The sequence below is a fragment of the Equus quagga genome, chromosome 3 (assembly GCF_021613505.1).
Source record: "Equus quagga isolate Etosha38 chromosome 3, UCLA_HA_Equagga_1.0, whole genome shotgun sequence".
NCBI lineage: Eukaryota > Metazoa > Chordata > Mammalia > Perissodactyla > Equidae > Equus > Equus quagga.
In genome coordinates this window covers 97,885,944-97,958,032 of record NC_060269.1, presented here as the reverse complement: position 1 = coordinate 97,958,032, position 72,089 = coordinate 97,885,944, and the positions used below count along the sequence as shown (strand labels likewise).

Sequence of the window (72,089 nt, the reverse complement as noted above, 5' to 3'; positions counted from 1 at the left end):
CCTCCATATAAACCACACATAGAGCAACAACATAATGTCAAAAATTCCACATCTTAGATGGCCATAATCATGTAGCTTACTCATTTATTAAACTCCTTCTATGTGCCAGACAGTGTGCTAGGTGCTGAATTCTACCCAAGGCAAGAAGTACATAATATTTAAAGCATTTGTTTTTAAAATACTTGAATCAGGTCTTATTTTACCTACAAAAGGATTTCACTCATTTTTTAAAATAAAAAGTCAAAAAGAATTTTGCATGTGTGGTAAAGTATACATAACATAAAATTCACCAATTTAACTATTCTTAAGTGTAAACTTCAGTGACATTGGTACATTCACATTGTTGTGCAACCATCACCACTATCCATCTCCAGAACTTTTTCATTTTCCCAAACTGAAATTTGCACTCATTAAGCAATAACTTCCCATTCCCTCCTCTCCCTACTAACTACAATTTTGTGTCTCCACGAATTTGACCTATCTAGGTACCTAATATAAGTGGAATCTTACAATATTTGTCCTTTTGTGAATGGCTCATTTCACTTAGCATAATGTCTTCAAGTTTCATCCAGATTGTATCGTGTGTCAGAATTTCCTTCTTTCCTAAGGCTGAATAATATCCCATTGTGTGGATATACCACATTTTATCTATTTTATGACTATGCATTCATGGACACTTGGGTTGCTTCCACTTCTTGGCTATCGTAAATAATGCTGCCATGAACATGAGTGCATAGAATACAAAGTTGTTACAGTTGGGAAACCACATTTGTTTGAATCCTTGACCAGGAAATCTAGCAACAAACATCTTTTGAAGATTTTCAGTGATCCCTGCCTTCCATGAAATAGGAAATATAAGAACAGCAGTCTCTTTTATAGCTGACACTTACACCACTTGAATACCTACAAATAGATAAGAGCATTCTCAGGAAAAGTAAAAAGGAAATATCTAGGAATATTTAAATTGAATTTAACCTATAATTTATCTTTAACTAAAATAATTAAATTTTTTTAAAGTGATGAGAACATTATTTAAAAAGTCAAGCGTACAGAAGAACTTGTAATGAAAATCTATCCCCTCTCCCCCCTTTCAGCCCCCCAGGAACAACCAGTTTTAAAGCTTTTAGCTGTTTTGTTCTGGTAGGTAAAGCCATATCTCTAAATAATGAATATGAATCAAGATTTTTTTATTTATACATATTAATGACTTTCTACTGACTTTTTGCTATGATGGCTGATAATCTAGTTCCCTTTTATTTGTCTATCACATTCTGTTCTATAATCATAATAAGTGACCTGGATTTGTTGACTATAAAATTTGTAAATCATTAAACGGTGTTTACCTATTCTACAAAAATATCATTTACTGAAAACAAAAGTACTATATGATAACATTCTTTGTTGCACAGATTTTAGTCTATCTTGAAATTCAATTTTCTTTTCCTTTTCTATTTATTACTTATTCTTATCTTATTCTTATCTTGTCCTTTTTCCCCCCCAATTCAAGTATTATATTTTCCCAAAGACGCTTCCAGGACTCCTCAACCTCCTACTCTAATCTGAACAGGTTATTCTCTGAGCTTTTAGATGTCTGAAAGTATATTTCATCTTCTACCCTTATGTGCAATTGATAGTTTCGCTAGATATAGAATTCTAGGTTGAAAATTATATTCCTTCAGTATTTCTACTGTCTTCTAGTTTCAAATTTTGCTAATAGAAAAGATGGTCCCAATCTGATGTTTATTCTTTATAGTGACCCAGATTCCCCCTTACAACCTTCTTTAGAAAGTTCCCTGAAGATGTGCTTCAACAAATCAAGTGAATAAATCTGCAATGAGAGAAGACACAGGTTCCGGCAAATAATGAATTCAATCAGAGAACAAAGTGATCAGAGAATAATCTGGTCAGATTAGAGTAGGAGGTTGAGGGGTCCTGGATCAGAAGTCTTTGGGAAAATACAATACTTGAATTAGGGGAGGAAAAAGGACAACATAAGAATAAGCAATAAACAGACAAGGAAAAGAACTTTGTACCTCATAATAACCTACTCATGGGGGTATGCATGTGTTTTATTATACTGAATGCTTGCAGAACTACTTCAGCCTGAAAACTCACATCCTTCAATCCAGAAAATTCTCTTTTATTATTTCTTTGATCATTTCCTTCTTTCCATTTTTTCTCCATTCTCTTTTTCTGGAACTCCTATTAGTCATTGGTCTAATTCTCGATGTTTATTTCCCTTTTTCTTATATTTTCCTTGACTTTACACTTACTTCTTCCTTCTGGGATATTTTTTAAATTTTACCTTCCAATCCTTTCATTGAACTCATGATTCACTTGTCATATTTTAAATTTCCAAGAATTTATTTTTGTTCTCTGATTGCTCTTTTTCACAGCATGTTATTCTTGATTGTGAAATATCTTCCCTAATCTAAGAATACTAGATTTTTAAATTCCTCTTCCATTTTTTATTTTATAAACTTTTATGTTAAAAGTTTTAGATTTACAGAAAAATTGCAAAGATAGTACATAATGTTTTCATATATCCCACATCCAATTTCCTCTGTTAACATTTTACATTATTAGTGTGCATTTTGTCAAAATTAATGGGTGGATATTGATACATTGTTATTAGCTAAATTACATTCACTATTCAGATTTCCTTAGTTTTTATCGAATATCCTTTCTCTGTTCCAGGATCCCATCTAGGTTACCACATTACATTTAGTTGTCAAGTTTCCTCAGACAAGTCTTGGTTATGACTGTTGCTCAAACTTCCTTTGTTTTTGATGACTTTGTCAGTTTTGAGAAATATTGGTCAGGCATTTTGTAGAATTTCTCTCAATTAGAATTTATATGATGTTTTATCATGATTAGACTGGGATTATTGGTCTTTGAAAGGAAGCCTATAAAGGTAAGGTGTCTTTTTTGTCGAGTCATATCAAGAGTACCATATCAACTTTATCATATCAACATGACTTATCATTGAAGTTAACCTTGATTGTCTGGCTGAGGTAGTCTTCATCAGGTTTCTCCACTATAAAGTTATTAGGTTTTTTTTGCTTTTTCCATCCTGTACTATGCGGAAGGAAGTCACTATGTTCAGCCCATACTTACACTCCACCTCCATGAAGGCAGAATATCTACACAAATTATTTGGAATTTTTCTGTGGCAGAGATTTGTATGCTCTCCTCCATTTATTTATTTATTATGTGATTCATTTATACCAATATGAACTTATAAATATTTATTTTATACTTTGGTTTAGCCCAATATTACTTTATTTTTTTTGCTTAAATTGTTCCAGCTTTGGACATTGGGAGCTCTTTCACTTGGCTCCTATGTCAATTTGATATATCCCAGCATTGTGTGTGTGTATGTTTTCTTTTAAGACTTTCTTGGTTTTTCAAACTACAAGATACTCCAGGCTCATATAATATATTTTGTGCTCCAGTCTTAGCATCAGCCATTTTTCCAAGGATCTCTCATTCATTTTATTGGAGAATGGTATTAGAAACCAAGATCTGAGCACTAGATTTGCTCATTGCTATTGGGGCATTGTTGCTTCTAGACTCATTTAGTTGACAAAGCAAGAAAATATATGTGTGAATACTAACCAAAGTACAAACACATACCTATAGATAATTCTATATGTAACTATCTGTATTTATATTAAGGTAAGCATGAGTTCATACTGATGTCTTCAACACTAACCAATTACCACACAGATCATTCAAGCCTCCTCCCCTTTCTTATCTCTAACTTCCCACGTCAACAGCCTACGTATGAAGAGTTGAATTGTAGTTATATTAATTTTACAATTAGTAATTTGTCTTATAGACTGGATATAATTGCATAAACAAGAAAAAATAACATTTAGGACATATATCTATGTTGCCTTGCATGCTTCTATTCACCCTGAAGTCAATAGGCATTATATTCTTACTGATTTGGATAACTCATTCTTTTCCTAAAAATTTCACACCCCTCTTGACAAGTCTATAAGTAATTAACCTGTAATATCAAAAGAAATTTTACATGCTTAATGATTGGAAGTTTCTTTTCTGACACCTAAATGATCTTCTGTTCACAAGATTTCCAACTAGCCATTAGGGGACCAATTTACACATTTTCTTTACATCTGGCATATTAATGTTCACACTCCATTTTCTCTGACCTGTATGTATTTTTGTCCTTATTCCATTAAACTATTACATTTTCATTAAGTTATGATTAAAGACACGAAGAGAGATCTTATATACAGATACTATATGCTCTCCAATTTCCATTGACTAGTAATATTTTTGCAACCTAATCCAGAATAATTATCCAAAATAATTGATAGAGAATGTCAAAATTTACCTTCAGTAAATATAGACAATAGAACAGTTGAATAGAACTCCTCTGTAAGGTTGCTGCACCAAATCCACATTTTTGTAAGATGATCTACATTTAAATTTAAAAATTTAGGGGCTAGCCAGGTGGCACAGCGGTTAAGTTCACACATTCCACTTCAGCGGCCTAGGGTTTGCCGGTTCAGATCCCGAGTGCAGACATGGCACCACTTGGCACACCATGCTGTGGCAGGCATCCCACATATAAAGTAGAGGAATATGGTCACGGATGTTAGCTCAGGGCCAGTCTTCCTCAGCAAAAAAGAGGAGGATTGGCGGCAGATGTTAGCTCAGGGCTAATCTTCCTCAAAAAAAAAAAGGAAAAACTTAGACTATTTCTTTCCTATAAATTCCAACAGGGCACAATTCCTTCTATGCACATTTCAGTGCTTAACCTGGAAGTGGCATGTTGGAATCTAGTAGATTATCACACCACAGGAGAAGCAGAGCCAACTTTCTGTCTTTGGATCTTATAAAATTTTTGTCAGAATAACAGCAGAATTCCGAAATGTTCAATAGTAAACTTGTAGCAGTGGGAAAAAGAAAAGACACTAATTACTCCACTCTTACTGAGTACCGATTGTGGGCCAACTCTACACAATAATGCCATTTCTTTGTAATGTAATATTACACTACATTAATAATGTAATTTCATAATGTTATTCAAAATGTTATGAATAACATGTAATGTCATGTAATATTCATAATGTTATTTGTATTATTTCAAGATCATTCAACTCTAGAAAACTCAAGTGCAAAGATAGGTCCCATACCTTTTTACTTAATTGTCCAATTCCATTGGACAATTCCATTAGAACTAAGCTGTACCTCCAGGATAACCAACTTTATCAACTAGAGTACAGTCTTATATACAGTTCGTTTTACCTTTCAAATTCTTACAGACTCCACCCATTTCCAAAGTTACTTAGGTAAGCACCTTTTTTTCTTAACTCCTTCAGTGAGGTTATTTCATATATTTGTATGACAGTTAGGTTGTTTTGTCACAATCTGGAATCCATCCTACAATCTCCTAAACGTTTTTTTTATTGCATACCTTAAAGTTTACCCTTTGCACTATAAAATTCTGTGGGTTTTGAATAATACATAGTATAATGTATATACCATTACAATATCATACAGAAAATTTTCACCACCTTAACACACTACTTGTGTTTCACTTATTTAAACCACTTCCCCTCCTCACCAAAAACCCATTGACAATCCCTGATTTTCTTTTTTTTTTTTTTTACTATTTCTATGGTTTTTTCCTTTTCCAGAATGTCACACAAATAGAATAAAATAGTATGTAGCCTTTTCAGACTGGCTTCTTTCACTTAGCAATATGCATGTAATATTCATTTATGTGTTTGCATGGCTTGATAGCTCATTCTTTTTTTGGCACTGAATAGTATCCCATTGTATGGATACACCAGTTTATTTATACATTCACCTATTAAAGTCATCTTGGTTGCTTCCAGTTTTGGCAGTTGTGAATAAAGCTACTATAAACATTCTTATGCAGGTGTTTCTACAGCCATAGTTTTCAAATCAGTTGGGTAAATACCTCAGAGCATGATTGCTGGAAAGTATGGTAAGACTATGTTTAGCTTTGTAAGAAACTACCAAACTGTAATCCAAAGTCCCTGTATCCTTTTGCATTCCCACTAGCAATGTACAAGACTTCTTGTTGTTCCATATCCTTGCCAGCATTTTGGGGTTGTCGGTGTTTTGGGTGTTAGCCATTATAATAGGTGTATAGTGGTATCTCAAGTCCCTAATGACAAATTATGTTGAGCATCTTTTCATATGGTTACTTGCCATCTTTATATCTTCTATAATAGAGTGTATGTTCAGGTTTTTTGCCCATTTCTTATTGGGCTGATTTTTTTTATTGATGAATTTTAAGATTTCTTTACATATTTTGGATACAAGTCTTTTATTTTTATAAGATATGCAACCCCATGTTACTCTTAATTCAAATACAGCAATAATATATTAAGCACATACAATTTAAAAACTCATGGTGCAAGTTATTTAGAATACAGAGATGAAATATGAGGTTTTTTTCACAAGGAGTTTATAATATAGAGGATGTGAGAAGAATAAATGTTAAAATAAAAACAGCTCTTCAAGGGAGAGTATACAGGCATCACATAAATGATTTAGCCAACAAATGATGCTGGAGTTCACAGGAAAACAAGAGAGCTGAAGGGAGCTTGATAGTATAGCATCATGGAAAGACAGAGCTGCCAAAACAAAAGAATAAAAATTAATTATTTTGAAGGTAGTAGTGGTAAGAAAGAGTAATGGTTAAATGATCCCACTTTATAGCTGAGAGACAAGAAAGAAAAAGCCTGTTTGCTGTGATTAGTAAAAAATGGGACTTTACAATTTAAATGATTTTCTTCTTTTCTATGTCAATGACAACTAAATGTGTCATTTAGAAAGTAGGAGCATAAATTAATCAAAAATAATCATGCAACAGAATTTAATTAAGTATAATAATACTGGTATACTTGACAAGATACAAAAACATTATTAAGACACAGAGCAGTATAGTTAAAGTTTGAAAGCATTCAACGCAAAGTAGCCTGGGTTCTCTCACAGCACAGGCATTGTACATTTTCTATTAGCAGGAATGTTGCAATTTCAGGCTTTAATGGAAAGTACCTCCTTTCTCCCTCAAATTTCCCATTTACTCTCTAATGCCTGAAATTCTCTTTTGGGGGTCACCGCCCTTCCTTATTCCTTCAACACTCGGATTAAAATGCCAAAAACAATAGCTGTATCAACCAGGCAGACATAAAATTTTATAGTAAGATGTGTATGACTGAAATCAGATCTTTTTCCTGAGTGAGGAAAAAAATATTTTAACAAAGGGGAAGTGCTAGAAGGAAAATGGAGAGGTCTGAAGAAGGCAGGCGAAGAGGAAGACAAAGTCCCCTCCCTCAGAACTTGATTATGGACCAGGCTTGCCAGTAACTTTTGTGACCACTATTCTTGGTTTCACTGTAGTGTCTATTGTTTCACCTTAAGAACAAATGGCCAGTTATTTATCGACCTACCTAGTGTCAGAAGCAAAATCATCAGCATTTCAAAAGGCAAACATACTTCACCCATTCATGGCCCTGGGTGGAACCAGAAGTTGAGCAGATAGTATATACAGGTGTGGCTTTGCATTATATTATACCGACTGAACTTAAGGGAAATATGTTCCTTAAGTAATGATGCCTTCCTTTGTGGTAATTCCCAGAATAGAGTTCTGAAAAATATTATTTTTAGGGAACTCATTTTATTTTCTCTCTATGATTACTCAATAGGGGCAAACAATTGATATTCCTAAAATGTAATTTCTGGTGCTTTTGGCATCTCACCTCTTCCATATATTCCATTGCGATTAAAATAGTGAATTTTGTTTTTATAGAAACATAGAAGAAAGAGGAGATCTTCTGTGGAAATCCCTAGTAAATTTTGTATACTGCTTATCCATCTGTGTTTTTAAAGACAACACCAAACAGTGTATTTTCTTTGAGGTCAAGACAGTTTTGTTACATGATAAAGATAGCAAAATGACTATGAGAAACTGAGGAAAATCATGAGGAGTGAGCCAGACAGTAGGAAAACGTCTTACTGCCCCAGGACTCCAGACTTGCTATAGAAACTCCCATTTTTGTGTGTTCATTTGTTTATTTTCCACTTTATAGTTTTCTGTTGTTTAAAAAAAATGCACAGGATTATTTTTGAAGACAAAGTTTAAAAAATATGCATTTTCTATAATTTCAGGGTCATTCCTCTAGGGGTATTATCAATTCAATACACAGAAGAGTCAGTTCTGTATTTGCCAAATCCCCAATGAAGTAATAAAGATCTTTATTAGAATTCTTAGCCCCAAATGCATTTATTCTAACATTGTGTATGGCTATGACCCTAATACATCTTTTGTGCTTTTGAGAGTGGATTGTAAGAAAGAAGATTGTGGGGAGTGGTTTTTGCAACTGAAGTATGGTGATGATTACCAAAACTGCCAGCAATAACACATGGGGTCACATCTCTGCTGTTGATTTCTTAGAAGTCCCTGAGGATATTCCCAACCTCACAAGAAAGTTAGGCAAGACTTCAGTAGGAATGAAAGTACAGAAAGTGTCAAGATAGTATATAGATACTGCCACAAATAGAGTAAGAACATACTCATTTTCATCTAGAAAGAACCAAGTTTCAAAGCTTCTAAGTTGTTAAATCATGCACAGAAATCATAGGACTTGATGTTATCTATGGATGCAACAGGTAGTTATCTTGGTTATGCAACTTACAAATTGCTGGGGCTTCCACCCTTCTCTCTGGCTTTGAATATCTTCTCCCATTCACCTGTTGTTGATTTATCACACCTTCATTTTGGAAGTCTCTGGGAAGCAGATTAAGGGGCATGCCTCATTAGCATAAAGAGGTCCAGCAGGGAGCCCGCAGAGTTCCCCTGAGCCATCTTCCTATAGCGCCTGTTCATGGGTTTAAAGCCTTTAGAGATCTCCCCGGAACAAGCCACCTCAGTGGGCTGGGTATACAGTTTTAGTTAACCTCCTAGGAAAGCTCTACTCTTAGCCTTTCCCACATCAGCTGGTCCACTGTTAAACTGTGTTTTCAATTTGGTTATGCCCAATTTATGGAAACTGAGAGCTGACAGTTTTCTCTCTAACTTTTCTTGTTCTATGGTACGCACATGAATTCCTCCATTTCTGGAAGCTGAAAATAGCCCTCTTTATCTTTCCCATTCCAACCCAGGTACTGAGATGTCTTCGTTAATTTACAGTGTTAAGAAAAAGTTCTGAAATTTGGAAATAAGATTACTGCTTAACTTTTCAAAGCCATACCAGAGTATTGTCTAACAAGCTCACGTAAATTAAATCTCCCTCTCAAGGGAATGTAACTTTGTTTAATTTTCTATTATTACTGATTTGTCCAGCCTCTGTGAAGTTAGGTTTTAACTCGTAGAGGATTGATAAGTACAAATTGTTTTTGTCCATTAGTGATGCAAATTATCTTTGCCCAATAGAAAAAAATAACATCAAATGTTACACTTTTATTACCCTGTGGGACACTAATCAGATTTATCTAGCTTTGCAATTTAGTCCCAGCATTCTTTTTCCCATTGAACCAGCATTTATCATCTCTCTAGTTCCATTAATAATGAGTTAAATAACTCATTTGGCACTTTCTCACTCTATATCTGAGCCATGATTTTAAATTATTTTTAAGTGTATTTTGATAATAATAATGTGCGTTTATAACATGAGTTACTTATTCTTTCTGATCTTTCTTAAGATCTTTTCCCTCTTACTATTCTTGAGAACTTTCTCTTTATTCCCTCCTTTCTAAGGCTAAATACTCCCCTTCTTCCCAGAAATACCTTTTGATCCCAAGCTTAAGGCAGCTAAATTTTATTTAATAGCTAAAATACTATACGACTATTAAGAAAAGAGGTTAAATGTGGGGACTGAGCTGGAGGTCCTACTCCAGCAGTGGGGAGGGTCTTCCCTGAAGAAATCGAGGTTCCATCATGGTAAAAAGTACAACACAATGGTTAGCCTGGTAGTCACTTATGAAGAAATTAGAATACTTAGGATGACAAGTTATACACATGAAACTTTTGGTAAAACCAGAGAGTATGGGAAGCAGCATTTATATCTAAATGATGTAGGGATATAATTTAAGAAAAGCCTAGTATGTGAGAAGGTACTGTGTGTGCCAGAGCGGCAACAAGTCAATTAGAATCTGGAGAAGCAAACAGTTATTAGGATAGCCTTAATCAAAGGGTATGTTGAGTGCTCAGATGCAAAGATGAATTGGAATTTGCGTTGGATATTTTAAGGTCAGTGTTACATAAACAGTTAAAGAGCTGGAGAAGGTTGTAAGTAAATACAGCACATATAAGGAAGGATGAATGATTTAGGAATCTAAGTGGTCTAATTTTAAACAAGCCCTAGCTAACGGCTTTTGTCTTTATAGGGGACCTATACTAATCTAACGTGTATTCCAGTACAATTTTTAGGTACTGGGACCTCATATTTGAAGGTTTTGTTTCATTTTTTAAATTTCACCATAACTCCATTTTATGTGCCAGGCATTTGCTAGATCCTAGGAAAATACAGATGCATGATATAGTTCCTGTTTTCAAGGAACACACATTTTGGGGGCAAATAGATTTGCTTTATTCAAATTAAGAAAAGAATTTATAACGTAATTATATGAAAACCAAGTAATAACTTTGAAAGGTAGCCAGTTTTAAGAATGTTATTTTTGGAGAATATCAGGTGATATAAAATCATAACCATGACTCTTTCATCAGTTTTCTATTTCATCCTTCATAAATGTAGGATTCACTAAGTATAGTCTAAAAATTAATTCATTCCACAAACACTTATTGAGCTTCATTAGCTATCAGACGCCGTGCTTGGTGGTGCTGCTGAGAATGCAAGGAGCGATGATTGAGGTATGGTTTTGCCCATAAACCATAAGTTTGTTCATTCTCTAATGGGAAAGACACACATAAACAGCCAGATGACAATTCTAAATGTTAAGTGCTGTAACAGAGCTGTAAATCAAGTCTAGTGAGAGCACAAAAGAAAGTCACTTCCTGAGAGGCTGAGAAGGCATCATGGAGGAGGTGACATTTAATCTGAATCTTAAGGGGTGAGTAGGAGTTTGTGATGTGGGTACATTGATGACAGAAGAGATAAACAGAGGCCTGAGAGAACGAAGTGCATCCTAGGAACTGTAAAATACTCTAATGTGGCTAGAGCATAATGGGCTTAGCAAGGACAGTGGCAGGGAGAAAAACGGGAGAAGGAGATTCAGAGTACAAGAGACTTTGGATGCTAAATTGTGGTTTGCAACATTTTTTTTTGCTTCAAGTGATAGATGATGTTCATATGTATAAGATGCACTCATGGATACAAGGAAGGTTGTCCATAAGCTTTAGTGCTTTAGCTATGCATTTCAAAATGATTACCACAAGTCTGGTTACTATCTGTCACTAGAAACAGTTATAAACTTCTTTTTCTTGGGGTGAGAAATTTCAAGATCCACTCTCCTAGCTATTTTCAAATATATAATACAGTATTATTCATTTTATAATTGGAATTTTATACTTTTTGACCACCTTCACAAATTTTGCCTACCCCCCGCCTAAGACAAGCACTAATCTGTTCTCCATAATGATAATTAGTGACGTTGAACATCTTTTCATGTACCTGTTGGCCATCTGTATGTCTCCTTTGGAAAAATTTCTAGTAGGATCCTCTGCCCAATTTTTAGTCAAATTTTGCTATAGCAATTTTAATAAGAGAAGAAACCATATTGTCATAAAATTAGGAGTAAATGAAATGGAAATTAATAGAGAAAAAAACTATTGAGAAACCTGATTATGAGGGAAGGTGGAAAATTGGCTGGTGGTCTGAAGAAGTGGTAGGGTCAAGAGATGTTTTAGTAATGATGGGAAACTTTGAACAGGCTTGTGGGAGAAAAAGAAAAGAGTAAATAAACAGAGAAATATGATAATTGAAGTAAAATCCCAGAGATGTTAATAAAGAAAAGGATCTGAGCTAATAATCAACAGCATAGATAGTATCTTGGGCACCAAAGCCCTGCTGTGACGGGAAATCAAGTAAGAGTGGGTGCCGGTGCAGATAGATATAGAGATGAGCAAAGGACAGTTAACTTCATGCTCTCTTAAGGCAGAAAGGAAGATTGTTTGCTGAGGATAAGGGGGAGGGGTCACAGGAGGTGGGGTGCTTAACAGCTATTATTGCCTTTGGTTCACTTTCCTTCTGGGAGCCATACCTTGATTTTCCTCTGAGGAACCACCTCCATTCTCAATCCATGGACTTTCCGAAGCCACTCTAGGCACATGGCTCAGGTCTAGTCAATCAGAATATCACATTCTTCTGCACAAAGTGATTGACTCAGGGACAGGTTTGAACTTGAATGGAAGAAAATGAGAATTTTGCTGGGAAGGTCACTTAATGAACTTAAGAACGTAGAGGGACTGAGATCACCAGCAACCATCCTGCAACTACATGGAACTTGAGAATGGAGCCACACAGAGAAGATGGAGCCAGGAAACCAAGGCTTGGGGACTGACAATAGTCAGGTCCTGGATTTGGCTAGACTTGAAACCAATTCTAAACTGCAAGATTCAGTAAAATAGCCAATTAATTCCCTTTTCTCAGAAAGCTAGTTAAGTTTGGGGTTTCTGACACTTGAAACGGAAAAGTTACAGCTGACAGAGTAGAAAGGCTGAACACAGTGACTACAAGGGTGAATAAAAGAGCTTCTCAGGGGAAGAAAAAAATATTTCCCAGCAGGGATGAGACACCAGTTCATTAGCTCTGATATCATCTCTAAATTTTCCATAAATTTCCAGAAGGAAAAAAAGGAGATCACCCTACTCTACTCAGAAAGGCTTGGGTTTCTGAAGCTCCTGTCAAGAAGTAATGCAACCTATGGTTGTATCAGATTTCCCCAGCTTACCATTTCACTTAACACGTGTAAATGAAGGTGTTTCATTGTTTGTTTAAACATTATTAAAAATAAATGAACAAAATGGGAAGCCTTGTTCTGTTCAAATATGAGGTCAATGAGCCCACAGAATTTGCATTGGCAAAACTAGTGTGGCCGCATGCTATAAAGTGTGATGGTACAAACTTACCCTGCCCCCAAAATAAATTCCCACATCTATCTTCTTTCTTCCCTTCTTCCCATAAATATGCTTCTAGTGCTTTCATCAGGGTTAGTCATTTGATTAAGGACTATGGATAAAATGGAAAGCAAGCGGACACAGATCATTTCCCTCATGGGATTACAGGCTAATGAGAAAGTCAGACAATAAGCTAGCAATCACACACACACAAAATATTGCAACCGCAAAAGTATTACGAGGAGAGTTCATCGTCCTGTTAGTGCACACAGAAACAAAAGTTGATAAGATGATATTCATCCTCATTATGTGTGAACCACTCTGACGTTTTCTATTCCATTCTTTTCTATATCCTTAAAAAAAAAATGCTGGCCACACTTTCCTAAATTTATTTCACAACCTACTGCCATGCAGGATTTGGCTTACTCAGAGAAGTCAGAGAAGCTTTCTTTAAGGAAATGATGATTGAGCTGAGCTCAAAACGTGAGTAAGAGTTAATTAGGTCAAAGAAGGGAAGAAAAGGTCATAAGAGGATGCAGCAAGTACAAAACCTGGAAACAAGAGGAAGCATATGTGTACTTGGGACTGAAGGAAGGACAGTGTTTGCAGTGTAGAGAGCAAGAGGGGGTGCCTGGTGCTTGATGAGGTCGAGAGACAGATGGCCGATACCAGGCAGGATCTTGCAGGCCATGACTAGAATTGTTGCCTTTGAGGGCAATGAGATGGCATTGAAATTTTATTCTTTGAAAAGATTATGTGAGCTAATCATGCAAAAATAACAGTAAGGATGGATGTGGGTAGAACACTTAGGGTAAGGAACGATCATAGCTTGGATCTGAATAGGTGGCAGTGGATATGGAAAGAAGTGTCTTCTCAACATTAAAAAGCTAATTCCTACTATAACACAAACAGAATGGCTTATAATACTGATTCCCAAACACATGTCAGTTTCTTCATGATCAATCACCTAGGGAAGCTGATTGACAATATAGATCCCCAGGCTCTACTCTCAAAAATTTTGATTTGATGAGTCTGTGGTGGAGCTCTGATATGTGTATATATTTTAAAGTCCCATGACGATTCTGACGTGCAACTAGGATAGGGAAGTAGTAAGAGGATGCTTCTCCTCTTTCTTCTGTACTCACTTCTGGAAAGGACCTAATCCAAGTCTTTGACTGTAAATACCATTCATGTGATAATCATTCCTGAATTTATGTAAATTCAAGCCCAAACCTCTCTGCTGAACTACACACTCTTATATCCAACTATTTAATACTTTAGATCTTTTTTTTTATTGAGGAAGTTTAGTCATGAGCTAACTGCTGCCTATCCTCCTCTTTTTGCTGAGGAAGACTGGCCCTGAGCTAACATCCGTGCCCATCTTCCTCTACTTTATATGTGGGATGCCTACCACAGCATTGTGTGCCAAGCAGTGCCATGTCCACACTTGGGATCGGAACTGGCAAACCCTGGGCTGCCGAAGAGGAATGTGTGCACTTAACCGCTGCACCACTGGGCCGGCCCCAATACTTTAGATTTTTAGTTGGGTGATCTGTTAGGAATTTCTAACATTAACATGACCAAAATAAAATTTTAAATCCCAAGCCATTCCCCATCTAATCTTCTCCTCGAGTTTCCCTACCTCGGCGATGGCAAATTCCTACCTCCCCTTGCTCAGGCTAATCTCAGAGTTATCCCTATTACATCACGTATGTCATGCGTCACATCAAATTCAGCAGCAATTCCTGTCAGTAACACCTTTCAAAGACACCCCCAACCCAACAGCTTCTCACCAGCTCCAAGGTTCCCACTACAATGAGGGCATCATCACCTCACACCTGAAATGTTGTAAAAGCCTCCACACTCTTTGCATCTTTCTTTGCCTTCCCATGTTCTATTTTTCACACAGTGTATGGTAAACTTTTAAAAAATAAGAGAGATCATTTCACTTTTCTGTGCAAAATCCTCCAAACAGCTTTGTAATTCGCTCAGAAGACATCCAAAGTTCTCCTCATACCCTACAAGGCACAAAGCCTCCAATCTTACCACCTATGACAACTTCTTACTGATAATGCTCAGCGTTGGCTGGTCCTTAAACAGACCAAGCAAACTCGCCTTGGGATCTTGACACCTGCTGTTCTCTCTGCCTGAAAAACTTTTTTCCCCAGAGCCTGCAAATTTTATCCTCCACTTCTTTCTGGTTTCTGCTCAAATATCATTGTATTAGAGTCCTTTGTAGATTACTCTATATAATATATACAGGCACATCATACATACATACACACACATATCATTTTTTTTTTCTTATTTGTCAGTTGTCACTCCCAATGGAATGACTGTTCTACCAGAGAGAAACTTTGTTTGGCTTATTGCTATATCTTCAGTGCTGGGAGCATTGCTCAGTACTTAGTAGAAGCCCAATAAATATTTGATGAATGAATGAATGGCATAAGGAAAGAAGATATGATGAGACAGATATGAAGAAATGGATGGGGATGACTGGCAAGAGCATGGAAAATGCACAATGGCATCTCTGACACACCTGCCAGTCATTGAGAAAAGTCAAATCCTATCCTTCTTGGCAGGCAAAGTTGTGCATATGCAAAGTGGACCTTGGGAGATGCAAGGAAGATATCAGGCAGTGGTTAGCTGTATTGGCTCTGCTGTCAGGTGGCCTGGTTTTGAACTACAGTTCCACCACATTCCTGTGTGACTTTAGCCAAGCAACTCAACCTCTCTAAACCTTTATATGCTTATCCAAAAAGGAGCTAAATGAGTTTGTTGCTAGATGGATTAAATGAAGATAATTCCTAAAGTATACTTGGTATAAAGTAGTTGTCGTCAAATACTAGCTGGTGTTTGTTGTTGTATGGTAGGATGGGGCTGGCTAGTGGTGGGATAATGAAAGAAAGAGAAAAGAGAATGATGAAAACAGCCAAGAAATTGGACTTATTCTGCAGCAAATATTTACACAGGTAAGGTCTTTCGCACCTGTTAAATGCTTGTCTACTGTAAGATGTAAATAGAAAACCAACAGTCACAATCTTTCTAGTGTTGACTTAGTTAGACTTCAGACTTCGTGAATAGAACTAAGGCATAATCAGATGAAAGTCCAGATAAAAAGAGGAAGGCAGTTGAGAAAAACTGAAAGCCTGATTCAGCAGAGGATTTAGTGCGTCATGTTACACCACATCCTGTTATTTTTGTAGAACGTTAACCGATATCACGTGTCCTAACAGTACAAGGATCGTTGAGATTAACTTTACTCAGTATCAGCAACCATTTCCAGAAACAACTAAGTCCTGCTTTAGTCAACACAGCCATCAGATGATGAAGAAAAGTACAAGTGACGCATCTCTTTATAGTCCCAGTATTTGAAGAAATGATAGATGTTATAGCATTATAGATATAGAATTATATTTTCTATTCAATCAATAATAAAGATATCAAAACCTCTGTAAGAACATGTTTTAGTATATTTACTCAGTTATTTCTATTTTCTCCCCATTTCCTCAATATACATACCTGAATAGGTTAGTAAATCAAAGTATTAGTTCACATCAAATCATACCATTTAAGATTTCTATGATTCGTAAGGGTGCTTGAATAGATTTGGAGCCAATTCACAATTTCAGTGTTTACCAAAATATTAAATACTAAGATTTGTATCACAGGGATCAATGCAGTTAAGGTAACCAGGTTGGCAAAACCTCTCTTAGAAATGACTGATCTCAGAAACGGAAATACGCAGTTGGGCATTAACATTGTTTTTATTGGAGATCTCCTATTTGGCACGCCCACATCTAAGACTGCTAAATCGGCAGACAGCTCATTCTTACCTCTGTCATTAAGTATCAGGAGTTTTCCGTGAACCCTGATGTTGGATGAGTTGACCAGTAATACACGAACCCTTAAGTCAGATCTTGAAGCAGAAAAGTCTCCTTGTTGAACCTGAAACAAATATTTCAATGTAAAATTCAAATCACATCTGCTGTGGGACTCTGGAGAAAGGTATCTGCTCTGAATATGGGTGGAATGAAGGTCTTGGAAAGGCTCCCACTGTGCGTGTCTATCTATAGAGAAGGAAGGCTAATGCAACTCCCTGTTTTGGTGGGCAACTGTGGCTTAGACAAAAAGGCCATCAACCAACGAACTGGGGCTATAGCAGCATGAGGTCTGGTCCAGGCTCACAGCTGAGTGGATCAACTCCCCAGCAGGTCCTTCTGTGATAAGAAGAGGACAAAGAGAGAAGTGAATGAGGCTGCCCTGATGATGAATGAGGAGGAAAAGTCTCTGGTGCTATTTAACTCTTCACACAAGGCAGAGTGTTGGCCTAGTCATTGAGGCGTGGAAAGGGGATAGAAAGGCAGGACAGAAGGCAAGCTTGAAACATGCTACCCCAGTAGATTCTCTCTAGGCAGTGTGGTTCTGGATCCTGATAAATCAAATATAACTGGGAAATTAACACACCTGAAAATGGTTTAGGGGTGAAGGAGAATATAAATTCATAAGTTATTTCTAGGGAATAACAGACTTTGTAACTTAATAACATCTCACATGCCAAATGCCCACCTAGCCTATCATAGCCTTGATTTATTATAGCTTATGTTTAGGGTTTTAAATATTGTGTATTTCAGGCTCATATGATGTCTCAGACATAGAGGAGGAGAGCGGAGTCACACATTTCCCAGTCTCAGACATGACTATCCCTAGATAGAATTAGTGGGAGCATCCTTCCCATGGCTGCCAAACTGTAAACTAAGGGGTCCATATTGACTCCTCCTGTATCTGCTGGTCTTTATGATACCACGTAGGTATGATGGGGCAGCTGTTAGACCATCTTTTTTCCTGCATCAGAGCCCTTAGATGAATATATAAGATTTGAAAAGTGTGAGAGGCCTAGTTTTTGTGGGAACTGTCCAAGGTAGAAAGGAAGGAGGATCCCTAGGAACTAATCTGTAAGTCAGCACCTATGGTCACCAAATTTTAAAAACAAATCAAAAACAGAGAATTTTTCTCCAGCCAGAAGCCCGAGCTTTTTCTTAATTTTATAGATAGACTTCTGTGAAGTTTGAGCTATGGTTGAGAACCAGTGATTGGATAGGTCTTGATGTTCATGAAAGAATCTCTGATATATCAAAAACTCTGGTTGTGGTTACAGAACTACTCCTTTCTGATAGGAGGCTAAATCATTTTAGAGAAATATAGCAGAAATAGTCAGTTAAAAGAAAAGGAGACTGATGAAAATATGTTGACAAGTTCCTCCTCTAGAGGTTGTTCAATGACCAAAGAGTATCAGTACCTCTGATACTGTGGCCTTACTATCAAAGACTATTAAATGGATATTTGGAATATGGAGAAGAGCAGAAAAGAAAGGGAAGGGAAAGGAAATGAATGTAAAAGAAGGGCTATGTATGTTAAATCCTTAAAAATCTAACAAAGGACAGAGGAAAATAGAAACCTCTTATGTGCTGATGCTAAAAAAGCTATTTCTGAGGACAGCGGAGAGAGAAACAAGAACAGATTCTGGCAGATTAAATTCACTTACAAAATATGAGAACAGATGCTAGCTTCAGCTAAATGCTTCTATGGAGACCTATGTGAATTGAGAATGCTGAGTGACTACCATATCACCCTAATTTTTGGCTGCAGTAATTAGAATTTGGGAGAAGCAAGAGAGGGAAGTGGTATTAGAGGCTTAAAGTAGGGATAAAAGGAGAAGACCACAAAGTCATCCCAGGGACCGCAGCTCATACCTTGGTTATAGGCACTGGTGTTGTCATGACAGCATGTTGAAGTCATGCCTTCCATGTTAAAAGCTTTGAGGGTTGTGGGTAGCCAGGATTCCTCCCTAAGTAGAGTCTACATTTCCTCAATCCTTGAAAGATTAAGATCTCAGTGACATACTCACATCTCTGCTACCACCAGGAGGCAACTTAGTTACCCACCAGAGGAACCCCTGTTTGGAACTAAGAAAATGGCCTCTCAGAATCAGTTAGAGAAGGGCCATAAAGATAGATATGGTACAGAGCTTTAGTCTCTTAATGACAAATTAGACTCTGAAGTACTGAAGTCTATTCTCTACCTGATAAGCCTCTATCAGTTAGAGAACAAACTAAGAGTAGAAGGAGGGATAATTTTAAAGACCTTTCCTGATTAATATCTGCCCCTCCTGTTGCTTAATGTTATGAGAGAACAGCCTTGCCCCTCATACAGTTGGTGATCAATAATGTCTGTGGAGTAAATGTGTTAATAAATTTACAAAATAGGGCTTTGTGTTTTGTAGTCCTGATGCTTTTTCAAGCTGGGGTGAATTATGGAGAGGCTGAAATTCTTTGAAGAAATTATGAAATTGTAACATTAAAGGAACAGATGGACGTGGATGCTATGTTGCATGGGGCTCCAACATGAACTATAATAGTAATGATATTAACAAGACTATTTTTATCTTCTCTAAGGTCGTGGTACATTCTTGAAAGAGTAGTCTGGCAGAAATCAATCAGCTCAGCTATTAGAAGCTGGAGGTGGGGAGAAAAGAAAATAATTGATAATCCCTTTTACTCTTGAGTATCTTTTAAGAAGATCCCATGAATTGAGTCCAAATAGCTTTCAATTAATGAAAGCTTCATTACCTGTAGATAGTAAAATATATCAAAGGGGAATTCATGGCTAGGGTTACTGTACTTTCTCTACATGAAATAAATGTTGGCTTTTACAAGGCAAACAGGATATCAAAATGTTAAATGACTCATGAAAGTGTTAGAATAAATCTTGGATAATTTCTTTATTAGAGATTAGTGACCTAAAGACATCTGTCATAGAGTTGTTGGCTAACAGTTGGCTTGAGAATTATTCTATGATCCCATAATCCAAATTCCTCACTAATTGAAAAAAAGAATTCTGAAAAAAAGCGTGTGAATGTCTGTTGAGTATGATACTCTCAATTGTCTATCTAAGGCTGGCCAAAAAGCTGCCTCCCCACACCCCTCCCCCCTGCCCCTGCCAAGCAAGATGACTTTTTTGGCTTGCTACAAAATTAGTGTTTACAATTAAGGTGCTATTACCAGGTACCAACAGTTGATGAGAAATAGGGGAAACCCACCTTTGTCTGCTCAGTGGGGTCACTCATGCATTTAAATAGATGCTTCAGGAGATGTTATCAGAAACCCCTTGTAGGTTTCACCACCTAATGAAGAAGAAGGTCTGTGGTGAGACCCACCTGGAGGAGGTAGAGTAACTCCAGCAATATGTTGTGGCAGGACTGTGGATATATCTTGTTTCAGCTGCAGCAGTCCTCATGAAAACATCCACTGTCCTGCACTGCAGGTATGTGTCAGTGATGCAAACAGTGGTGTCCATGACCATCGGGGGTAGTCTGTGCTGTCTGCACTAGCCTGGTTCTCCTGTGTGGTTTTGAACATTGTACTTGATGTGCACCTTCTGAGACTGGCTCTCTGGCCCTCCTGGAAATTCTATGATTCTCCCAGTATCTTTTTAATACATTCTTTTTTGCTTAAATTGTTATTTTTTTACTTGTACCTAGTGACATCATTATCATTAGCAAGATATTAGGATCTCATGAGAGCCTGCATGGAGTCTATTTGAATATATCTCTTGAAAGGGCCAGTTTTGTGAAATGTTGCAATGTGGAGCAGATTGCACCCCAGGAGGGAGTGAACAGCAACAAGAAGTGATAGTTGACATCCCCCCTTAACCACATCCCACCAAATACAGGATAAAAAACTTTCTTTAGGAAGCAGTGTGGCAGAGTGAAAAGATCATAGGCCTTGGAATCAAAAGCTCTACCATTTACAATCTGTAACAAGTTGATTAAACTCTCTGTAACATTTTTCCTTATATATATACAAAGAATATAATATAATAGCATTTGTTTTGCAGGGCTGTTATAAGAATGATAGAAAATTGGTATGAAGTACTGAACCAGATGTTGGAGAAGATGAGAAGGGATTGGTAATGCAGAAAGAAGGAAATGACTTGAACATGAGGACAAATATTCTGAGACTGGAGACTACTAAATATTAGAGTCATCAAAGCACTGTTTTAGGCCATGGCTTCTTTCTAGTGCTCTCTTTAAGTGTATTTCATAAGCAATTCTCTATGCTGATGTCTCTCACACAATATGCCCAGCACAGACCACTTCCCTGAGTTCAGCACCATATGCATCTTCCTTCTTGACATTGCCACTTGGATATTTCACAGGCATTTCAAATTTTACAGGCCTAAAAGAGAAGTCTTAATTCTACTACCATCTAAACACATTCCTTCCCCAGTCTTTTACATCTCAATAAATGGCATCACTATACACTCAATTGTATCCATCAAATAGCTAAGAATAATTTCTGGATTTTCCATTGCCTGCATCTATCCTATCAGCAAGCTCTAAGGGTTGCATCTACAAAGTATGTTCATAATCTTCCAACATCTCTGCGTCTCCATTTGATAACATCCTGGTCCATTCATCATAATTTCTCATCTAGACCAGGAGTTGACAATCTTTCTGTAAAGGACCAGATAGTAAATAGTTTTGCATTGCAGGTTATATGGTTCCTGTCACAACTATTCAATACTGCCATTGTAGCATGAAAGCAGCCATGGGCAATCATGGTTGGCTGTGTTTCAATAAAACTTCACTTACAAGAACATGTGGCAGACTCATAGATGATAGTTTGCCTATGCTTCACCTAAACTGTTGGAATTGCCTTCTAGCTTGTGTTTCTGTGTCCAAATGTTACCCTATTAGAGTTCCATGAAGAAGTCAGAGGTTTTTTAAAATGGAAAACAGATCATATCTTCTTGCAACATAAAATCCTAGAAAGGCCTTTCATTGCAAATAAAATGAAATATGAACTCTGTATCTTGGCCCATAAAATTCTAAATGACCTGGCTTTTATTTGTTTATCCAACCTCAATACACTGTCCCCCTTTCTAAGTTCCAATCATCACCAGTCTCCTTTTAGTTATTAAAACACAACAAGCTCTTTCTGCTTTTTCCCTTTCTGTTCTTTCTGCTTGGAACCCTCTTCTCTAGGCTTTTTGCAGGGCTGTGTCATTTTTATGCTTCTAGTGTCAGCTTAAAATATCATCTCCTCAATGACCATTATTCTAATGCAAGCATTCTCAGCCCATGTAACTTTTTATCAAGTTATGAAATTACTCTGCCTCCTTCATAGCATCTATTACAATCTCTATCTTGTTTCTTTGCATTTTATTTTGACCTCTTCCACTAGATTATAAATTGACAGCCCTGTTCATCAGTGTCTTTAGTTCCTAGCACAATAAAGATTTTCAATAAATAGAAACTGAGTGTATGAATGAATGAATTGGAAGTAGACAAAGCCAGGTACAAATAAAGAAGAATCTGAAGACAGGGACCCAAGAATTGAGGAAATTGCTAACAGAGAGAGCCAGTACTTAAAGAGACCAGATCAGAGAAAGTTCAAACTATTGCTAGAGGGAATAAGAGAAAGAGCTGACTGAGAAAAAGTAAAAGCCTTTACATGGCACTAAGTCAGCATAAATAATTTAGAAAATGTGAGGTGCTATAATCTGAATGATCATATGATTTTTTAAAATCCACTTGGCACATATGGTAGCCATTATTATTATTATAGACTCATGAAAAACATTTCATTATTATGAAACTCTATAAAGGTACACTCTGGAGTCTTGATGAGAGAAAGAGGCCAGAAAGGCCATTCTAAGCACTAATCATCCGGAGTCACTTTTTTATTATTTCGTGTTTTAAAAGAGCACTTCTCAAACATAGTGTACATGAGAATCTTCTAAAGAGCTTGCTCAAACATATATTCATGGTAACATGCCCCCCCCCCCCCCCCCCCCCCCACCCTGATTTTATTGTTTTTGGGCAGGGCCCAAGAATATTTTTTTCTTATTTTTTTTCATTGGGATGTACTTCACATGCCATAAATTCACCCTTTTAAAGCACGCAATTTATTGGTTTTTAATATGTTCACAAAGTTGTGCAACCATGACCACTAATTCCAGAACATTTTCATCATCTCCAAAAGAAACCCCATACCCATTAGTAGTCATTCCTCATTCCTCCCTTTTCCTGGCCCCTGAAAACCACTACTCTTTCTGTCCCCTTGGATTTGCCTATTCTGGACATTTATATAAATGGAATCATACAATATGTAGCTTTTTTCTTTCTGGCTTCTTTCACTTAGCATGTTTTCCAAGTTCATTCAAGTTGTAGTATAAATTGGCACTTTTTATGGTTGAATAATATTCCACTGTACAGATATACCACATTCTGTTTATCCATTTCTTAGTTGGTGGATATTTCAGTTGTTTCTACTTTTTCATCATTACAAAGAACACCTCTATGAACATTCATGGACAAGTTTTTGTGTGGACATGTATTTTCAGTTCTCTTGGTTATATACCAAAGAGTGGGACAGCTTGAACATATAGTAATTCTATATTTAACATTTTAAGGAACTGCTAAACTGTTTTCAAAGCTGCTGTGCTATTTGTATTCCCACAAGCAATGTATAAGGATTCCAATTTCTCCACATGGTCATAACACTCGATATTATCTGACTTTTTGATTAAAGCCATCCTAGTAGTTGTAAAGTAGTATCTCATTGTGGCTTTTTATTTGCATTTTCCTAAAGCAATAAGGATGTTGAACATTTTTTCATGTGCTTGTTGGTCATTTGTATATCTTCTTTGGAGAAATGTATATGTTAATACTTTGCCCATTTTTAATTGGATTGTCCTTTTGTTGTCGAGTTAAAAGAGTTCTTTAGATATTCTGGATAGTAGATGCTTATCATATATATAATTTGCAAATATTTTCTCCCATTATGTGGATTGTCTTTTCATTTTCTTTATAATGTCCTTTGAAGCCCAAAAGTCTTTAATTTTGATAAAGTCCAATTTACCTAATTTTTCTTTGGTTGTTCTTTTAGTATCATATTTAAGAAACTGTTGCTTAATCTAAGGTCATGAAAACTAATACCTATTACATCTATGTTTTATTCTAAGAGTTATGTAGTTTAGCACTTATAGTTAGGTTTTTGATTCATTTTGAGTTAATTTTTGTATATGATGTTAAGTAGAGGTCCAATTTCATTCTTTTGCATGTGCATATCGAGCTGTCCGCCATTTGTTGAAAAGACTATTCTTTCCTTTATTTACTTGTCCTGGCACCTTTGTTGAAAATCAATTGATCATAAATGTATGGGTTTGTTTCTGGATTTTCAATTCTATTGCATTGATCTATTTGTCTATCCTTATACCAGTAGTACATAGCCTTGATTACTGTGACTTTGTAACAGGTTTTGAAATCCGGAAGTGTGAGTCCTCCAACTTGGTTTTTTTAAAAATTTTTTTAAGGTTTTATATATTTTTTTACTTTTCCTTCTTCTCCCCAAAGCCCCCCAGTACATAGTTTTATACTTTAGTTTTGGGTCCTTCTAATTGTGGCATGTGTGACGCCACCTCAGCATAGCTTGATGAGCAGTGCTAGGTCTGCGCCCAGGATCTGAACCTGTGAAACCCTGGGCCGCCGAAGCAGAGCATGTGAATTTAACCACTCAACCACAAGGCCAGCCCCCTAATTTGTTTTTCTTTTTCGACATCATTTTGGCTATTCTGGGCCTCTTGAATTTCCATATGAATTTCAACAGCAGCTTGTCAGGTAGGCAGAGTTTTTTTCAATTCCTCAAATGCTGTGGGCATACTGGAATGGTGCTTGTGGTTAGATATTTAAGGTTTTAGTGCATACTTGACAAAGGATAAAGTATCCTGGGCTGTCATTGGCTGGTACTAAACTTACTCTAGACAGTGTCTAGAATCTCTACCCCAAATCAGGTGTCTGTAGGCAGCCATAACTCTGAACCAAATCTCAAAAACAAACAAACAAAAAACAAGAAGCAAAGCCAGTGGCAGCATTATTAGATGCATTACAAGTATAACAAGTTAGTACATATGTGCTGTAGTGGTGTCACTACTCTTATGACTTGGAATGAGGGGAGAACTCCAGTTAGTTTCTATTTACTTTCACGTTAGTACAAGGTCAGGCTTTCCTTTTTATACTATCATTGACCCTGTCGTAGGATTATATTTTCTATTTTGAGGAAACCATATGCAGATGAAATGGGTTGTCCACATGGCATATTCTACAATGAAGTTGAGCAAAATTTAAATGAATAGGTAGTCATGATTACTTCTTGATGTTCAATAGATGACATGCTGAATGATGTTAAGGGTAGGTCTTTAATGGTGGCAACCAGAAGAGGGTATATAATTCTTCAACAAAGGTGATTTATAGTGCTCATTTGAATGAGGATGGATGATTTGTAAGTTTTAGGTTAGATCCTGTGTGGCTCCCGGGAGTGACACTGTTTTTGGCAGAAGAGCAGGTTTAGTACCAATTGCTCCATCATGGCCAGGAAAGGAAGACCTGGAGAGCTTTTTATAAAGTGTACAGAGTAAAATAGTGTAAAATACTATTGCTAATATTACTGTGTATTAGTAAAGTTAAACAAGATAATAGTACAGCAAGAGTCTTACAGAGTAATTTTACGGATTCAGAAAGTTAATTTCATTCATTCTTGTGCGGGTATAGTTAAAGGAAGGGAGACATTTTAAAAGCTAAAAATAGAAAGGAAGGATCCAAATTGGCCAATGCTACAGCCCATATCGATGCATGGCATAGTCATTGAATGTAGATCTGAGTGCAGCAAGTTAGTCCTCAGTAAAACCCAATATTTGTACCCTGGACAGTTACAGAATATGAGGACTCCTGAAAAGGCATAATATGGCCAACTATGGGAAACCACCACCCTTCTTAGTCGTGACATGGTGTGGCATATTATTTATGTACAGTGTGCAAGAAGAAAAAATTAAATGAGCCTAATTATATAATTTATGAAACTCTCTTGCCACTGACAGAAATTAAAGCTAACAAATTTCAAGGCAAGGAAATGAGATATTCCTCCTAGAAACTGGGGCACAGACTCGAGAGAAAAAAAGGCTAAAGTAGACAAAGAAAAAGAATAATTAATGTTTAGGTACACCCCCAGATGAATGAATGAAATTAACATTATGAATCCATAAAGTTATTCCGTAAGACTCTTCCTGAATTATCATCTTATCTAATTTACTAACATACAGTCATATTAGTAATAATATTTTACACTATTTAGCTCTTTAAACTTTATTAAAAGCTTTCCAGGTCTTCCTTTCCTGGCCATGATGGAGCAACTGGTACTTGCCCTTCTGCCAAAAACAATAAAAAACTAGATAAAATGTATTAGGTAACAGCTTTGATGCATTGCACAATAGGCAGTGAAGGACCATAATCATTGAGAGAATGGAAACACATGATGCGAGCCCCTCAACCATCCTGACACTCTGCCTTGGGGAATTTTCAACCTGCAAAGAAAGGGAACAGAGAGCTCAAGCAGAGCAGACACCTGAAGGAAATGCAATTGCTGGGACAGAGTACTGGAGAAAATGGAGTACTGCATAGGGGTTAATGCAGTTCCCTGGCCAAAGCCTGGGCTACTCAATTACAGAGTAATACTCTGTGAGGCCTAGAAAATATGACCTATTGTGTGACTGAGAGCTGATAGTGATTCCAGAGGTCTTACAGTGCTAGGAATGTTGCAGCTCTGGCCTAGAGAGAGTAAATAGAACTTGCTGAATATCTCCAGTATTCAGGTGAGATGCCAAAATATCTATAATGTGTGCCCTAAAGCAAAGGACATACTCCAGGGTTAAATTAAAAAAATAACTCATCCTGCAAGGACCAAAATAATCTACCAGTAATGTAATATTTTCTAGAATAAAAATCAATATCTTTTAAAAGAAAACATTATTCAACTCCTGACAAGATTGGATATATGATGTTCTGCACATAATCAAATATCATTAGACACATCAAGAAGCAGGAAAATATGACTCAAAATTGAGAAAAAAAGATGTCATTCAAATGAGACCTAAGGTGAACGAGATGTTGGAATGGGAAGACAAGGATTTTAAAGCACCTATTATCAATATTTTCAAGGGTTTAAAGGATAACGTAGTCATAGCTAGTGGATAGATGGGGGATATCAGTAAGAAAATGGCAGCCATAAAAAAGTGGAAATTTTAGAACCGAAAAGTGCAACATTACAAATAAAAAAATTCTCTAAATAGGCATGAGAAGTTGAACACAGATACAAAACACTAAAAATATAATTAGAAAACAAAAAGCAATATGGTAGACTTAAAATAGCCACAGCAATAATTATGTTACATGTAAATCAACTAAAAATATTAATAAAAAGGCAGATATTGTCAGACTGCATAAACAAAGCAGGAGAAAATTACAAGTTGACTGTAAGAAATGCACTTTAGATATAAAGGTACATATATATGAAAAGTCACTAGAGGGAAAAAGCCATACTATGAAGCATATGAATCCTAGGGTGGCCTTATTAATATTAGACAAAATGGACTTCAAGAAAAGGAGTTGTTTTTACACAGAAATGTCAGAGATGAAGAAAGACTTTTCATAATGATAAAGAGTCAATTCATCAAGAAAATGTAACAATCCTAAATATGCATGTGCCTAATAACAGAGCTTAAGTTACATGAAACAAAACTTATCACAGGCATTTCTTCAATCACAGAGATTTTCATAACACTTGGTAATTGATAGAAGTAGACAAAAATATCAGTTAATCTACAGTTGTTTGAACAATATATCAACCAACTTGACCTACTTGAATGAGAACAAGATAATTGTGTCCATTCTCACCCTTTCAACCTTACCTTATGCTGGAGATTTTAGCCAGTGCAATAAAGCCTGAAAAAGAAAGAACAGCATAAAAATTGGAAAAGAAGTAAAACTGCAACCTGTGGAATGGGAGAAAATATTTGCAAACCATATATCAGATAAGGAATTAATATCCAAAATATATAAGGAACTCATACAACTCAATAGCAAAAAAACCAATAATCTGATTTAAAAATGAGCAAAGACCTGAATAAACATTGTTCTAAAGAAGACACACAAATGGCCAACAGGTACAGGAAAAGATGCTCAACAGCATTAGTCATTGGGGAAATGCAAATCAAAATCACAAGGAGATATCACCTCACACCTGTTGGAATAGCTGTTAAGAAGATAAGAGGTAACGAGTGCTGGAGAGGATGTGGAGAAGAGGGGACACGTGTACTGTTGGTAGGGGTGTAAATTGGCGCAACCACTAAGACAACAGCATGTAGTTCCTCAAAAAATTAAAAATACAACTATCATACGATTCAACCACCCCACTTACATCAAAGGAAATAAAATCACCATCTCAAAAAGATATCTGCCTAACCCATGCTCATTGCAGCATTATTCACCATAGCCCAGACATGGAAACAACTTGAATGTCCATTGATAGATGAATGGATAAAATGTGATAGATAGAAATTTATATCTATATCTATATTTACATCTATCTATACAATTGAATGTCACTTAACCATAAGAAAGGGAGGAAATACTGCCATTTGCAACAACTTGGATGGACCTTAAGAGCATTATGCTAAGTAAAATAAGTCAGACAGAGAAAGAGAAATACTGTATGATATCATTTATAGTGGAATGCAAAAAAAAGCCAAATTTGTAGAAACAGAGAACAGAACGTAGTTGCCAGAACTTGTGGGTGGGGATGGTGGGAAATGTTGGTCAAACAATACAAACTTCCCGTTATAAGATGAATAAGTTTAGGGGATCTAATAATCAGCAAAAAGAAAAAGAAGAAGACGAAAGAAAAATTACAAAATCTACTAGAACTAATAAGTGAATTTAGTAAGATTTCAGGAATAAAGTAAATATATTAAAAATCTATTTTATTTCTGTATTCTAGCAGCAAATAATTGTAAATTAAAAATTTTAAATATGGTTCACAATAGCATCAAAATCATAAAATAATAAATTCAATGAAATATGTGCAAGAATTCTACATTGTAAATTATAAAACATAAAAAGGAAAAAAGAAAAGATCTAAATAAATGAAAAGATACCTAAGCTCTGTTCATAGTTTTGAAGGCTCATTATTATTGGGATGAAAATTCTCCCAAAATTGACATGCACATTCAGTGCAGTATCAAATAAGAATCCCAGCAAGCTACTTTTGGAGAAGTTGGTCCATCCCTAATAACATCTATATATGTAAGCAAAGGAATTATAACAGCCTATATAATTTTGAAAAAGAAGAACAAATTTGGAAGAATCACACTATCTGATTTCAAGACTTACAAAGCTACATTAATAAGGACACTGTGGTATTGGTATAAGAAGAGATGAATAGATCCATGAAACCAAATAAAGTACAGAAGTAGACACACATATATACCATCAATTGAATTTTGATAATGGCTCCTAGGAATTTCAGTGGGAAAAGATCTTAAAAAATTTTACTAGAATAACTGGATATCTATATTGGAAACAAAAATGAAGCAATAAAGCTCAACCACTACTTTGAATAGTTCATAAAAATTTAATTTGAGGGGCCAGCCCCATGGCCGAGTGGTTAAGTTCATGTGTTCCGCTTCAGCAGCCGAGGGTCTCCCAGGTTTGGATCCTGGGTGGGGACATGGCACCGCTCATCAGGCCATGCTGAGGTGGCATCACACATAGCACAACCAGGGGCACTCACAACTGGAATGTACTGGGGGCCTTTGGGGCTGAGGAGGAGGAGGAAGGGAGGGGGAGGGGGAGGATTGGGAGAAGAAGAAGAAGAGGAAGAGGAAGAAAGAGAAAAAGAAGATTGGCAACAGATGTCAGCTCAGGTGCCAATCTTTAAGGAAAAAAAAATTTACTTTCACATGGTCCATATACCTAAACATAAAAGCTAAAAGTGTAAAGCTTCTAGAGGAAAACATAGGAGAATATCATATTTTAACCTTGGAGTAGACAATGATTTCTTAGAGAGGACACACAAAAACAATTATTAACCATAAAATTAAAAATTGGTAAATTAGACTTCATCAGAATTTAAAACTCCTGCTCCTCAAAGACACTCTAAAGAAAATGAAAATTCAAGCTATAGACTGGGAGAAATAGTCACAATACATTTATCTATAAATCAAAGGACTTGTAACTAGACTATAAAATGAACTCCCACAAATCAATAACAAAAAGACAAACAAACCAATTTAAAAGAAAATGGCAAAAAAATTGAAAATATACTTCACAAATGACGATTTACAAATGGCAAAGCACATGACATCATTAGCAATCGTGAAATAGTAATTAAAAACACAATGATTTACTACTAAATGCCTACCAGAAGCTAAAATTTAAAGAAGAGCAATGATGAGGATGTGTAAGAACACTCTTACTTTGCTGGTGGGAGTGTGACAATAATTTGGAGTTCTATAAAGTTAGATGTATACATACCCTGTGACCTAGCAATTCCATTCCTACATACTTACCCAAGAGGAATGAGAATATCTATTTTCTCTATTCTCACTTTAAAAACTTATCCCAAAACTTAGCATCTTCAAACGGTAAGTACTTCTTGCCTCAGGATTATGTGGGTTGACTGAACTCATCTGGGTGATTCTTTTGCTTCATGCCCCTGGAGTCGCAGTCATCTGAAACTTAACTGGGCTGGAAGGTACAAGATGATCACTCACATGACTGTCAGTTGGTGCTGGCTTTTAGCTGGAGGCTCAGCTGAGGATACCAGCTAGAGTGCCTTGGTTCTCTTTCATAAGGACTCTGAAGATAGTCTGGGCCTCCCACATCCTAGTGGTTGGGATCCAAGAGGGAGCATTCCAAAAGACAAAGATGGGAGCTCCAGATCTATTCTCATAAATTACATAGCATCACTTCTGCAAATTACATTGATTAAAATCAGTCACAGGAGCAGTTCAGATTCCAGGATGTGAAAAATAGATGCCACATTTCAATGAAAAGAGTAGCAATAATTTATGACCATCTTTATTCTACAACACACAAAAATATTTATATAATGGTTATAGTCAATGTATTTCTAATAGGCAAATTTTTAGCCAAAAACTGGAAATGACCCAAATGTCCATCCGCGGATGAATGGATAAACAAATTTTGATATATTTGTACAATTGAGTACTTCATTGAGTTATTCAAGGAATATTCAACTGAATAAAAAGGAGTATGGAGGAATATTCACAATAACATGGAGGAAGCTCAGAGGCATTAAGTTGAGCAAAAGAAACCAGGCATAAAAGAGTACATATTCAATGATCCCATTTATATGAAGTTCAAGAACAGGTAAAACTAAAAATCAGAAAAGTGGTTTCCTCTGGAGAAGGGAGATTAAATGGAGAAGAGCACAGATTTCCTGGGGAGATGAAAGTGTTCTATATCTTGATTAATTGTTTACATTTTTCAAAACTCAACTGTACGCTTAAGATGTGTGATTTCACTATGTAAATTTTACCTCAATTTAAGACATAAAAAAGAAAAACTATATATAGTTTTAAAACTTTTTCATAGCTATCCTATTTGTTCCTCTCGAAAGTCTTATGGAGAAGAAAATGATATTGATATTTTCATTTAAAGAGGTGATAAATTGTTTAAGATCATACAGGTAGTGGCATAGCAATAAGTAGATTTCAGATAAGGCAAGGATTCATGGCTGAAGAACACTTTTTCTCTTTTTCAAAATTAAAAAATAATTTTAAAAAGTTTTTTAAATAGGCTTTATTTTTTAGAGCAGTTTTAGGTTTACAGCAAAATTGAAAGGAAAGTATAGAGATTTCCTATATATTCCCTGCCCCCACACATGTATAGCCTCCTCCATTATCAACATCCCCCACCACAGCGGTACATTTGTTATAAATGATGAACCTACATTGACACATCATTACCGTGCAGAGTCCATGGTTTACATTAGGGTTCACTCTTAGTACTGTGCATTCTATGGGTTTGGATAAATGCATAATCAAATGTATTCACCTTATAGTGTCATACAGAGTAGTGTCACTGCCCTAAAAATCCTCTGTGCTCCACCTATTCATCCCTCCCTCACCCCTAACTCCTGGTAACCACTCATCTTTTTACTGTCTCCATAGTTTTGCTTTGTCCAGAATGTTGTATAGTTGGAATAATAGAATATGTAGTCTTCTCAGATTGGCTTCTTTCACTTAGTAATATGCATTTAAGGTTCCTCTATGTCTTTTCATGCACTGATAGCTCATTTCTTTTTAGTACTGAGTGATATTCCATCGTCTGGATTTACCAAAGTTTATTTATCCATTCACTTACTGAAGGACATCTTGGTTGCTTCCAAATTTTGGCAATTATGAATGAAGCTGCTATAAACAGGTTTTTGTGTAGACATAGTTTTCAACTCCTTTGGGTAAATACCAAGGAGCCTGATTGCTGGACTGTATGTTGAGAGTATGTTTAGTTTTGTAAGAAACTGTCAAACTGTCTTCCAAAGTGGCTGTATCATTTTGCATTCCCACCAGCAATGTATGAGAGTTCCTGTTGCTCACATCCTCACCAGCATTTGGTGTCGTCAGTGTTCTGGATTTTGATCATTCTAATAGATGTGTAGTGGTATCTTATTGTTGTTTTAATTTGCATTTCTCTGATGACATATGATGTGCAGCATCTTTTCATGTGCTTATTTGACACCTGTATATCTTCTTTGCTGAAGTTTCTATTAAGGTCTTTGTCCTATTTTTTAATCAGGTTATTGTGTTCTTATTGTTGAACTTTAAGAGTTCTTTGTATATTTTGGATAAGTTTTTTTTATTAGATATGTCTTTTGCAAATATTTTCTCCCTGTCACTTGACTTTTCATTCTCTTGGCAGTGTCTTTCACAGAACAGAAATTTTTAATTTTAATGAAGTCCAGCTCATAAATTCTTTCCTTCATAGATCGTGCTTCCTCAGTTTAAGTTATGATTTCATTTTCAAACCATCATAGAAAGCTAATTGGATATACTTCGTATAAAACTTTCACAACTTTAATTTATTACAAAGAACTAACTTGTGTAAAATCATATTGTGGGAGATACCAGCTTTGGTCTATTTCTAGTACATTAGCCACTACTATTTTCCTCTTTTCTATGATATAATCCTTGGTCATAGTATTCACCAATCTACTTCTCAAATTTAAATTAGGGAAAAATGAAAGCTATTCCCAAGGAATATTCTGTCCCAAAGAAAACAACTTCCAGTCTGACTTACTGAATTTTTGGAAACCAAAATGATTCAAAACAAAACATTTCGTTAAAGCAGTTTTGTCAATTTATCCTCCAGGGGAAGCCATGCTTTAAAATGCCAACTGCTTAGCAAGATACTCCTAGTCCAACATTAGCCAGAATTTCGAGGATTTTGTGACTTTTGGTTTGGTGTTGCAACACCTCTTATATCAGTGGGCTCAATTTCCTAATTCCAAACTCTTGTGAAAATAATATTTCAAAAATGTATAAAAGTAGTTCATTCACTGAGAATTGAAGTTCACATTTATGAAAAAATTTATGGCAAGAAATGAACATGAAACATATTCTATTCCTATTTTTCTCTTTTGATCTTTGTTTTGTTGGTCTTGTTGTTTGTTTTAGTCTATTCGGGCTGCCAAACAAAATACTATAGACTAGGTGGTTTATAAACAACAGAAATGTATTTCTCACAGTTCTGAACTCTGGGAAGTCCAAGATCAAGTTGCTGGCACATTAAGTGTCTGGTGAGAGCCCACTTCCTGGTTTGCAGATGGCACCTTCTTGCTGTGTCCTCACATGGTAGAAGGGGTGAGGGAGCTCTGTGAGGCCCCCTTTATAAGGGCACGAATCCCCTTCATGAGTAATCTGCCCTCATGACCTAATCACCTCCCAAAGGCCTTGCTTCCAAATACAATCACACTAGGGGTTAGGATTTCAACATATAAATTTGGGGGGAATACAAACATTCACCATGGCATAGTTGTTGATGGTGGTGGTGATAGCGGTGGTGTGTATGTGTGTGTTTGACCTTTAAGTACATGAATATTGTCTTGGATACTTGTCAAATGTTGAGTCTTTGCTATTTGCTCACGTAGTGACAAGGGAGGTAAAGAGAGGGTTTTGATTACCTAGGAAGTATATCAATCACACACATGAAAATACATTACAATTATTCCCATTAAAACAGCAATCAATGAGTTTATAATACATATTAAATGAGAATGAAAGATATTGTGAGTTCATGCAGAAGTAGATATTCTCCTAAAAAAAGAAATATGGAAGTAATGGTGGTCAAAAATGGTATAGTAAATGACCATTATTAAGCACAGTATTAAAAGTTTAATATCCATAAAGGACCTCTGAAGTATCAGACAAATGACTTCTCAAAAGTTATTTAAAATAGTCAACTCCTAAAAAGATTTTTGTTTTGCTTAGCCCAGATCAAATTTCTGAAGAAAGCAATGAATGCTTCCTATTTCCAAGAAGCGCAAGGCTTTTTGAAAACATTTAAAACTTTAATCCTAAATCTTTTTTTTCCTATGTATCATCCCTTGCCACAAAATTTTTTGCAGGCTTGCACAGCTGAACAAGAGACAACAAGCTACCCCATCCACCCAGGAGGTGGCAAGGAAAAGCCTACCGATGATTACTTGGAGTTAACTCAGTTTGGACTCAATCAAGATTCATTGATTTACTCCTTTTTCAAGCAGATTTATTCTGAAATGAGCAGCAAAAAAATTAGATGGTGGACAGAAGGAGAGAATACCTTCCTGACATTTCGCAGTAAAGCTGGGGCAACTGTAAGCAAAGTTATTCACTAAATGATGCTGCCACTTACTGGACTTACAAGCCCATTGTGGAAGGAGACAGACCACATTGATAACGCAATGTTAACCCAAGAGTAACTGGCTTTTTCTTTTCTTGTGCATATAAGCAAGTAACGCTCTCCTCCACTTGAACTCTTTATTGATTAATAAATTCTTATACTGATATTCTCGATGTGCTTAACCTGATAATGCTATGTCTACATCTTTTATTACTGCAATCATGTAGCTTTTTTTGTTTTGGTGAGGAAGATTGGTCCTGAGCTAACATCTGTTGCCAATCTTCCTGTACTCTGTATGTGGGACCCCACTACAGCATGGCTTGATGAACAGTGTGCGGGTCTGCACCCAGGATCCGAACCCGTGAACCATGGGCTGCCAAAGTAGACCACACAAACTTAACCACTACGCCACCACACTGGCCCCCATATAACATTTCTCATATAAATATAATATAAAGAGTAATGGATATAAAGGAAAATAGAAATATACAAAAATATTCGAAAAAGCCTAAGCCATACACTAAATCACATAATTAGAGTCTTCTCTGATTTGTTGGAAGAGATCAATTTAGAATAATTTTCTTACACTCTTAACATTCAACACAATATAACTTAATAAGAATGTTCCCTTGTCAAATATCTCTGACAATCTCTAAGTCACAGACAATAAATAATTTGGTTGATACTTTAGTTATGTAATTTTCTTTCTTTCAACATCAAATATTCTGCTGGTTTCTGAATATTCATTCAAATAGTTCAGATTCCAAAGACTGAAAATACTGTTTGAACTGGCCCTAAGAATAACCAAGAAACAATCTGCAACATAGGGAAAAGCTAATTCAAAATAGAGGAGCTCAAATGGTTAGTGCAGTAAACAGCCCCATTCTTTCCTCCCTAACTTTAAGATCCACTTGTAACTTAAATAAAACTACAAAATAAAAGGTTATCACCATCTGTCATCAAATGTTCATAGACAGCTCGCTACTGAACTTGGAACTTATGGGAGTTTCCACGAGAAATACAAAACATCAACACTGATTTTAAAGAGTTTTTGGTTGACTTGAGAGAGACAAAAGCAAAATTAAGGAAAAATTAAATTCTGTCTCATGAGATAGTTATTACAAGTTCACTAGATGTTCAAAGATGAAAGGTGGAAGGAATACATTTCAACTGGCTTTGTCAGAATAAACCTTCTCAGAAAAGACAGGACTTTGCACTGGTCTTGAAGAAAGAGAGGGATTTCAAGAGCAGGTGACAGTTTCAGGCTGCTTAACCTGGACATCTCTTGGATGTTTGACATCATTGTGGCCCCAAAGGCCAGGAGTCAATAGACTAAGGATTTCAACAGCTTAAAATATGGTTGTTGGGCAACACAAGCAAAGTGGTTAACCAGATGTGGACAGCCATGGGGTGTTTGCCAGTGACTATGAAGAAAGTGGTTTGTAATCTGGAAATCATTAAAAATTTCTCTAGTGCTTAACTTCCAAGCCTGAATTTTCCACTTCTTAACTCTTTCTCTGGCCTTTCTGTCCCTAATTGAAAAATGAGGATGGAGGGGTTTTTCTTATTTCCCTCAAAGAATCAAGAGGAGGCTCAAAAGATAAGGAGCACGAAAGTCTTTTGGAAGCTGCAAACTATTAAAAATGTTTTAATTCATACTACATTATTCTGTGGTATCATGATTAAAATTCAACTGCTTTTGACAAACAGTAAATCTTTCAGGCTATCAGGATATTGATGTCATTTTGTGGATTGTTGTATTATAGCTTGGGACAAAAATGACACAGTACCTTTCTCTACTATCTAGACACAGTGCAGGTAAGGCCAACAGCTTCGCTTTGAATTGGTGATAAAGAAGCAATTAGTTTTGAAGAGCTCTGTCTCCTGTAATAGTAGTGCTGTCATTCTCAACTACAGGGAGTCTTTGGACCACCCACATTCCTACATGTCTTTGCAAAAAGAGATGCCTAGACAGGAGCCAGACATGGGCAATGGGCCAGAACGATTTCAATGAGAACCCAGGTTAAGTTACACATTGCTTCCTGAGGAGATTGGGCAAGCCAACGGCCCACTTCTAGCGGGGACTTTCTATTACCAGTTTCCTAGCTGGAGAAATTTTTTTTTCTTTTGTGCCTTATATTCTACAAACTATCCATGGTAAACGGATTCAGAGCGCAAACCAGGTGAAGTATGCACATCTACGCATGTCAGGAGGAAACGGAAATCTCATCTCATAACCTTCCTTTGATCTTACCTGGTGCCAAAATTAAATCATATGTTCACTTAGATTTAAAATAGCTTATTTGTAACTAACCTAAACACACCCACACACAAAAACCCCTCAATAACCTATGTCATTAAAGGTTTATTATTCTATAGTTTATTCCTTGTGGTTAAGTTGAATTTAATTGCCCAAGATTTTTAGTCACATTTTTGAAGTTTTGTTTTATCCACATTCTAATCTCTAAAAAAGTCCATATAATAAATCTGCAGGCTGTTTTCCCAGATCACTGCTCCCCAGAAGGATGAAGGATTATATTAGCTGAGTCAGGTATGATGCTGTTGGTATCAGGAAGCTGTGAAGAACAGAGAACTTCCCATTCAGTTTCCCACAAAGTAAGGCCAAACCTCTCAGCCTTCCTCAACTAGAAAATTTCTTAAGTTTCCTTCTAGACTAAAACTTCTAAACATCTATGACACCTCCTCCTTGTTCACCAATGGAGGTGAAGTCCTGCCAAAGAAGACGTGTGGGGGAGTTAATAAAATTCCCCAAGGTCACAGGGACAAGGAAAAGAACTTCATTCCATGACTGTTTTCCGGTTGCCATTGTGTTTACTGATTGTCTTTGCTGGCCTACTGTGAGGACAAGGGTCTTGAGAACAATCTAGAAGAGGATCTAGTTAGATTTCTATGAAAGAAAGCCTAAGTGCCATTCCAGTATCAGAGCCATGCCTGTCATGGAGTTAGACATGTAACAGAGCTAGCCGCTAAAATTTCAGTGTTCTAACTACTCCCACAGATAGAGAGAGGAGCAAGAGGGAGAGGAAGCTGGAAGCTACTTCATCCTTCAAATTCAGGGGGCAGCTCTGGGCTCGCTCTGGACTAGAGCAGGCCTATGGAAACAGTCTTGGTCACACAACTGATTGTGAAGCTGCATGGTTCCAGAAGTTTTAAGGTGTGAGTCACCCTTCCCTCCCACAAAGTTGAGTAAAACCAGAGAAGGTGCTGTCTTGCTGCCAGATTGATTCAAATCCCTAGACCAAAGTTTCAGATAAGCCCCTCAAACTCATCAGCTTCCCCAAATTGGGTCAATTACACACCTGGCTGAGAAGCCATCGCTAGATCAGCTCTCAGCATTGCGTTATTCGGAACTCGCCCCACCCAAGCCCACCTCTAACGAAGACCACACCTCTTCCACTTCAATAGTGCATTCTACTGCAGAAAGCAAGGCGTCATCTTGCAGGGCAATTGCTGGGTGATTTTTGACAACTTTTGTTAAACCACCTCGACCCGCATATGCTTGCTAACTACAAGCAGAGGGTCTCCAGCAAGCACACTTGGATTGTGGAGCCTGATTCTGCCACTGACTTCAAGTGGGAGTACAGACACTTTCATCATATTACCTTAGCTTGTAAAGCTGGCTGAAGTCCAAAGAATCATAAACTAATTTGACGAACCTAGCATGACCTGCCTGCAAGCAGAAGAGGTAGGCCTTTCAGTTGCGGGTATATAGTTCCTGAATGATAATAATAACTAATAATTAGGGTTAAGGATGTACAGAAAGTTTTCTAAAGTCAAAGCTCCTACTCCTTTGGTTTCAGCCTTGCTCTTTAGATGGAGATGAGAAGCATCTCGCAGAGGGCTCTGTCCCCCAGGAGAAGCTGGCCTTCCTAGCCCTGGCTGGCCCAGGGGAAGAAATCTCCGCAGGATTGCTCTTCATCCCCGGCGGGAGCAGCAGCTCCGTCCACCGCGGGGCAGGGCTACAATGTACTCCGCGGGGACCGGACCGGTTGCGGGCAGCTCCTCCCAGCCATCCTCCTCCCCAACACCCGCTGCTCTGCCCTCCTCGACCCAACCTCCCTTCCCCCGCCCCCCTCAGTCTAGGGAATTTCCCAAGCATCCCAAAGCTTGCGTTTCCTGCCTCGGGGAAGAGGCGAGTGCAAATAAAAGGGTTGCGGAGGGCTTGGGGAAGCCACAGTGCTGTGGAGCTTCCAATCTCCGCGCCTGCTCTTGCCTCCTGGTCTCGCGCCCTCTCGCCACGCTCTCTTCGCCGCTATGAGCCTCTTGCCCAGCCGCGCAGCCCGCGTCCCCGGCCCTTCAAGCTCGCTGTGCGCGCTGCTCGCGCTGCTGCTGCTGACGCCTCCCGGGCCCCTTGTCAGCGGTGAGAGCGCACAGCACGCGGGACGCCGGGCAGAGCGGCGCGCCTCAGCCTCAGCGGCCGCCGCTGCGTCCAGGGCGCGGGGAAGTGTCCAGGGCAGGGCTTGCTGGGGAAGAGCTCCCCCAGCAACCTGCCTTATTTCGATGTCTCTCTTTCTCCCCAGCTGGTCCTGTCGCGGCCGCAGTGAGAGAACTGCGTTGCATGTGTTTAACCGTCACACCTGGGATTCATCCCAAAATGATCAGTAGTCTGCAAGTGTTCGCCGTGGGTCCCCAGTGCTCCAAGGTGGAAGTCGTGTAAGTCCCTGTGCGCTGCGCTGCCCACTGTGACCTTGACAAGAGAGAAGTACCCCTAGCCTGGGTCTTCAGCCCCTGCAGCTCATGGATGCATCCCCTTTTTATCTCTGCAGAGCCACCTTGAAGAACAAGAAGGAAGTCTGTCTGGACCCAGAAGCCCCTTTGATCAAGAAATTCATCCAGAAAACGTTGGACAGGTACTTGTCACTTTGATCTTTGTGGTTTCTTAATCTCTCTTGGGAGTGTAGACTTCTCAAGGTCTTTATTGTCTGCAGGATCTGGCTACAACATTCCAGACCGTGCTTAGAATAAAAAGGTTGTTCGGGAGTAGAGAGGAAGGTGGTTCTGGAATGTCCTTGGAAAATCCTTATCAACAATCTCATATGTAATTGCCTGAGAGGTTACACAGAACTCATGCCTGAGATGTATTTTTTTGTTAGTATAGTCCTTGAGCCCACCCTTTGCTTTTTATTGATCTTAAGCTATATGTTTTGAAAACAGGTTGGACTAGACAGAAGAGTGGAAATTTGGCTAAACTGATATAATTCTTTTCTCTACAGTGGAAACAAGAAAAATTGATTAAGAGAAAGGACCACGCATTGAAAAACTTGCCCAGTTCTTCAGCAGAGCAGTTTTCTGGGGATCTGTAGACTCTGGAGACAAGAATCAAGGGCTGGTTTTCTCCAGTGAGTTAGGGTTCTTCATGAAGACCCCACTTGGAGAGAGAGTTGGGAGGACCGACCTATGTTTGTCTCTGCGGCTTTGTGCTCAGCTTTTGAAGTATTTAGCATAGTATTTCTGTTATTTATTTGTTGCTATTTTATCTGCTACGTTGTTGAAGTCTTTGGCAATTGACTAAATTGTGAGTCAAGAATCACTGGTTGTTAATCTTTCAAGGTGACTTGTATTTGAAGAATGTATTCCTCAGTGTTACCGAAAAGGCTGTGGATTTAATATGCAAATGATATTTCATTAGAATGCTGTATATGGAGATAAACTGTTGTCTTCATTCTTCTCATGAGACAGGAATTATTTTAGTATTGTTACCTGGGGAATATGTTAGAGAATTTCCTTACTCTTGACCTTGGGATACTATTTAAGTTACATTGTATTAGAAACCTGGGCGTATCATAGAATATAGTGTATGGCCTATATGTGTAGAATGTATTCCCTTCTTTAGAATTTCTAAATGTTGAAGTTCTATAAGGACTAATGTATTCTTTTCATATAACTTTAGACATTTGATGTCTTCTTAGTATGGCATAATGTCATGAATTACTCATTAAACGTTGATTTTACATGGTATTTATTAACTATTTTATCAGGAGTACTATAATTCTAGTCACTAAATATATGTTTTGGACAGATGAAGAAGCTAGGAAATAGGTAAATTCCTTATTTCTAGTTTTTATAGAAATGCATTCTTTTAGTTTTTTAAGAATAACAGCAAACTTAAAAATGATCTATACTCTGAAAGTTTTGAAAACATATCCAGACTATTTGAATATAAATTCTTCATTAGTTTTCAAAAAAGTACATAGCATTGCTAATATTTGTAGATGCTTATGGTGTATCTTTCTAAAATTTTGACCATTTGTTATAAAGAGTTATATATGCATCACATTTACTATGTTAAAATTACACTTTTTAATTGTGTGTCATTGGTGAATTGTACTTCTTTTGTTCTTTGGAAAAAAATAAAAGACATAAATTTACTCATATTGTTTCTTCATTCTTATACTGCTACAAACATTTTATTTTTCTTTAGTTCTACATTATTTTGACAATTAACCGTGCTCCTCTCTGGCTAGAAGAGGAGACCCTCATTTCCCAATGTCATTGCATTAGCCCAGCCTTTCTCCAAGCTCAGTCCCCTTTCAGTTACTCTTTGCGAGTACCAGCAGCCTCTAGGTTCTTTAGAAAATCCAAATAGGTTAAGACTTCCCTACCTTAAACCCTTAACTGGCTCCCTATTTCCTGGACATGAAATAAAAGTTGTGAAGCATGGCAGATTAGGCTCTGTCTCATCTGACTCCTGATTACCGCTTTAACTTCACTTCTCCCTGACATCTTGGCAGTCAGGAGTGTAGTTCCCTAACTGGGGGGTGTCCTTTCCTAGGTCCAGGCCTTTGCATTTGCTGGGGCCTCCATCCAGAAGAGCCTTATCGCTTTGCTTTTCTGCCTGTAGGAGGAAGCCTTTCCTTCCTTCAGAACTCAACTCAAACAATCTCTCTTTTGTGAAGTTTGCCTTGGCATTCCCAGCAGAACTGGTGGTTCCCTTTTGATGTTCCCACAGGATCTTATAGATACTTGAATTTACTTGAATATCAAATATTGCATCGCTTTTATTTAATTGTAAGTTTCTTTACCCTACTCTACTAAGGGCTTTCCCCAAGCGTCAACCATATTTCATTCATTTCTGCATCCCCAATACCTGACACTGACTGACTTAATGATTAGTAAGTCATCCTGACACTGAGGTTGTCAGATAATGTCCCAAAATTGATAACCTGGCTCATGTGGGTGTTGAATAAATTCTAACTTTTTTACCCTCTTTTCTCCTTCTTGTCTACAAGTAATCCAACAAGAGCTTAGGCAGACACCATCCCCTCAATCTATAACACCTACCCCTCACTTTCACCTGGATAACACTCAGCCTTCCTTTGGGGACAGTTTACCTGCCACTTAGGGCCTCTCTGACCCTTCCCCCCACCAGATTAAGGCTTCTTTTATATCTTCTCATAGAACTTTGTTCTTTTCCTTCATAACATTGTGTCACCAACGTGACTATAAAGTCTATAGAAACTATATACATGTGGTCATGTATTTATTGTCTATTCCAACTTCACTGTAAGCTCCAGGAGGGCAGGGACCATGTACCATGTTCATTCCAGTTCTTAGGACAGCAGTGCTTAAACAGATGAATGATCTAAGCTGAACAAGTCCCACTGTCTCTCGAGTATGAAAATAGAAATTTCATGTAAATAGCTCATTTTTAGGAAAAGCAAGAAAACAAAAAGGCCTGTAATCCAGGGCTGGCCCAGTAGTATAGCGGTTAAGTTCATGAGCTCGGCTTCAGCAGCCCAGGGTTCACAGGTGCAGATCCCAGACATGGACCTAGCACCACTCATCAAGCCACACTGTGGTGGCATTCCACACAAAATAGAGGAAGATTGGCACAGATGTTAGCCTAGTGATAATCTTCCTCAAGCAAAAAGAGGGAGATTGGCAACAGAAATTAGCTCAGGGCCAATCTTCCTCACAAAAAAAAAGAGATAGAGAAAGTAATCCAATTAGTAGACATACACACATATCCCAATTGGATTAATATATTATATATGATTATATTGGCATGTATTTGTATATATTAGTATATGTAATATATCATTAGCATATGTATATCTAATCTAAGCTATTCTACATCTTTTCATCTCTCTCCTTATATATAAAATATCAGATGAATATATGTTCTATTATTATATATTTATATATATACATCATATATAGAGAGAGAAACAGATACAAAGATACAGAAAAATTTACAGTAGATTCAAAGGGATGGGTTTGTGGACAAGTTTTTCCACAATATAGCAAAGCACAAAATAACTCAAGTTTTTAAAGAAATTCATTAAATCTCTGTGGTCTCTTTTTGCTCTCTCAAATAGTATTTTTTTTCTTTGAAACTATGAATTATACACTAATCCTGGGAAAACACTAAAAAAGCAAATCAGATTACCATAAATGTTTGAACTATAAACTTCAATGTTTTAAACAATGCCTGATTTATCATATCAGCCCCAAAATACTCATTGAATAAGCACCTAACAATGATAAATGAAAGCATATTAAATGCCCTTTGCTTGGGCAAAATATATGTTTTGTGAAGAAATAAACATTACAGGTTACTTTCTCTTCATCATTATTCATGATGTTTGTTTTTCCCCAAAACAAGATTTATAAGCTTAGTTTGCTCATAAATCATAGAATAAAACCTATTTGTAATACCCTTGCAATTCTATTTGTCATGCTTATGCTATAATTGGTTGTTCTATAAAGAAAAAGATTACAGTATAATACTGCAGTTTAATTTACAGGAACCTGAATGACAGCTACTACTCACCAATCCTACCATTACTATTGATCCTGCCACTAGCAAACTCAAGGACTAACAAATCTGGAGAAAATTAATCTTATGTATTTCTTCTAGGGAACTATCTTACATTTTTCTCATACAAACCCCTAAATATTATTTTCGTCCATTATCCATCTGAAACTCTCTCTCACATATGAAATCACTGGGAAGTGAACAAGTGGTCAGCTAAAATCTACTCTGTTATTGCCCCATTCCAGACAATTTCTAATGTGTAACTAATGCCTTTCATTCTACCAGACTTTCCTGTTTGCCTCTGGGTGTGACACATCCATATAATCCTTCAATTCCTGAAGGTATGACAAGATCAATGATAAAATATGACTAGTGGCTTTGTTCTGCTATCACAGTTTTAATTCTGGCACAAGGGAAAGAATGGCTGTGGGTAACTCTCATATTGTACGTAACTTCAAAAATGCTTCCAGGATGTTGCAAATTGAGAAATCTGCCAGATAGACTGAGCACCTGGGGATTTCGATGTGCCTCCTGACTAAATCAGGAAAGACAAGGAGAGTGCACATGACTCTGCTTTTCGCTGATGGTCCTGGTTTGCTTTCCGTCCGCAAAATTAATATTACATTCCTAAGAAGGATTGCTCATACTTCAAATACATAGCGTGAAATAATGACATAGAAAGACCTAGAGTTGAGGTAGAAAGTTTTGTTTCTACAAAGTCTAGAGTCCTGTTTCTTAAACATTGAAAAATTGTAAGAACCCTCCCTCCCGAAAAATCCATGTTCTTAATGGATGTGTTTCTGTTTCTGATACTCCTCTAGGGTTAGAAAAAGAGAAAAATAGTTGATTCATTCCCAAGAAGAGAGGCGAGTGACGCTTCTTTACGGTTTGTGGTGCCGTACAAAGTCAGAGCAATTGTGTTTCAAATACAGTTCTGAGTCCTTTAGTTATGTAACCTTGGCAATTTATTTAACATCTCCATCCCTCAGTTTTCCCATCAGTAAGATCAGTACAATACTACCTATCTCACAGACACTAAGGGCTAATCCTGGAACAAAGCAGATGGCTGATAAATGTTAGCTCCTTTCCCAAGTCTTCTAATTCAAACCCTCCTCTACAAATGAGAAAACTGAGAGTTTCATAGTTTAAGCACTACTATTTCCTTTAATTTATCAATATTCTTTGTACTTATGCATGAATGATTAATTTTTAGTCCTTGGAAGAATGTGTCTCCACAAGCCTTTTTTAAGAAACTTCTGGAATCAATGCATTCATATTCTTTATACATTTTCTGTCATTTATATGGTAACATGATTGACATGTATGGGGTATTTTCCTTCTTATAAATATTCATCCATCAAATATCCATTTCTTAATAATCTTGTTAGATACTGGACCCTGTCCGGGGTCCTTATGATATAGAGATTACAAAGACGAAATGTTCAGCCTAAGTTAAGGTCTTTTGGCAGCAAATGTACTGAGTTTTCTCTAACAAAGCTCTACTCAGAAGCGGAATGAAAAGGGACTAGATTTTCTAAAAAGAGAGAGAAAGGATGACTTAGGTGGGATTCTCTGAGAGGAGACATCTGTGCAGAAAGTGTTCCGAGGTGTGCTCTAAAAATGCACATCTGTCAGGAAGTAAGGAAGCAGCACTGGGCGGAGGGAGAGTCGCCGGGACAACAGAAGATTCAGGAGAGCCAATGGGAAGTTCTGGAGCTGGATGGCCTTTCAGAGCTATTTCTGAATTGTGGCAAGGAAGGCAGAACTCTGTATCTCCTCATTGACCCGTCATTAGATGTGGGCTACCCCTGGACAGTGAGCATAATTGTGGGTGAGACAGTCCCTTTAGGCTGTGGGCTATGCCAGAGATGGCCTCAGTTGTGAGCTATCTGCAGCTATCATTCCCAGCAGCTGCAGAAAGCCAGGGTGCACCACCCAGAGGACCCTGAAAGGGCATCTAGGTAGTGCATCATGGTTTCAGAGGGCAGGGGAGGGGAGGAAAGGGGAAGAGAGGAAATAGGAGAGAAGAAAAAAGGAGAGGAGATGGGAGAGGAGAGGGGAAGAGAGGAAGGTAAGGGGAGGGAGGAGAGTGGAGGGCTGTGTTTTGTTTTTTATTTTCTTTCTCTTTCTTTTTCTTCCTTCCTTTCCCTTCCCTACTCTCACCTCCCTCCTTCCCTTCCTCCTCACCTCCTTCTTCCCTCCCTTCCATTCTTCATTTATTCCTGAGAAGTAAAATGCTGCTACTTAAAAGAGGAGGTGGACTAAGGTGCCCCAGCAGAAATCTCAGCCAGCAGCCAGCACCTCCCACATGGATGAGGCCGTTATGGACTTCTCAGCCATTCCCATTGCCCTCCGACTGCAGCCACTTACCTGGACTCAGGCAAGATTGACAGCAGAAGACGCTCTCTTTAACACACAGAATTCTCAGAAGTAATAAATTTTTGTTGTAAGCCACTAAGTTTGGGATTGGCTTGCTAAACAGCAAAAGAGGATCATCATGCATCTGATGTTCAAAAAATAGCATTAATCAACCTAAAATTAAAATTCTCAGGCCCGCAAAACTTTGCAGTGCTTCTGTGTAATAGCACCCAGGAAGATAGTTCCCTTTCAACTCTCCCACCCTCCTGGCTCTCCTCCCACGCCCACCCCATGCTTCACCTCTGGACAGTATGCATCCTCAACTGAATGAGTGCCGGAGTAATTGAGGTCTGGACCATTCTTGTCAACTCAGAGTTACATGGAAAACACATTTGGTTCCAGAACTTACAGGAAATCGTTTGTTGGCTAGTATTTCAATTTGCTGATTAAGGCACTTTAACAAACTGACCCCAAATTTTATTATCCTTAAGATTTTCTGTACCAATTGCTTTTATGATGAACTTGCAGGTGACAGCTTATTTCCTTTATATTTGAGAGATGTCAGTCAAAATGTGCTATGTAAGGCAGAGTTAGTAGATGTCTTAATTTTAGTGGAAATGTTCCTCCAATGTCTCTAGATACTTTCTTCTGAAATAGCTAACAGATAAGTTGTGTTTTGAGTCTTAGAAAACTTGTTAGTTTCCTGAATGACTCTGCTATTTATACAGTGACTTAAAGGAAAAAAAGATAAAGTAACTTACCACAAAAAAAAAAAAGAAAAAAAGGAAAACCAACCAGGTTGACAATGTAAGATTCACAAAAAGGCTATCAAGTTATTTTTAAACTCAAGAACCTCTGACACTAGTTTTCTATCATGTATTTAAATTATAATTTTGTATACATTAACTTCTTTTCATTGAATAACCAATTTTGAAATATCTTTTACCCATTTATGTACAGTCAGTTTATCTTTGTCTATACTGTGTTTCTTTTCATGGAAATCAAAGAAAATAATGCGAATGGCAGTAACAGCAATTACCAGTAGTAGTAATAATAATAGATTAGTATTTATATTTTATTGCTTTGTGCAAATATTTGAGATTTCACTTTTAAAAACGAAATAGTTAAATGTCTAAGCTACACAACAAAGCGAACTTTGCAATTCCTGGCACGTAGCAGGTACTTAATTCATATTTATTGAATAAATAAAAACTAGCAAAAGTTAATTAACCTCAAATGCTGACTAACAAGCCTGTGAAATTTTAGTGACACAAGAAATTCGTTAACACTTCCTCATGAATCTTGCTGACGTATCTTTTGTGACAAAACACGTTTGTTGATTAAGACAATGACTGGATGATACTCTGCTACATATCTACCTCTTTCCTGGCCCCAACTAGCTCAAATAGTATCATTAGCCGAGAAGAATTTCTACATAGCTTCTTCAAAAGGATTAGGAATGGTTGAGTAATCTTAGTAAATGAACCAGGAAAGAAATCTTGATAGTGTTTTTACCAGGGGGAAAATGTCCAGTGAACCAACAAATATGGTAAACAATATATGCGGGGGGATTGTGATGGACAGAAAAAGAAAGATCCTGCAAATAATGCTAAAAACTTTTATACCTTGCTCAGGAGATGGTTTTGAGCTTATGTTTAAATAAGCATACATCTGATTTGTGAACCAACAATATTTCAATCACAATAATGGGGAAATGCTATAAAGTCATCACTCAGGAAGAACTAGAAAAATGGGTGCTCTCTTTCTTCTGTTTCCTGTGGTGATTCTCCCCACAATTCACCCCACATCTCAGCTCTGAGAAGGATTCCAATTTTCAGTTTAAGCTTTTCCTTAAGCTTGCTTCTTAACCTACGAATTTCTGGGATTGAGAGAGATGGAAAATCATTTTAATTTAATATGTTTTACTGCTAGACTGTAAATTATAAGAAGAAAACAAATGAGGTGGAGAAAAATAAGAAATAAACTGAAAAACAGAACCTAAGAACTTAAATAGGCTTAGTCAGTAACTGTTAAACAGGGATAATTGGCTTTAAAGTTAAAAAATAAGGGGCTGGCCGGGTGGGGTAGTGGTTAACTTTGCTCCGTCCCCTTCAGCGGCTCAGGGTTCGCCGGTTCAGATCCCAGGTGCGGACCTATGCACCACTTATCAAGCCATGCTTTGACAGGCGTCCCACATATAAAATAGAGGAAGATGGGTTCAGATGTTAGCTCAGGGCCAGTCTTCCTCAGCAAAAAGAGGAGGATTGGAGGCAGATGTTAGCTCAGGTCTAATCTTCCTGAAAAGAAAAAAAGTTGAAAAATACAAAGATTGGGAAAAATTATTAGTAAATATTAGCAATCTTTCTTTTGGCAAAAAGTAGTCTTGTACATTTACTATTTTGAGAGTTTCTTCTAGGATTTTAAAGGCATAAAACAATAAGCAAAAAAGAAAATAGGAACTTTAAATATTGTATAAGATTTGTATATGGTTCTAAGAGGAAGACAATTTGTGGCCAGGGCCTCATCCTTTATGCCCATCCTTCCAAATCACCTTTTTATATCACAGGTACTTTGGCCATGTGGAGTTTGGCTTGGGAATGTGGCTGATTAGAGAGGAAAGAGAAACTTTCCTTCATGTGATACGTATTCATTGATTTATTTACTAACACTAAGACTCAATGTCTATTGCATTATCCTACAAGCTACAGGATACATGAGGCATCAAAGAAACCTTGGACATGCCTCTGCCTTCAAAAGTGTACAGTCCAGTTGAGGAAGCCAGTCTTATGGATGGGCCAGAGACCCAGACAAAAACATATACAAGCCAGCATGTGTGAGTTCACCTCTGTATCTCTGTGGAGCTTTGTCCATATCATGTAGGGTTTGAGATCGAGGCCCTTAATTAGGGTCTGAGAATTGAAAAATACAGATCTGATTACAGTTTGGATAATGCACAACTAGAAACACCCTCAGGGTGACCAATAAGACAGAGGTTGGATGACAATTGCCCAAGCCATGGAACGTCACGCAGCCATTAAAAAGAATGGGGTAGAACTCATTGAGGTAGCATGAATGGATGCTGAAAACATTTTGAAGGTCAAAAGCTGTATAATGATCCCATTTATATAGAAAGATCTATGACTACCTCTATGTATATATATGTGTATCTCTATGTATTATGTGTGTCTCTATGTACATGTATGTTTATAAACACAGATAGAATTGAAAATGAATGCCAAATTGTTACCACCAGAAAGTGGGAACGTGGAGTAATGATGAAGAGGAAGTTGCATGCTTTATTCCACGTATATCTGCAGCGTATGAATCTTTTAAAATAAATTGTTATATATTTCTCTGTTAGATTACAAATAAAAGGAAAAATAAAGATGCTGGGTTTTGCTTTTTGGGGTATATTTTGATGGTAGAAACAAGTAGTTTATTTTCTAACACAAGGGAGGATGTTTGCTTCCAGTTTCTGGATGAAATTACAAAAGGCAACACATTTGGAAGACAGAAAGAAGTCCATAAACTAATATGCAAAGTGAAGTTTTGATGGCAATTGGCTAGTATTTTAGCCACATACTCCAAAGGAACCCCAACATTTATCAACAACCAGGGTAGGAATATCTGCTTTCCTTGACAACCGGAAAGGGACGATAGCTCTCCTTTCCAAGGGCCACATATTTATGCTTTCAGGTACTAGTCAAGTGTCTATTAGGCCTATGAATTGCATTATAGGAAAGGCAGGGAATATTACATAGTTATACAAGGAAAATACATGCAATATTTCATTCCAGTTCTTACCTAAGGAGAGAGTTAAATATGTGTAAGGAAGATAGGATTGAGAAAGGAAGAGTGAAGTAATGCATAAAATGAAATTTAGCAGGAAATTTGACTTGCCTGGTGTTTATCTGGGTTGGGCACAATTTGACCACTGTTATACGTAAATTACCACACATCCTTACTTCCCCTGTCCCTTCGCTTTTTCTCCTTACTGGTCTTGAGGGAGTATGTATAAAAGACATCAGGAGAGCTTGAAAAGCTACTTCGCTGCAGACTTCTAGGCAGAGATTCACCCTCACACTGCGCTCTCCTTGCTCTGGGAACAACTCTAGCTCAGTCTTCTCCACCATGAGGCTCAGGCCCAAGGCCACCTCCTCCTGTACCAGTGCCAGCCCACTTCAGGTCCTGCCGGTCTTGCTGCTACTCTCACTACTCCCGACCACGCTGGTTTCCTCCACCATCACCATCGGAGAAAGTAAGAGAAACTTAATTCCCTTACCTGAAAGTGGAGTCCCGCTTCCCTGCAGCTGTGGCTGCTTCTGCTGCAGCTGTGTCTTGGGGAAAGACTGTCCAGGCGCTCCTGGGGCTGGAGAGGCCATTATACTAATAACTCTAAATAGAGGAGCCATGCTTAGTGGGTACTCAACGTGTGCCAGGCATTCTGCTAGAGTACTTTACTAAAGGCTTACAGATCATCTTCACAATGGCCTTGTGAGAGAGGTAGAATTCACAAAGGGGCCTGAGGAAACAAGTTAATAGATAAGATCCCTAAGACAATCATGACCCCTAACAGAGTGGTTCCACAGTTTCTACCCTAGCCAAAAGTGTGGACGATGAGCTGTATGCTGAACTTCGCTGCTTGTGTGTGAAGACCACCTCTGGCATTCATCCCAGGATCATCCAAACTTTGCAGGTGCTGAGGGCAGGACCCCACTGCAGCAAAGTCGAAGTGATGTAAGTCCCTGCTTCTGTTTCATTGCCTCTTTAGGGAAGCCCTCCACCTCTATCCCCACCAACGCTGGTTTATCCAGCCCCGTGGATCCCTTCTGATAGTCAGGCCTGCACACTCACAGATAATTCTTTTCTCTCTTGCAGAGCCACACTGAAGAATGGGAAGGAAATCTGCCTGGACCCAGAAGCTGTCAGAATCAAGAATATAGTCCAGAAAATTTTGGAAAGCGATGGATCAGCTGCTTCATCTGTTCACTTTCTGTCAAATCTGTCTGATTCCCAGGAAGAGTAAGAGTTTGATGCCTTGACTTTCTAGAGTTCTTATTTATCCAGGATGCCAATTCATACTGGATTAAACTTTGGATATGTTTTCCACCTTGTCTCAAAAAGTTACTTGTTATTCTGAGAAGGCTGGTTAACAGATGACAAGATGAAAGTAAGCAAGCCTAGTTTCAAAATATGGTATATGGTTTACTCTCTAAATTTTGGCTGAATGTGGTACTGTGCTTTGCATTTCTTTATTTAAAAATGTCTTTCCTAATACATTTGTGTTAACTTCTTTTGCTCTACTTTGCTGTTGGTCTAGATGTGCCCATGGTGATTAATAGATTCCATAATGGTCAATGATATTAGAAATTACAGAGTCCAGCATAGAACACTTGCTCAATAAATGTTTATTAATATGTTTAGGAACTTAATAACATTTTTCGTTGTCTTAGTCCTAGGATGTCTTGTTTCAAACATTCTCAAAAAGATTTTTCTAATGTTTATTTTAGACTTCAAATCCTAAAAATAATAAAGTTGTAGAATGTGAGTCTTGTCAGCTGTGGTTATTCACTTTAAAGCAAATATATTTAATACTAGTAGAGCAAAAAATATACACGACAAAGAGTATTAACATACTCCATAAAAAACTCCAGTATTTTCTACAAGAAAAATAATATTAATAATAATAATACCAGTTCTGCATTGTTAGTGCTGTCGAGTTGATGCCGACTTCTAGTGCCCCTGTGTACAGGAGAGCAGAACTCTGCCCAGTGTTTTTGCGCCATCCTCTCCCCTTCCAGCGCTACATCAGACAACGCTCCACTGCTATTCATAGGGTTTTCACGGCCAATTTTTTCAGAAGTGCGTGGCCAGGTCCTTCTTCCTAGTGTGTCTTAGTCTGGAAGCTCTGCCAAAACCTGTCCACCAAGGGTGACCCTGCTGGTATTTGAAATACCAGTGGCATAGCTTTCAGCATCACAGCAACACACAGCCACCACAGTATGACAACTGACAGATAGGTGGTGTGATTACCTGACCTGACGGGGAAATGAACCCGGGCCACTGCAGTGAGAGCACACAATCTGAATCACTAGACCACCAGGGCTGGCTGAACACAGGTTCTACTTGCTGTTAAATGTTTTACCCCAGTGTGTTTGTACATTTTTGCACTTACTTAATATCTACATGGTTACAATTTTAGTATTAGAATCAGCCTTACAAATAAGTACAATAGAGAATTTAAACTTTACTAGACTTCTAATTATTATTTTATAATCACCAGAACTTTCATTCCTCAATTACTTAAATTTACACTCACACTATTCTTACAGAAGTATTACCATAAAATCAAAATTTGTTATTGCTTTGTTGTCGTATATTATTAATTTTAACAGAATTGCTGGTGAAAAAAACCTTAATTATTTTTTTAACACTTTGGTATTTCACAATATGGACAACAATAGTCACTAGTTGAAGATTTGTGCCATTTTTAATGTACTATAATAATAGCTAAACTTTACAGATGACTTTTAGTATGCCAAGCATATTAAGTGTTTTATATGCATGAATTAAACAATTCTTACAAGATGGCTGTGATCTGCTTAGGAGCATGTCCGTTCTCTGGAGAGAAAATAACTGGGTAACTTAGTTCTACCACTTGCTAGCTGTGTAACTTTGGGCAGGTTGTGTAACATCTCGGTGCCTAAATTTCTTCATCTCTCAATGTGATAATTATATTGTGTATCTCATATGCTGATGTGAAAATTAACAAAGTTAATAAGTTCACAGTGCTGAAAATAATGCATGACATACAATAACCCATATATACATGTGACTGACTATTGATTATTGTTACTATTAGCATTCCCGGTATTACAGAGAAGAAAGCTGAAGTTCAAAGAGGTTAGGAAATTTGCCCCATGATCAGATAACTAATAGGTGACTGAGCGGGAATTTGAAACTATGCTCTTAACCACCACACCACTTTCCTTGATTCTTTTTTCTCTAACAAAGAGATTACATTATATATCACATAATGCTATTGACACACAAAATAGGACTTGATACTTAATAGCACACTGCATATACTATGATGGTTATAGGAAAAGAAATATGTTCACCTACTCAAACTGTACATGAACTTTGGGGAACTTTCATGTATTAAGCATCTGGGTGACAAACTTTGCATATTAAAGTCTCCTTTTATTATCTCCTCACTATTATAAGCTCAATGCCTTAAAATGTTTTGTCTACAAACTAAGTGCATTTATTAAGTAATCGTTAACAAAAAATATACATAAATAAACACATAATAAAGCAGCAAATGGTCGTTTTCATCAGTTTTTCTCTAACAATTCTAAATAGTTCAGACATCTTGTTTATTTGTCTAGTGGTTTTCTACTGAAATCCATCAAGGCCAGCTCCTGAGACATGACACAGGTTTTGCACTGTCCTACTACCTCCTAACATGCAGACGGCTTTTATTTTTGTGAGTATATATTGAAGTGTTACATTTAATGCAGAGAGAGAACGATTTAATTGCCACTTACTACTTCCTGGATTCCTTTAACCTGCAAATATTGAAATCTGGGGGTAAGGTTGTACAAATCCAGTATGTTGCCCATCTATATCCAAAACCTCCCCTTTTATCCAGTCCCTCTGCCAGTAACCCAACTTGAGATTTCAAGTTTCAGTTCCATACACATGTATGAATTACAACATATTCTGTACCAGTCGTTGGGTTGGATGCTGGACATACAAGTCACAGAGAATAGGCAGACAGGTTGACAAATAATCACAACTGCATGTGACACATGTTAATATAAAGGTATGCTCCAACTCCACAAAGGAACGGACACAGGAACAAGTCAAAGCCTCCTCTTCATCATTTTCAACATTTACATCTTCACTAATGTAGTACTTCACATTGAGTCCCTATCAGTATGCTAGATAAGCGCTGGGATCTCTCTCAAAGACCTTTCCATTCGGGAAATGTAGTTTAAGCCCTGACAATGGTTCCTTTCGTTTTTCTTTTTGTAATGCAAGTGCCTGACCTAAGTTTGAATGCTGAGGAATCCACTTCAAAGAGGCACCCACTGAAGAGGGCTATCTCCAATAAACACATTGGCAGCTCCACAGCTAAATAAAGAGCCAGCCCCTACCCTCCACTAGGCTCCTTTGTTTTACGGATTTGGGTTGATTCAGATAACTGACCTCAAGCTTTAAATTCCTGCTCTTATCTTTATTCACCAGTAAAGAGTGAGCCCAGGAAACCCTACGCCCTAACCCTCAACTCCAATAAAAGCAGAAGCTAGGCCTGTATGCGCGCGCGCGCTCTCTCTACCCACAATCTTGCTGTGTAATTTCCAGGTCTTGTAGGTAATAAACCTTTATTTTTTCAAAGTTTCCTGATGGTTATTGCTGAAGGTCATCTTGCAATCATAATAAGAACCACAAGGGCTGGTCCAACCACAATATTGCTTACAGAAAGACTGAGACCAGCACAAAACAAGAGAGAAACCATTTTAAACAGTTTTACATGCACACATATTTATCTCTGTGTGTAAATATGTATGTGTGTGTGTGTGATCTGTGAGAAAAAGGAGAAGCAGAGGATGTTACAAGATACAACAACAGGGAATACATTAGCTTATCTGTCAGGGAAGCCCCCTCTGAGGAAGTGATACTGAAGCTGACACCAGAAATATGACTAGGACTCAGCCTACTGAAAGGGTAGGTGGGAGGAGAGTAAGAGAAAGAACATTCCAGGCCCAGGCATTAAATTGCACATCCCTGCAGAAGTCTGGTCCTGCTGAGAATTAAAAGGTCAGCTAGTTCCACACAGTGGGCCCCTGATGCCCTTCACCACTGATCAGCAGTGTGACAGCCTCTGGCTTTGAGATGAGAGTATACTTGGCCCTGATCAACAGCCAAAGTCGTTTTTCAGGGAGGGGAACATGGTCCATATCGATCTCTCAATATTTCCTGTGCAGGATTCTATTGTATACCCTCCAGCCTCTCTTCCACATCTTTACCACACAACTCCCAGATGCTCTGTGTCCTCCCGCCAGCATCACTGCTCCCACCGCCATGCAGCCCATCTCACCCTGTCATTGGTACTGGCCCACGTCACGGCAGAAACAGGGAGATGTGGCCTACAAGCTCTCCTTCCTGACCTCCCTTCTTGGCCAAGGGGAGCGGAGAAACATTTAGACATCAAGTTTTTATAGAAAGAATGCATTCAATTACTACTTTTATAACTTTTCTCAGAGTAAAAGGAGAGAGGAGGCGAACAGACCTTGCTTCCCAGAGTGTGTTGGATGATGATTGGTAGAAGGGGCTAGATCCACTCTGGAGACCACGGGGGGCCCTTCACATTCAGGTGAAGGTCAGCATCTAGCCATCACCTAGAAACCAAATTCAACTTTTTAGTAGCAAAAAAACAATTACACACTACACACCTCTAACACACACAGCCACCAAACTCAACTCAGTGGTAATCCACAAGAAAGGCAGGCACCAAAGAACAGCTCCTGCTAAGGCAGTTGGGAGCTGGGAAGGGAGCGGAAACCGTCTCCATACTGCACAAATTGCAACACGGTGACTACAGAGAACCTGCTATGACACATGACAAACATAACACACATTTTATAAGGTTCAGGTACTGTTTCTAACTGCACAAATGTGTATGTATGTGAATTCAATTGGGCTTGTGGTTTCTGCTAACAGTTCCCAGCCAAGACTGCTGACCCTGGGCTCCCTTTTTTTTCCCCCCTAATCTTGGCTGCCCAGAACCCAGCTCTTCCCCGAAGTGTCTCAGCTTCAGCACCGCAGTTTTCCGCCCTCCGTCCCCGGCTTCCAGACATGACGGACTGAGGGTATAAAACGGGCCTGGGCAGTCTCCAGAAGCCACCGCCCTGAGGATCCCAGCCCCTACTGCCTCTGCGCTCTCGGCTTCTGCTAGCATCTCGAGACATGAGCCTCGGAGGGGGCTCCCGCGCCTCCCGCCCCTGGCCCCGCCGGGGGCTGCTGCTCCTGGGGCTGTTGCTTCTGCCGGTCGTAGTCTCCGTCGCCAGCGGTGAGAACAAAGCAAGGCGGGGAGGAAGCGGGGGAGGGACCGGGGGCAGCCCCCAGGACTTGGTTAAGGGCTTGCTAAGTGTGCAGGCGCTGTGCCCAGCGCTGCCCCGTGCGCTTCCTCATCTGGCCAACAATACTTCTTTCTGAAGGAGGTATGATTTGTGGGTGAGGAAATGAAGGCCAAACGCAGTGGGAAAGATCCCTAAGGAACCCTTGGCCGCTCATGGAGTCGCCTCTGTCTCCCCTGCTCCAACCTCTTCCCCACCCCCAGCAGATCCTGAAGCAGGAGAGGGAGACCTGCACTGCCTGTGTGTGAAGACCACCACCCGAGTCCATCCCAAGCAAGTCCGCAGCCTGGAGGTGATCAAGGCTGGACTCCACTGTCCTACCCCTCAAGTGATGTGAGTCCTTGCACTTGCTTCTTCTGTGCCCGCCTTCAGCCTCCTCTGCCCCTCCCTCCTCCCCTCCACACCCTGCTCCACCCTGAGCCTAATCCCCTGGTCAAAGCCAGCAGCTGAAAGGCGCGCCTCTTCTCCTTTCCCTCGCAGAGCTACGATAAGGGATGGGAGCAAGATTTGCGTGGACCCGCAGGCCCCCCTGTATAAGAAAATAATCAAGAAACTTTTGGAGAGTCAGCCACCAGCTGCCTGAGTCTATACATTTGCTATCTAACGTATTTTGTTTTTTTCGTTTTCAATCTGTCGAATCTGATGTTTTTATTGTCCTTCAAATTCTAAATAAATAAAATAAATCAAGTTGTGGTATTGTCAAAATATTTCTGAGAAGAGCAAAGAAATAGTGTTGATGCATCACAATTTCATATAAGAAAAAAACATCTCCAGAATTTTAAGCAAAAATATATTTTGAAGGAAGTTTTGGTTTAAGGCTTGGTGTTATATGTTGGCGGATACATATTTGCCTACTTGGTTGTATTACTTAATAGCTACTTATTTAGATATTAATGGTTAATTAGCTTTGTCACTAAATATTAATAGCACTGAAACTTTACTGGGCTGCTTTTTAAAAACAAATAAATAAATAAATCAGACTGTTTTATCCCCTTAAGATGTATATTCTACACCAATATTACAAAATTAATAAAAATAAAACAAGAATCTATACTACTTAGTGGACGTATATTGATACTTTCCAGAGAATTACATTAAACTATTTTACTCTTTCTTTCTTTTTTTTTTGGTGATGAAGATTGGCCCTGAGCTAACATCTGTTGCCACTCTTCCTCCTCTTTTTTTTTCTCCCCAAAGCCCTAGTACATAGCTGTATATCCCAGTTGTAGATCATGCTAGTTCTTCTGTGTGGGACGCCACCATAGCATGACTTGATGAGCAGTGCGTGGGTCCACACCCAGGATCTGAACCAGAGAACCCTGGGCTGCAAAGTGGAGCATGTGAACTTAACCACTTGGCCACAGTGCTGGACCATAAAATATTTTACTCTTTATTGATCCTTTGATAAAGTTGACTTTTCACAAAAATGAAATATTAAAAACAGTTCTAATACTGACATTACTACCTGTAGTGAATCCCACAGGTGGCAAACCTACAGAATTGGTTCTTATTACACTCCATTTATAGACCGTGAGTGTTGCTTTAAACATGCAAATAGCTTGAATAGATTTTTCCCTGAGTATTCCAGGTTGTGTAAAACCTTATTGGCACCATACCACTGTTCATTGGAGATGTTGCAATTATATGTTAAACGGCTGTGGAAACCAGCAGAGGTGCAAGGTTGTAATTTTATTCATGCTTTAGGAAGACACCACTCTACTTTGGAGAGAAAGGAAGGTGTTGCAAGATGAATATGTTGTTTGCCTACTGCTTCTGTAATAAATTACCACAAACTGAATGGCTGAAACAACACAAATTTATTATCTTACAGTTCTGGAAGTCACAAGTCCCAAACGTCGGAGAGGCTAAACTCAGTGTCCTCAGAGCTACGTTCCTTCTGGAGGTTCTAGAGGAAAATCCATCTCTGTCTTTCTCAGCTCCTAGAGACCACCTGCATCCCTCAGCTGGTGGCCTTTTCTTTCACTTTCAAACTCAGTCACTCTGACCTCTGCTTCCGTTGTCACCTCTGACACTTCTACTTCTTTTTTTAAAAAATTATTTTATTGAGGTCACATTGGTTTATAGCATTGTTTAACTTCGGTGTACATTACTATATTTCAGTTTCTGTACAGACTGCATCGTGCTCACCACCAATAGTCAAGGTTTTATCCATCACCATACATATGTGCCCCTTTCTCCCTCTCGCTCACCCCTTGTCCTCTTCCTCTCTGGTAACCGCTGATCTGTTCCCACCCTTCTGTTTTGGCTGCCTCTTAAAAAGACCCTGGTGATTACCTTGGACCCACTTGGATAATCCATAATAATCTTCCCATCTCAAGATCCTTAACACATCTCCAAAGTCTTGTTTGCCATATAAGGTAACATTTTCATAGGTTCCAGAGATTAGGGTGTGGAAATCTCAGGAGAAGGGGCATTATTCAGTCTATCATAATGGGCAAGAAAGAGAATGTAGTTGAGGCAGGAGAGAACTACAGATCCTTACTCATGAACCAATGTCATTCCAAACTAATGTGGCAATGTTGTGTAGAGGTGGGATTAGACTGCTAGGAGAAAATGGAGGATGGTACAATTCAGTCTCTTTGAGGAGGAGAGGGAGGCTTTGAGATGACAAACTACTGAAATAGACGCTATTTATAGAGACTTATGATGTGCCGGAGTATCATCTAAACTTCCACACCCGCTTTGAATTAGGTAATATTATTCCCATTGTAGAGTTGAGGTAACAGTCTCAGAAAGGGTAAGGAACCTCCCAACACCACAGTTTGTTAGAGGCTGAGCAGATCAGCTTGACTCCTAACTCCCTGCTCTTGCTCTCACACTGTGGTGCCTGTTACACAGCCCAGTGACCAGTTAGCTAATTCTTCAGAGAGAAACTGTTCCATGAATCAGCTCTTAGAGGTGGAGTAGGAATTTGCCAAGGAACAAAGGGAAGAATGGAACAGCCACAAGATGAAAAATAAGCAGAAAGACACAAGATCATTAAGTCATCAGCACATTTACCATTCCACAGAGCTGGAGTGTCTATGAGGAGAGAGAATGATGGTCTCCCAAGTACTTTTTGCCTATTTGGTATTTTTCACCTTCAGCCCACCTTATACACAGTCACCCAAATTATCTTTCCAAAACACAGATGCTTCCCTGCATAAAACCTTCAAGGTCCAAAGTCTTTAGCATGGAACACAAGACTGTGCCACAGTCACGTCCCCTTTGTGCCTTAGTTTCCTCATCTCTAACATGGGGATGTTATGAGTGTCTACTTCAAAGGTTACTGTCAGGACTAAATGTATGATGTATGCAAAACACTTGGCATAGTTCCCTGTACATAATCTGTGCTTAAAAATTAGCAACTATTAATTGTTATTATCACTCTCAATTTGGTTCTCAATACACCATCTCAGTCATTTTGGAGTGTTGAGTAAGGCGTTTAACGGAGTAATTCTTGGTGATGTTGGGGAAGGGGAAAATTCCCTTTCCACCCTTCTTGTGTTCTTATGGCCAGATAATAAAATTGACGCATAACCAGATCAACAGGAAAAAAAACCCACTATTGGAGAGCATAGAGAAATGATGCTTGGAGAGTGAACAAAGCAGACAAGAAACAATAAATTTGTGAGGAATGACAGGACAAAGAAACTTAGATTTGAGATACATAATTAGTGAGGAATTTAAGCAGAGTTTAAGCTTGAAGTAGTAAATTAGCAAGGTTTGTTTATTCTCGGCACAGAATTCCCCAGCTCTGGTGATAAGGATGTAGGGAGAGCACTTTTCACAGTGGAGATTTATTTCCTGCTTTCAGGGCAAACAGAGACAGGAGGCCAGAATGCCCTTTTTGCTTCTCAAGTAACTTTTATCCAAAATACCCAGTATGTTATTGTGGGGTATTTTGGGGTGGCCTTCCCTGAGTACCGGCAGATCCCTTTAAAAGTAGAGCCGGTAGATTGTTTCATTTTTTTCATTGAATTAACGAATTAACCTTTTAGTCTTGAAAATAGGTCAGTTCAGTTAAACAGTTGCTTTTCTATTTCAGGATGCCGTGATGCAGGTGAGCTCCCAAAGTTAGGTCTATGATGTAAGCAATCAGGTATTTAGTTAGAGGCGTTTCTATGGAAACAAAGATAAACAATGATTAATGATTGGTGCAAATTATAAACCAGTTTCTGAGCCAGGGGGCAGCCAGTCAAGAAGATTTCTAAATGTCAGAGTCAAAGCATCTCTTACAGTTTGAAATGTCTCTAATGGTGTCATCAGATGCTGAGGTAAACTTTCTGCGCGGCTTACTCAGAAGCAGGCATGAAGGTGGTTTACACAAGGTCTATTGTGGCAACCTCTCAAGTTTATAACAAGTTATGGAGCTTCAGTTTACAGGGCTTCAAGGAAAAAGGGCAGCTTTAGTTCTCAATGATTCCAAGTAAAAATTGAGAGAAAAATTGGAAACATTGGTTTGGAGAGTTGTAGCCAAATATTTGAGGAAAGTGGAAGAATTTAGGATCCAGTCCAATTTTTTGGTAAATAAAACCTCAAGGAAAATTAACAGCACTAGAATCTAATATCCATAAGCATGCATTATAATTTCTACTGAAATATAATTTTTCTTTCTAAAATCACCCTTATTTTATCAAAGATTGTCAAATTAAGGCTAATTTGTTTGCAAAGTAAGTCTAGTTTCAATAAATTGGCCTTAGTCATTTACATAAGTGCAGCAAGAATAGCGACTGATCATATAGGTTCTTTTAAATTTTCTTTGATGGAACATTTAATAAGGAATCTCCGGGTTGAACTTTTAGTAGTCTCTTGAGGCTGAGAAGCCAAGCCAAATATTCTGCCTGTAGTACCTATCGATTTGGGTGCATTCCTCTCTTTTTGAGGCTCCCAACATATCTTGAGGTTCTTCTATCTTCCTTACTCACCTTGTTAGGCTGCCAGAAACCCTATAAATAAGGTACCAGGCTGTTTTTCCAAGGGGCTTTATTGGCTTTGTAGAGTCAACCTTAATTCCTTAAAGCTGTTTGGTTATACCTGAGATTACGCATGTCTGTCTCAAACATGACATTCTAGTCAAAGCCTTAGTGATATAATCCATGTTTCCAATTGTGTTCTGTTACAAAGAAAACAGATTCTTATTGAACTTATGCAAATAAATATATTGTCATGAAAATAAGAATACTCAGAGAGTTTCTGAATTCTGGAGGCATCAAGTAGGGAGAAAAAGTAATTGTTTCAATTCTGCTTACAAAGGTGTAATTCTCCAGATTGCTGTAAGTCATAGATGACTTACAGGAAAAGATTTTCTTAAATGTGGAAAAACATAAGATTGAAAAAATAGTAATATTTCAGACAAAAAGTAAAAAAAGATCGTAATCATTCTCATCAGTTCCTTCAGTCCTGTGTAATTAATACTTATTCTGCTGGAAGCCAGTTTTCCCATTTGCTCTCTCAACTTTGCCTGATGATGGAGGGTGATAGGAACAGTGATAACTTCAAGAAGTTTGTAAGGTTTTTGTGAAGGTTCATCTGATTTGCCCAGTGAAGTGAATGCCTCAATCACTGTAGATTGTGGAAGGTATATGCCCCAAGCAGGAAACATATTTTCTAAGAGTTTTATTTGCCATTGTGAGGACATCAGGCTTGTGGCAGAGAAAGGCTTCAACTCATCTGGAAAACATACATGCAATAACAAGAACATATTGATAACCCATAGTAAGCTGTAGTTGAATGAAGTCCAGCTGTAGGTGCTCAAAGGACCCACAGGGACTTTTGAGGCCTCTTGGAATGGAAATAGTTTTTCCTATAGTGGGTTCAGAAATATAGAAACTGAAAAATGGGTTTTTCCAGGGAGCCAGGAAGAACCAAGTGGGTGTCTTGGGTTTCCCATAGCCCTGACTTGTTAATTGACAGCCTTTGTTTACCCATCTTAATTTCTCTGATTCAGGAGCAGCCTGCTGCCATTTTACAAGGACATCAGGATGGCAAAAGAATGGCAATGAGGGGTCAATTTTTTTCTTTTTTTGGCAGAAGCAGAATGGACTTTACCTACATGTGTCATGACCTTTATAGATTCCATTGTTGCTGCCTTTGCATGAAAGTCAGCTAAGATACTTTCTTGATATTTAGTGTGAGCCTCAATTTTGAAGGCAACATTTTATACCAGAACACCTTAGACTTCCAGGAATTTCACATAAATTCTGAAATTCTTACAGCATAGACTTACATAGATACATCATAAAGAAAGTTAAGTGTTATTTCTTTTTCTTTTTTTTCTCTTTTTAAAGATTGGCCCTGAGCTAACATCTGTTGCCAATCTTTTTTTCTTCTTCTTCTTCTTCTCCCCAAAGCCCCCCAGTACATAGTTGTATATTTTAGTTGTAGGTCCTTCTAGTTCTGCTATGTGGGACACGATCTCAGCATGGCTTGATGAGTGGTGCTAGGTCTGTATCCAGGATCTGAACCAGAGAAACCCTGGGCCACCAAAGTGGGTATGTGAGCTTAACCATTCGGCCACAGGTCTGGTCCCTGATTGTTATTTCTTCTTTGATAAAGCTTTCCATGCAATTTAACATATCAGATAAACCTAATTAGCTTAATATTCCTCTTTTTATAAGGAGGGAGAATAAATCTGTTGAAATGTTTCAGGGATCCTCTGAAAAATCTCAAAGTTAGTTAGAGGTCAAAAAAGACTTCATTTAGAATTTGATTTGGAGATGTTCATCAAGGATTTGATGTTTAAAAACGTCAAAGATTTTTTAAAACCCTTGCCTAAATACAATCACAGATCATTATGAAACTTAATATTTCATTACCTATTTAAACAAAGTGGCAAAAAGATTTCAAAGACAGATGTAGAAGGTTACATAGTTGCAAAGCATTAGCTCTTTTTAATAGGAAAGACTCAGCTTTTAATATAAAGCACAGGAAATAGTTCTGGTAAAACACAAAAAAGTAAAGAAAACCTTTCACAATCTCTTACCAGGAGCAGACCAATATTGCAAGAATACCTTGTTCTTTTAAGAGACAAAAAGAAAATTAAGTTCCAGTTTTATATAAATACACTATTGATATTACAGCTTTTTTTTATTAATATTACGGTAGATTACAACCTTGTGAGATTTCAGTTGTACATTATTGTTAGTCATGTTGTGACTAACCACTTCCCCCTTTGTGACCTGCCCCTACCCCCCCTTTTCCCTGGCAACCACCGATCAGTTCTCTTTGTCAATATGTTAACTTCCACCTATGAGTGGAGTCATATAGAGTTCGTCTTTCTCTGTCTGGATTATTTCGCTTAACATAATACCCTCGAGGTCCATCCATGTTGCTGCAAATGGGCCAATTTTGTCCTTTTTTATGGCTGAGTAGTATTCCATTGTGTATATATACCATATCTTCTTTATCCAATCATCAGTTTCTGGGCATTTAGGTTGGTTCCACGTCTTGGCTATTGTAAATAATGCTGCGATGAACATAGGGGTGCAAGGGACTCTTGGGATTTCTGATTTCAGGTTCTTAGGATAGATACCCAGTAATGGGATGGCTGGGTCATAGGGTATTTCTATTTTTAACTTTTTGAGAAATCTCCATACTGCTTGCCATAGTGGCTGTACCAGTTTGCTTTCCCACCAGCAGTGTGTGAGGGTTCCTTTTTCTCCACAACCTATCCAACATTTGTTGCTCTTGGTTTTGGATGTTTTTGCCAATCTAACGGGTGTAAGGTGATATCTTAGTGTAGTTTTGATTTGCATTTCCCTGATGATTAGCGATGGTGAACATCTTTTCATGTGTCTATTGGCCATATTCATATCTTCTTTGGGAAATGTCTGTTTATGTCCTCTGCCCATTTTTTGATCAGATTGTTTGTTTTTTTGTTGTTAAGCCGTGTGAGTTCTTTGTATATTATGGAGATTCACCCTTTGTCAAATAAGTGGCTTGTAAATATTTTTTCACAATTAGTGGGCTGTTTTTTTGTTTCAATCCTGTTTTCCCTTGCCTTGAAGAAGCTCTTTAGTCTGATGAAGTCCCATTTGTTTATTCTTTCTATTGTTTCCCTCAACTGAGGAGTTATAGTGTCTGAAAAGATTCTTTTGAAACTGATGTCAAAGAGTGTACTGCCTATATTCTCTTCTAGAAGACTTATTGTTTCAGGCCTAATCTTTAGGTCTTTGATCCATTTTGAGTTTATTTTGGTGTGTGGTGAAAAAGAATGGTCAATTTTCAATCTTTTGCATGTGGCTGTCCAGTTTTCCCAGCACCATTTGTTGAAGAGACTTTCTTTTCTCCATTGTAGGCCCGCTGCTCCTTTGTTGAAGATTAGCTGTCCGTAGATGTGTGGTTTTATCTCTGGGCTTTCAATTCTGTTCCATTCATCTGTGGACCTGTTTTTGTACCACTACCATGCTGTTTTGATAACTGTAGCTTTGTAGTATGTTTTGAAATCGGGGATTGTGATTCCGCCGGCTTTGTTTTTCTTGCTCAGGATTGCTTTAGCAATTCGCGGTCTTTTGTTGCCCCATATGAATTTTAGGATTCTTTGTTCAATTTCTGTGAAGAATGTTCTTGGGATTCTGATTGGGATAGCATTGAATCTGTAGATTGCTTTAGGTAGTATGGACATTTTAACTATGTTTATTCTTCCAATCCATGTGCATGGAATGTCTTTCCATCTCTTTATGTCGTCGTCAATTTCTTTCAAGAAAGTCTTGTAGTTTTCATTGTATAGATCCTTCACTTCCTTAGTTAAGTTTATCCCAAGGTATTTTATTCTTTTTGTTGGGATTGAGTTCTTGAGTTCTTTTTCTGTTAGTTCATTGTTAGTGTATAGAAATGCTACTGATTTATGTATGTTGATTCTATACCCTGCTACTTTGCTGTAGTTGTTGATTGTTTCTAATAGTTTTTCTATGGATTCTTTGGGGTTTTCTATATATAAGATCATGTCGTCTGCAAACAGCAGGAGTTTTACTTCTTCATTACCTATTTGGATTCCTTTTATTTCTTTTTCCTGCCGAATTACTCTGGCCAACACCTCCAGTACTATGTTGAATAGGAGTGGTGAAAGTGGGCACCCTTGCCTTGTTCCTGTCCTCAGAGGGATGGCTTTCAGTTTATGTCCATTGAGTATGATGTTGGCTGTGGGTTTGTCATATATGGTCGTTATTATGTTGAGGTACTTTCCTTCTATACCCATTTTATTGAGGGTTTTTATCATAAATGGATGTTGGATCTTGTCAAATGCTTTCTCTGCATCTATTGAGATGATCATGTGGTTTTTGTTTCTCGTTTTGTTAATGTAGTGTATCACGTTGATTGACTTGCGAATGTTGAACCATCCCTGTGTCCCTGGTATAAATCCCACTTGATCATGGTGTATAATCTTTTCGATGTATTGCTGTATTCGGTTTGCCAGAATTTTGTTGAGGATTTTTGCATCTATGGTCATCAGTGATATCGGCCTGTAGTTCTCCTTCTTTGTGTTGTCCTTGTCAGGTTTTGGGATCAGGGTGATGTTGGCTTCATAGAATGTATCAGGGAGTGCTCCATCTTCCTCAATTTTCTCGAATAGTTTGAGAAGGATAGGTATTAAATCTTCTTTGAATGTTTGGTAGAATATTCCAGAGAAGCCGTCTGGTCCTGGACTCTTATTTTTGGGGAGGTTTTTGATTACTGTTTCTATTTCCTTACTTGTGATTGGCCTATTTAGATTCTCCATTTCTTCCTGATTCAGTTTGGGGAGGTTGTAGGAGCCTAGGAATTTGTCCATTTCTTCTAGGTTGTTCAATTTGTTGGCATGTAGTTTTTCATAGTATTCTCTTATGATCCCTTGTATCTTATTGGTATCTGTTGACATTTCTCCTCTCTCATTCCTAATTTTATTTATTTGAGATTTCTCTCTTCTTTTCTTGGTGAGTCTGGCTAAGGGTTTGTCGATTTTGTTAATTTTTTCGAAGAACCAACTCTTTGTTTCATTGATCCTTTCTACCGTCTTTTTTGTTTCAATATCGTTTATTTCTGCTCTTATTTTTATTATTTCCCTCCTTCTACTGACTCTGGGCTTTGTTTGTTCTTCTTTTTCTAGTTCTGTTAGGTGTCGTTTGAGGTTGCTTATGTGAGCTTTTTCTTGTTTAGTGAGGTGAGCCTGTATTGCGATGAATTTCCCTCTTAGGACTGCTTGTGCTGCGTCCCGAATGATTTGGTATGTCGTGTTCTCATTTTCATTTGTCTCCAGATAATATTTGATTTCTTCTTTAATTTCTTCAATAATCCATTGTTTGTTCAGAAGCGTGTTGTTTAGTCTCCACATTTTTGCACCTTTCTCTGCTTTTTTCTTGTAGTTGATTTCTAGTTTCATAGCATTATGATCAGAAAAGATGCTTGATATTATTTCAACTCTCTTGTATTTATTGATGTTTGCTTTGTTTCCCAAAATATGGTCAGTCCTTGAGAATGTTCCATGTACACTTGAGAAGAATGTGTAACCTGCTGTTTTTGGATGAAGTGTTCTATATATATCTATTAAGTCCATCTGGTCTAATTTTTCATTTAATTCTGTTATTTCCTTGTTGATTTTCTGTCTGGATGCTCTGTCCATTGGTGTTAATGGTGTGTTGAGGTCCCCTACTATTATTGTATTGTTGTTGATGTCTTCTTTTAGTTCTGTTAAGAGTTGCTTTACAAATTTTGGTGCTCCTGTGTTGGGTGTTTATATATTTATAAGTGTTATGTCTTCTTGGTGGAGAGTCCCTTTGATCATTATATACTGTCCCTCTTTGTCTTTCTTTATCTGTTTTGCTTTGAAGTCTACCTTGTCTGATATTAGTATAGCGACACCTGCTTTCTTTTGTTCATTATTAGCTTGGAGTATTGCTCTCCATCCCTTCACTCTGAGTCTGTGCTTGTCTTTGGGGCTGAGGTGTGTTTCCTGGAGGCAGCATATAGGTGGGTCTTGTTCTTTGATCCATCCTGCCACTCTGTGTCTTTTGATTGGGGAGTTCAATCCATTTACATTTAGAGTGATTATTGAGATGTGGGGGCCTACAGCTGCCATTTTATGTCTTGTTTTCTGGTTTTCTTCAATTTCTTTTGTTTCTCGTCCCATGATTTAATCTGTTCTGATGAAGAGCTGCTATTCTCTGTTGTTGTCATTCTACTTATCTCCTCTGCTCTCGGTTTTGTAGCCCCTTTCCTTTGTTTGATTTTTCAGGAGTGAGGGTTTTCCTGAGGATTTCCTGAAGAGGAGGTTTTGTGGCAATGAACTCCCTTAATTTTTGTTTATCTGGGAAAGTTTTTATTTCTCCATTGTATTTGAAGGATATTTTCACTGGGTAGAGAATTCTTGGCTGTAGGTTTTTGTCCTTCAGATTTTTGAATATATCATTCCACTCTCTTCTAGCCTGTAAAGTTTCTGCTGAGAAATCTGCTGATAGCCTGATGGTGGTTCCTTTGTAGGTTAATTTCTTCTGCCTGGCTGCTCTTAGTATTTTCTCCTTGTCGTTGACTTTTGCTAGCTTCACTACTATATGCCGTGGGGTTGGTCTTCTTGCCTTGATAAAGTTGGAGATCTATTGGCTTCTGTCACATGAAGTTTCATCTCTCTCACCAGATTTGGGAAGTTCTCAGCCATTATTTCTTTGAATAGGCTTTCTGCCCCTTTCTCCTTCTCTTCTCCCTCTGGTATACCTGTAATCCTTACGTTGCGTCTCCTAATTGTGTTTGATAATTCTCGGAGAGTTTCTTCATTTCTTTTTAGTCTTACTTCTCTCTCCTCCTCTGCCTGCAGCATTTCTATATTCCCATCTTCCAAACTGCTAATTCTTTCCTCCATATTATCTACCCTACTGTTCAGTGCATCTAGATTTTTCTTAATCTCCTCTATTGTGTTTTTCATTTCAAGTATTTCTGTTTGGTTCTACTTTATAGTATCAAACTCTTTTGTGGCATAGCTCCTGAACTCGTTGAGTTGTCTATCTGAGTTCTCTTTTAACTCATTGAGTATTTTAATGATGGCTGTTTTGAAGTCATCGTCATTTAGGTTATATATTTCATTTTCTTTGGGATTGTTTTCTGTGTATTTGTTATTTTCCTTCTGTTCTGGAGATTTAATGTATTTTTTCATATTGCTTGATGTCGTAGATTTGTGCCTCCGCATAGAGAGAGTTTAGTTACTCCTTCTACTTGTTTCTGCTGGTGTGGTGGGGGAGCAGCTGTTTATACTGCACCAACCAGGAACCCTATCAGCTGTTGCTAACTGGGCCTGAGCCCCTCCTCGTAGTCACAGTGGTCCTGTGGGTTCCCTCTTCTGCCGTGGGGGCTGTCACGGAGGGGCTTCAGGCTGTTGATGCCTACTGTTGCAGCCCACGTAGATGTGCTCCCTCTTTGGGGTCTGCAACAGTGTTATAGGCTTTTCCAGCGGACACGGGTAGGATCACTTATATTTGCTGCTCTGTCACTGTCGGCACCTGCAAAATCTCACTTGTCCACTATGGGTCACAGCAGAGCTATTGGCATCTTCTACAGTCTGTGGTTAGCTCACGTAGCTATGCTACTTTTGTCCCAGGGTCTTCCAGCCTTGTGGCTGCTCTCTGCCAGTGCTGTGCAGAGGCTTTCACTGAGGCTGCTGTGAGACTGTAGGGTTTCCCCCTAGGCTACGGAGCCAGGTCACTGGAACTCCACCCAGCCCCAGTCCTGTCCCCCAGGATCTCGGGGAGCCCTTTGCCCTGTCTGGGGGATAGCTGGAGACCTTGATTTCAGTGGTAGCTGGCCGGCTGCTGCCCTGCCTGATATTCTCCTCTCCGGGACCTTCCCGGCATTGTGAATGCTGGGAGGGGCCCCTCCGCTAATGGCAGGCAGAGAGTTTTGTCTGCTGCCCGGGTGGAACTCTGGAGCTTCCCCCCTGGGCCACGGAGCCGGCCGCTTGAGCTCCACCCAGCCCCAGTCCTCTCCGAGATATCTGGCAATCCCGTGCCGCGCCAGGCAGGCAGCAGCAGCTGGGGAGCCACTGCACCCTCTGGGATTCTCTCCGGGACCCTCCGGGCGCCATGGATGCCAGGCGGGGCCTCCCCGCCAATGGCGGGGTGAGGATCTCCCCACGGACTCAGGTGTGCAACTCTGGAGCTTCCCTCTGAGTTTAGGAGTAATTGCGGGGGGCTTAGGTAGGGCTCTGGTCACCTGTTTCCACCGTTGCTCCTCTGGTGTGCGCTCCCTCCTGCCCTAGGTGTGTGTTGATGCTCTGGGTGCGTCCATTGGCAGAAAGCAGCTTGCAGGTACTAGGCTGTTCGGTCAGGGTTGGAGAGTTTTCATCTATCTCCACCTCCTCCTGGAGGCAAGTCCATCAGTCTTCCGATGTATAGCCATGTGGGTCTCTCAGACGTCCTGAGATGCTATATGGATATCCTTTGCTAAGTGATGAATGGCCAAATAATTGTAGACTCGACGGGGGAGATACAAAGAGGACTACTCATGGCACCATCTTAAAATTCTTACAATGACAATTTAATTTTATAAAATGTGACCATACAAGGTAGGCTTTCTTCCCTTTCTTTCTATTTTTTTTAATAGGGAAAGAAAATCAAATTTTAATTTTGTACCAGTGTACTTTTGATATTAAAACTCACTCATTTAATTAAATTCATTTCAACATTAGCATTGACCACATATAAAATCTCTTTCCAAAGACTTCTTTTCTATAAACTTCTAAAACTTCTCATGTCTATTTTAGTCTCCTGTTCTATTTTTATTTAGAAAAAAATCAGTTTATTTTTGGACAAAATTATTGTTTTTTTCTCAACAAAAATCCATCTCCATTCCTCATGCCTTTTGTATTACCAAAAACATTCATTTTATTTCCTTGCACATGGAGATTTTTCCTTTATTATTTTTAGTAGCTTTAATTACATATATTAATTAGAATTTTAACTTTTAGAAACCGTAATTTATAGTGAAAACTAAGAAGTAACCAATTGTGAATTGTATGTTATACCATATTCTTTAGGTTGACAAATTTGTGAATACATTTTATAACTTCTAGAAACATATTTTTTATAGTGCCATTTTTATAAAAAACATAAAACATTTATTAATAGACTCAAGTTTATCTTTTAGTTTCTCTGTAACAGCCCAAAGTAGATAAACCCCTGTACAGTAATTAATGTTTTATTATTTTATCTTATCTGGAGACGATTTAGATATTTAGCGAATTTTCCAACATTTAATTTTATTTAGCAAAACTTGAAAGTTTCAAGTTACCAAAAGGTTTATGGAAGCTATTTTAAAGTATACATACCATAAAACATAATTATTGCACCTAAAAATCTTTATTTCATTAACAGCTATATAATTCATTTGTTCTTACCAATCATATTTCGATTATTCACGAAAACTTCATGAAGTATTAAAGCAATTAGCTGATATCTTAAGTTAATTTTTTTCTTGCTGACAAATTTTGTAACAGAGATAGCATGAGCTCATTTGACTAATAACCCAGGTAGAACAAAGTTGCACGTTTGCATTACATCCAGTGCCACTAACTCTGAAGACAAGCCAATTTTTTTTTTTAAAAAGATTTTATTTTTTCCTTTTTCTCCCCAAAGCTCCCTGGTACATAGTTATATATTCTTCGTTGTGGGTCCCTCTAGTTGTGGCATGTGGGACGCTGCCTCAGCGTGGTTTGATGAGCAGTGCCATGTCCGCACCCAGGATTCGAACCAACGAAACACTGGGCTGCCTGCAGCGGAGTGTGTGAACTTAACCACTCGGCCACGGGGCCAGCCCCAAGACAAGCCAATTTTTAATTAAACCAACAAGCTTTTATTTACCAAAGATTATTTTATGTCATGTTAACTTGGAAAATATTTGGGTTAATTTTTATTATATTTAGAAATAATTTATATAAGCACTCACTTTAAGCTAATTAAATAGAACTCTTTAGAAACTAATTTTGATAATACCACCCAGAGGTAGAAAAATGCCATATCTGTAACATACATAGATACATATATATAGACAGATACAAAAAGAGATCTTATAACTTTTTTATTTTAAAAATTTCGGCCATGAATCAGGAACAGTACAAAACTCACTATCTTATAAATAATTGTGTCTCCAGCAGATGCAACAAGTTAACGTTACTTGCTTAAAATTTTTTTTGTTGTTAATATTTGTGAAGACTTTTAAAATTTATGTTTGCCTTAGACAAGGTGGCTGTGAATTAGATTTGAGTTGAGAGAGGCTCCCTAGTAGCCTGCACTTAAAATGAAACTCTTTTTTTCCTTTAGCTTTGGCTTCACTGCTTGAGCTAGCCAGGTGTAGTCTCAGGCAATTGTGGGCTGTTATCTTCTGGAGTGTTTACATTCTAAAGACATGGTAAAATTTATAACCTCAAAGGATAGAGAGAGAAAAATGCAAGTTTTTTTTCATAGGAGTTTCAGGTAATTGCTGTTTAAAATTTTCCTTCAGTCTTAGGAATTGGGGATGTTCTAAATAAGAGTTCCTGGAGAGGTTACAAGCCTCTTGACATAAATAAGGGAGGTTTTGAGATCAGTGAAAGAGAATGGGAGGAATCTGAATCCCCTTTAGAGCTGCATTTTCAGTTTCACAAAGATAAGGACAATTGCTCTCAATTTCTCTTAAATTGGGTTGTAACTTAAATGACATCATAGGTTGATCGACCCATCCAGTTACATTATCCTTAATTTGCTTCTTTCCTTCTGAGTACAGAGTTTTATTTTAACTTAGATAAGAAGGCCTATAAAGAATTCCTATCAGGCTCGGAATATCAGCTTTCAAGTTGGCCATGTTTTGGCCATAGAGCTACTTAAAAAATTCCTTCCAAATATCTTTTCAGTTTCAGCTGAGAAAAATGGTTAAGTATTTCTGGCAGTATTAAACAATTCCATGGACCCAAGAGGCACCCTCAAA

General features: G+C 38.1%; 3 protein-coding genes across 3 annotated transcripts; all 3 read left to right on the top strand.

Moving 5' to 3' along the window:
- Positions 1–39,108: 39,108 nt before the first annotated feature.
- LOC124237458 (C-X-C motif chemokine 6) lies at positions 39,109–41,218 on the top strand. Its single transcript, XM_046657088.1, has 4 exons — positions 39,109–39,264; positions 39,425–39,557; positions 39,671–39,754; positions 40,118–41,218. Exons 1-4 carry the CDS (start codon positions 39,159–39,161, stop codon positions 40,134–40,136), a joined length of 342 nt encoding a protein of 113 aa, XP_046513044.1. The 5' UTR covers positions 39,109–39,158; the 3' UTR covers positions 40,137–41,218.
- An 8,879-nt stretch (positions 41,219–50,097) lies between these two features.
- On the top strand, positions 50,098–51,497 carry PPBP (pro-platelet basic protein). Its single transcript, XM_046655544.1, has 3 exons — positions 50,098–50,278; positions 50,610–50,757; positions 50,899–51,497. The coding sequence occupies exons 1-3, from the start codon at positions 50,152–50,154 to the stop codon at positions 51,044–51,046; spliced, it is 423 nt and encodes a 140-aa protein (XP_046511500.1). The 5' UTR covers positions 50,098–50,151; the 3' UTR covers positions 51,047–51,497.
- Positions 51,498–55,968: 4,471 nt separating this feature from the next.
- Positions 55,969–56,748, top strand: LOC124236801 (platelet factor 4-like). The gene is made up of 3 exons (XM_046655750.1): positions 55,969–56,098; positions 56,372–56,498; positions 56,646–56,748. The coding sequence occupies exons 1-3, from the start codon at positions 55,996–55,998 to the stop codon at positions 56,746–56,748; spliced, it is 333 nt and encodes a 110-aa protein (XP_046511706.1). The 5' UTR covers positions 55,969–55,995.
- The last annotated feature ends 15,341 nt before the right edge of the window (positions 56,749–72,089 follow it).

Bases quoted from the DNA above. Each gene is read 5' to 3' on its own strand.
- LOC124237458 (XM_046657088.1), top strand. From the start codon at position 39,159: ATGAGCCTCTTGCCCAGCCGCGCAGCCCGCGTCCCCGGCCCTTCAAGC. The intron at 39,265-39,424 runs GTGAGAGCGCAC...CTTTCTCCCCAG, and splicing joins TCCCGGGCCCCTTGTCAGCG to CTGGTCCTGTCGCGGCCGCA. The intron at 39,558-39,670 runs GTAAGTCCCTGT...TTATCTCTGCAG, and splicing joins TGCTCCAAGGTGGAAGTCGT to AGCCACCTTGAAGAACAAGA.
- PPBP (XM_046655544.1), top strand. From the start codon at position 50,152: ATGAGGCTCAGGCCCAAGGCCACCTCCTCCTGTACCAGTGCCAGCCCA. The intron at 50,279-50,609 runs GTAAGAGAAACT...GTGGTTCCACAG, and splicing joins CACCATCACCATCGGAGAAA to TTTCTACCCTAGCCAAAAGT. The intron at 50,758-50,898 runs GTAAGTCCCTGC...TCTCTCTTGCAG, and splicing joins TGCAGCAAAGTCGAAGTGAT to AGCCACACTGAAGAATGGGA.
- LOC124236801 (XM_046655750.1), top strand. From the start codon at position 55,996: ATGAGCCTCGGAGGGGGCTCCCGCGCCTCCCGCCCCTGGCCCCGCCGG. The intron at 56,099-56,371 runs GTGAGAACAAAG...CACCCCCAGCAG, and splicing joins CGTAGTCTCCGTCGCCAGCG to ATCCTGAAGCAGGAGAGGGA. The intron at 56,499-56,645 runs GTGAGTCCTTGC...TTTCCCTCGCAG, and splicing joins TGTCCTACCCCTCAAGTGAT to AGCTACGATAAGGGATGGGA.